The sequence below is a fragment of the Aegilops tauschii genome, chromosome 4, assembly GCF_002575655.3.
Source record: "Aegilops tauschii subsp. strangulata cultivar AL8/78 chromosome 4, Aet v6.0, whole genome shotgun sequence".
Taxonomy (NCBI): domain Eukaryota; kingdom Viridiplantae; phylum Streptophyta; class Magnoliopsida; order Poales; family Poaceae; genus Aegilops; species Aegilops tauschii.
This window is the reverse complement of record NC_053038.3, coordinates 33,081,769-33,153,857: the sequence shown is the minus strand read 5'-3', so window position 1 is coordinate 33,153,857 and position 72,089 is coordinate 33,081,769. Positions and strand designations below refer to the sequence as shown.

At 48.1% G+C, this 72,089-nt stretch overlaps 2 protein-coding genes and 1 pseudogene across 2 annotated transcripts; all 3 read left to right on the top strand.

Moving 5' to 3' along the window:
* Nucleotides 1-27,527: 27,527 nt before the first annotated feature.
* Nucleotides 27,528-30,709, top strand: LOC109751612 (uncharacterized). The gene is made up of 2 exons (XM_020310494.4): nt 27,528-28,128; nt 30,414-30,709. The coding sequence occupies exon 1, from the start codon at nt 27,528-27,530 to the stop codon at nt 28,125-28,127; it is 600 nt and encodes a 199-aa protein (XP_020166083.1). The 3' UTR covers nt 28,128; nt 30,414-30,709.
* A 66-nt stretch (nt 30,710-30,775) lies between these two features.
* Nucleotides 30,776-33,432, top strand: LOC109751611 (hypothetical protein At1g04090). Its single transcript, XM_020310493.2, has 2 exons — nt 30,776-31,493; nt 31,637-33,432. The coding sequence occupies exons 1-2, from the start codon at nt 31,394-31,396 to the stop codon at nt 33,289-33,291; spliced, it is 1,755 nt and encodes a 584-aa protein (XP_020166082.1). The 5' UTR covers nt 30,776-31,393; the 3' UTR covers nt 33,292-33,432.
* A 32,884-nt stretch (nt 33,433-66,316) lies between these two features.
* LOC109751602 (chaperone protein ClpB1-like) lies at nt 66,317-68,908 on the top strand (annotated as a pseudogene).
* The last annotated feature ends 3,181 nt before the right edge of the window (nt 68,909-72,089 follow it).

Genomic DNA, 72,089 nt, shown 5'->3' with positions numbered 1-72,089 from the left:
TCTTGACCATATCACATCACAACATGCCCTGCAAAAACAAGTTAGACGTCCTCTACTTTGTTGTTGCAAATTTTACGTGGCTGCTACGGGCTTCTAGTAAGAACCGTTCTTACCTACGCATCAAAACCACAATGATTTTTCGTCAAGTGTGTTGTTTTAACCTTCAACAAGGACCAGCCGTAGTCAAACTCGATTCAACTAAAGTTGGAGAAACAAACACCCGCCAGCCACCTGTGTGCGAAGCACGTTGGTAGAATCAGTCTCATGAACGCGGTCATGTAATGTCGGTCCGGACCACTTCATCCAACAATACCGCCGAATCAAAGTATGACGTCGGTGGTAAGAAGTATGACTATTATCGCCCACAACTCATTGTGTTCTACTCGTGCATATAACATCTACTCATAGACCTGGCTCGGATGCCACTGTTGGGGAACATAGTATTTCAAAAAAAAATCCTATGATCACGCAAGATCTATCTAGGAGAAGCATAGCAACGAGCGGGGAGAGTGTGTCCACGTACCCTCGTAGACCGAAAGCGGAAGCATTTAGTAACGCGGTTGATGTAGTCGAACGTCTTCGCGATTGATACGTCTCCATCGTATCTATAATTTGTGATTGTTCCATGCCAATATTCTACAACTTTTACATACTTTTGGCAACTTTTTATACTATTTTTGGGACTAACATATTGATCCAGTGCCCAGTGCCAGTTCCTGTTTGTTGCAAGTTTTTTGTTTCGCAGAAAATCCATATCAAACGGAGTCCAAACGGGATAAAAACTGACGGAGATTTTCTTTGGAATATATGTCAATTTTGGGAAGTGGAATCAAAGCGAGACGATGCCCGAGGGGGCCACGAGGCAGGGGGCGCGCCCCTGACCCTCGTGGACACCCCGTAAGGCTGTTGTTGCCCTTCTTTCGCCGCAAGAAAGCTAATATCCGGATAAAAATCATGTTCAAATTTCAATCCAATCGGAGTTACGGATCTCCGAGAATATAAGAAACGGTGAAAGGCCAGATCTGAGAGCGCAGAAACAGAGAGAGACAGAGAGACAGATCCAATCTCGGAGGGGCTCTCGCCCCTCCCACGCCATGGAGACCATGGACCAGAGGGGAAACCCTTCTCCCTTCTAGGGAGAAGGTCAAGGAAGAAGAAGAAGGAGGGGGCCCTCTCCCCCTCTCTTCCGGTGGCGCCGGAATGCCGCCGGGGCCATCATCATCACCGCAATCTACACCAACAACGTCACCGCCGTCATCACCAAATCTTCCCCCCTCTATGCAGCACTGTAACCCCTCTTTTACCCGCTGTAATCTCTACTTAAACATGGTGCTCAACGCTATATATTATTTCCCAATGATGTATGGCTATCCTATGATGTTTGAGTATATCCGTTTTGTCCTATGGGTTAATTGATGATCGTGATTGGTTTGAGTTGCATGTTTTATTATTGGTGCTGTCCTATGGTGCTCTCCGTGTTGCGTGAGGGATTCCCGCTGTAGGGTGTTGCAATATGTTCATGATTCGCTTATAGTGGGTTGCTTGAGTGACAGAAGCATAAACCCGAGTAAGGGGGTTGTTGCGTATGGGATAAAGAGGACTTGATGCTTTAATGCTATGGTTGGGTTTTACCTTAATGATCTTTAGTAGTCGCGGATGCTTGCTAGAGTTCCAATCATAAGTGCATATGATCCAAGAAGAGAAAGTATGTTAGCTTATGCCTCTCCCTCAAATAAAATTGCAATAATGATTACCGGTCTAGTTACCGATTGCCTAGGGACAAATAACTTTCTTGTGTGACAACAAGCTCTCTACTAAAACTAACTTAGTTGTGTCTTTATCTAAACAGCCCCTAGATTTTTATTTATGCGCTATTATCTTGCAAACCTATCCAACAACACCTACAACGTACTTCTAGTTTCATACTTGTTCTAGGTAAAGCGAACGTTAAGCGTGCGTAGAGTTGTATCGGTGGTCGATAGAACTTGAGGGAATATTTGTTCTACCTTTAGCTCCTCGTTGGGTTCGACGCTCTTACTTATTGAAAGAGGCTACAATTGATCCCCTATACTTGTGGGTTATCAAAACCTTTTTCTGGCGCCGTTGCCGGGGAGCAATAGCGTGTGGTGAAAATTCTCGTGTGTGCTTGTTTGCTTTATCACTAAGTAGTTTTTATTTGCTGTTCCAAGTTGTTCTCTATCTTTAGTTATGGATATGGAACACGAAATACCAAAAAAATTAGGTGTACTTGCTACTCATGGAGATGGGAACCTCCTAAAACCCTCGATGCTCATTATGTGAAAGATATTATGTACTACTTTAATAATCCTGAGAAAACCTCATTCAATTATGTTATGGGAGACACGTTGGATCAACGTGAATACTTTAGGGATTATCGCTTGACTCAAAAAGGGAAACTATTATGGGATCAAATTTATATGTTGCATTGGTATGCTCGGCAACTATGCTTGAGATATGATTATACTTGTTGCTCTAGGATTGTAACACCCCGGATGTAACTTTCCATATTTGTAACTCCAACTCTTGCCATTTTCGGCTTTGTGCTATGATATTCCCTTCGTGGTCGGGTTTTGTTTGTCGTTTTGCATTTTGTTTTGTCATGCATCTCATATCATGTCATCATGTGCATTGCATTTGCATACGTGTTCGTCTCAGGCATCCGAGCATTTTCCCCGTTGTCCGTTTTGCAATCCGGCACTCCCACCTCCTCCGGCGCACCCTTCTTGTTTTCTTTTCGTGAGCGGGTGTTGAACGTTCTCGGAATGGACCGAGGCTTGTCAAGTGGCCTTGGTATACCACCGGTAGACCACCGGTCAAGTTTCGTTCCATTTGGAGGTCGTTTGGTACTCCAATGGTTAACCGGGTAACCGCAGATGCCTTCTGTGTGTTGCAGCAAAAACCCCTCTCTAAACAGCCCAAAACCCCTCTAAGTCTCTTCCATGCTCTAGGTCGTCCGATCACGATCGTGTGGGCGAAAACCGCACCTCATTTGGACTCTCCTAGCTCCCTCTACCTATATATAAGTGTCTCTCCCGAAATCCCCCCGCAGTCCAAACCCTAACCCGCTCCTCCGCGCCGCCGGACGTGTCCGCCCGGGGCCGGACACATTGGCGGCGCCGCCCCCAGCCACTCAGAGGGCGACAAGTGTCCCCTCCGTACGCCGCGCCACCGCAGCCCGGGAAGCCCACGTCGGGCCCCCGCGGGCCCGTGCGCGCCCGCCCCGAGCCCGCGTCCTCCGCCGCCCGGCCTCCAGCGCGGGAGCCCGCGCCCGTCCCCTCCGGCGCCGGCGCCGCCGCGCCGCGCCGCCGCCGTCCCCGCGCCTCCTTCCTCCACCTCGCCGCCCCACCGTCTCCCTCTCCTCTCCCGTCACCGGCGAGCCCGAGCTCGAGCCTCGAGCCCGAGATCTCGATCCAGTCAACGGGCAGGTTGACTTCTCCTTCCCCAAAATTTCTCCAAGTCTTCAAGATTTTGACATTACATGCACCTATTTATCACATCATAACTCTCTGCATATAGCTCCGTTTCGTGCGTGTAATATATCCAAATGTTCGTCTCAAGATGCTCTTCATTTTGTTCCATTGCACCATGTTCATTTGAGCTCATCTTGATGCCCAAATCTCTGGTGCGAAAGTGCTAGTTGCTGTTACCTGCTGTTAATTATCAGAACTTGGTGATTTGTTATTTTTGTTTCATTTAATCTGTGCATCTTATGGGCATGAGCTCTACATGTGTTTTGTTGTTTGCCATGCCATATTTATAGAGGTGTATGCCATGTATTTTTTTGATCTCTGTAGTGACTAGCACAAGCATGCAAACTAGGCCCCGTAATGTTTCTGATTTCAGGGACTTAGTATTTTCTCTAAGTCTGTAACTGCTGTTATTTTGTTGTTATGTATCCATGTGGCTACAGAGAAATCCATGCTTATTTTGAAGATGTTCAGTAAGTATATTTTGTATATATTGTTGTAATTGATCCATTCCTGCCCTTGTTTGCATTTATGGAGTGCCATAGCATGACTCAAATTTGCTCTAATTTTGCTACAAAATATTTCTGTCAGATTCTTAACATGATATTCAATTTTGCCAAGCTTGTTGTAGTTGTTTCATCCATGCTATGTATTTGTTCTTGCCCTGGTTAGCTTCATAAGCCATCTTGCTGTAGGTATGCTTGTTTTGTCATGCATTGCTATGTAGTAAGTGCATCAAGCTCACCAAGATGCCTTCATATTATAGTTTCTGCCATGCTCTGTTTTCTGCCAAGTCTGAAACCTGATAACGAAACTTGCTTTGTTTACATAGTTGCCATCATATCTTCTGGTCCTTTCTGGCTTATGGTCAGTAAGGGACTTTTGTCATATGCATTTAGTAGATTACTGGCATGCCTTGTATTGCTATGTTAAGTTCCTGTAGCATGTTGATTTCTTGCTCTGAACATTGCTACCTGATGCTGTTTCTGCCATGTCCAGTAATTTCACCAAGTCTGTGAACCTGTTATCTTTTGCACTTTTGCCATGCTTGTTTGAACCTGCTGTGGTGTGATCTAGCCGTAGCTCAGTGTTCATCTTTTGTCAAACATCTCCTGTAGATTACTTCCTTATGCTTTGTTGCTATGTTGGAGTGCTGTAGCATTGTTACCTGTTGCATTCTAAGTGCTATCATGCTGTTAACCGCAGATTCGTGTCATTCTTGTTTTGCTTGCCATTTGCAAACCGTGCATCCGTTTCCGGTGATCTTTATATCGATTTCAACCGAAATCATCTCATCTTTCCAGTGGCATGCTTGGTTTGCCAAGTTACTTCCTTGTTCATCATTTTTCTTCCGGAGCACGCATATGCATCGCATATCATATCTCGCATATCATACATGTTTTGCATCATGTTGCTTGAGCATCTTCCTTAATTGATTGTGGTTTCTTTGCTTGTGCTCTTGTTTTGGGTAGAGCCGGGAGATGAGTTCGTGAACGAGGAACCTGTTGAGTACGCTTACGGGGATCAAGCTTTCGACAACTCTGAGAACCTTGCAGGCAAGATGACCATACCCTCGAAATCACTTCTATCTTTGCTTTGCTAGTTGTTCGCTCTATTGCCATGCTTCGCTACCTACCACTTGCTATATCATGCCTCCCATATTGCCATGTCAGCCGCTAACCATCCTTTTCCTAGCAAACCGTTGTTTGGCTAAGTTACCGCTTTTTGCTCAGCCCTTCTTATAGCGTTGCTAGTTGCAGGTGAAGTTAAAGTTGGTTCCATGTTGGAACATGGATATGTTGGGATATCACAATATCTCTTATTATACTAATGCATCTATATATTATGGTAAAGGGTGGAAGGCTCGGCCTTATGCCTGGTGTTTTGTTCCACTCTTGCCGCCCTAGTTTCTGTCATACCGGTATTATGTTCCTTGAGTTTGCGTTCCTTACGCGGTTGGGTGATTTATGGGACCCCCTTGACAGTTCGCCTTGAATAAAACTCCTCCAACAAGGCCCAACCTTGGTTTTACCATTTGACTACCTGCCACCTTCACTTCCCTTGGGTTTTCGCGAGCCCGAGGGCCATCTTATTTTAGACCCCACGGGCCAGTGCTCCTTCGAGTGTTGGTTCGAACCGAGCTGCCTGCGGGGCCACCTTGGGGAAACTTGAGATCTGGTTTTACTCGTAGCTAGTCTCATCCGGTGTTGCCCTAAGAACGACGAGATATGTGCAGCTCCTATCGGGATTTGTCGGCACATCGGGCGGCTTTGCTGGTCTTGTTTTACCATTGTCGAAATGTCTTGTAAACCGGGATTCCGAGACTGATCGGGTCTTTCCGGGAGAAGGTTTATCCTTCGTTGACCATGAGAGCTTATGATGGGCTAAGTTGGGACACCCCTGCAGGGTAATATCTTTCGAAAGCCGTGCCCGCGGTTATGAGGCAGATGGGAATTTGTTAATGTCCGGTTGTAGAGAACTTGTCACTTGACCCCAAAGTAAAATACATCAACTGTGTGTGTAGCCGTGATGGTCTCTTCTCGGCGGAGTCCGGGAAGTGAACACGGTTTGAGTTATGCATGAACGTAAGTAGGAGTTCAGGATCACTTCTTGATCATGTCTAGCTTCGCGACCGTTCCGTTGCTTCTCTTCTCGCTCTCTTTTGCGTATGTTAGCCACCATATATGCTTAGTGCCTGCTGCAGCTCCACCTCACTACACCATCCTTTTTCCTATAAGCTTAAATAGTCTTGATCTCGCGGGTGTGAGATTGCTGAGTCCTCGTGACTCACAGATTCTACCAAAACAGTTGCAGGTGCCGACGATGCCAGTGCAGGTGACGAAACCGAGCTCAAGTGGGAGTTCGACGAGGAACGTCGTCGTTACTATGTGTCTTTTCCTGATGATCAGTAGTGGAGCCCAGTTGGGACGATCGGGGATCTAGCATTTGGGGTTATCTTATTTTCATTTGGATTTTGACCGTAGTCGGTCTATGTGTGTATTTTGGATGATGTATGATATTATTTATGTATTGTGTGAAGTGGCGATTGTAAGCCAACTCTCGTTATCCCATTCTTGTTCATTACATGGGATTGTGTGAAGATGACCCTTCTTGCGACAAAACCACTATGCGGTTATGCCTCTAAGTCGTGCCTCGACACGTGGGAGATATAGCCGCATCGTGGGCGTTACAAGGATGAAGGCTCCACACCTTCCCTTTTCATGTGAATTTGATGATAATGAAACCTTAGCTTCTTATGCTAATGGTATATATGATTACTATGATGTGGAACAAATAGAAGAGTTCGTTGCTTTTATGGGTGCTTATGAAATTGAATCTTTGTTTAAAGAGTTTGAAAATTTTGATGATTCAGTTTATAGACCTGAAAATTTTGCTATACTTAAATATTGCTATGAGAATTATGAATTCAATTCCGATATTGATGATTTTATTGAGAGAGTCTCCGCTGTCCAAGAAGAGACTAATATTTTGCAGGAGTCTATGGAAGAAGAAATTAATGACAATGTGAGCTCATTGGATGAAAAAGATGAGGAGGAGAGCGAAGAACAAAAGGAGGAAGAGCGGATTGATCACCCGTGCCCACCTTCTAATGAGAGTAACTCTTCAACTCATACATTGTTTAATTTCCCTTCGTGCTTACCGAAGGATGAATGCTATGATGATTGTTATGATACCGTTGATTCTTTTGAAATATCCCTTTTTGATGATGCTTGCTATGCTTGTGGCCAAGATGCCAATATGAATTATTCTTATGGAGATGAACTTGCTATAGTTACTTATGTTAAACATGAAATTGTTGCTATTGCACCCACGCATGGTAGTCGTATTATCTTTTTGAATTCTCCCGACTACACTATATCGGAGAAGTTTGCCCTTATTAAGGATTATATTGATGGGTTGCCTTTTACCTTGCACATGATGATTTTGATGAATATAATATGCATGTGCTTGCTGCTCCTACTTGCAATTATTATGAGAGAGGAACTATATCTTCACCTCTCTATGTTTCCCATACGATAAAATTGCAAGAAACTGTTTATACTATGCATTGGCCTTTACTAGATGTGCATGAATTGTTCTTCTATGACATGCCGATGCATAGGAAGAGAGTTAGACTTCGTCATTGCTTGATATATGTTGCTTTGTGCTCACTACTAAATGTCAAATCATTGCTAATTCAAATTGGCTTTGATATACCTTGGGATCCAGGTGGATCCATTACATGAGCACAATATGCCTAGCTTAATGGCTTTAAAGAAAGCGCTGCCAGGGAGACAACCCAGAAGTTTTAGAGAGTCATTTATTTCTGCTGTGTGCTTTTATAAAGTTTAAAACTAAAAATAATGTGCCAAGGTTTGCCTTTAGGATGTTTTAGATTACTTGTTGGTTTATGCGGTGCAGAACAGAAACTTTGGCTGTAGTGCGCGATTTTACATTTTTTACTAGAACTTCTAACGGTTCTGAAACTTTTTGCACTGTCTTTCTATAAAAATTGTTTATTTTTCCTAATTTTGGTAGAATTTTTGGAGTACCAGAGGTATGGTGAATGTTCAGATTATTACAGACTGTCCTGTTTAAGACAGATTCTGTTTTTGATGCATACTTTGCTTGTTTTGATGAAACTATCGATTCCTATCAGTGGATTAAGCCATGGAAAACTTATATTACAGTAGCTATAATGCAAAAACTGTTGGGGATCGTAGCAGAATTTTAAAATTTCCTACGCATCACCAAGATCCATCTATGGAGTATACTAGCAACGAGGGGAAAGGAGTGCATCTACATACCCTTGTAGATCGCGAGCGGAAGCGTTCCAATGAACGGGGTTGATGGAGTCGTACTCGCCGTGATCCAAATCACCGATGACCGAGTGCCGAACGGACGGCACCTCCACGTTCAACACACGTACGGACCAGCGACGTCTCCTCCTTCTTGATCCAGCAAGGGGGAAGGAGAGGTTGATGGAGATCCAGCAGCACGACGGCGTGGTGGTGGATGTAGCGGGATCTCGGCAGGGCTTCGCCAAGCTTCTGCGAGAGGGAGAGGTGTTGCAGGGGGAGAGGGAGGCGCCAGGGGCTGTGGTCCTGCTGCCCTCCCTCCCCCCCACTATTTATAGGCCCCCTGGGAGGGGGGCGCCGGCCTAGAACCCATCTACATGGGGGGGCCAAGGGGGAAGGGGGGTTGGCTTCCCCCCCAAGCCAAGTGGGGCGCCCCCCACCCCTAGGGTTTCCAACCCTAGGCGCAGGGGGAGGCCCAAGGGGGGGCGCCCCAGCCCACTAAGGGCTGGTTCCCTTCCCACTTCAGCCCACGGGGCCCTCCGGGATAGGTGGCCCCACCCGGTGGACCCCCGGGACCCTTCCGGTGGTCCCGGTACAATACCGATAACCCCCGAAACTTTCCCGGTGGCCGAAACTGGACTTCCTATATATAATTCTTCACCTCCGGACCATTCCGGAACTCCTCGTGACGTCCGGGATCTCATCCGGGACTCCGAACAACTTTCGGGTTTCCGCATACTCATATCTCTACAACCCTAGCGCCACCGAACCTTAAGTGTGTAGACCCTACGGATTCGGGAGACATGCAGACATGACCGAGACGCCTCTCCGGTCAATAACCAACAGCGGGATCTGGATACCCATGTTGGCTCCTACATGTTCCACGATGATCTCATCGGATGAACCACGATGTCGAGGATTCAATCAATCCCGTATACAATTCCCTTTGTCAATCGGTATGTTACTTGCCCGAGATTCGATCATCGGTATCCCAATACCTTGTTCAATCTCGTTATCGGCAAGTCTCTTTACTCGTGACGTAATGCATGATCACGTGGCTAACTCCTTAGTCACATTGAGCTCATTATGATGATGCATTACCGAGTGGGCCCAGAGATACCTCTCCATCATACGGAGTGACAAATCCCAGTCTCGATACGTGCCAACTCAACAGACACTTTCGGAGATACCCGTAGTGTACCTTTATAGTCACCCAGTTACGTTGTGACGTTTGGCACACCCAAAGCACTCCTACGGTATCCGGGAGTTGCACGATCTCATGGTCTAAGGAAAAGATACTTGACATTGGAAAAGCTCTAGCAAACGAACTACACGATCTTTGAGCTATGCTTAGGATTGGGTCTTGTCCATCACATCATTCTCCTAATGATGTGATCCCGTTATCAATGACATCCAATGTCCATAGTCAGGAAACCATGACTATCTGTTGATCAACGAGCTAGTCAACTAGAGGCTTACTAGGGACACGTTGTGGTCTATGTATTCACACATGTATTACGATTTCCGGATAACACAATTATAGCATGAACAATAGACAATTATCATGAACAAAGAAATATAATAATAACCATATATTATTGCCTCTAGGGCATATTTCCAACAGTCTCCCACTTGCACTAGAGTCAATAATCTAGTTACATTGTGATGAATCGAACACCCATTGCGTCCTGGTGTTGATCATGTTTTGCTCTAGGGAGAGGTTTAGTCAACGGATCTGCTACATTCAGGTCCGTATGTACTTTACAAATATCTATGTCTCCATTTTGAACACTTTCACGAATGGAGTTGAAGCGACGCTTGATATGCATGGTCTTCCTGTGAAATCTGGGCTCCTTCGGAAGGGCAATAGCTCCAGTGTTGTCACAGAAGAGAGTCATCGGGCCCGACGCATTGGGAATCACCCCTAGCTCGGTAATGAACTCCTTCATCCAGACTGCTTCCTGTGCTGCCTCCGAGGCTGCCATGTACTCCGCTTCACATGTAGATCCCGCCACGACGCTTTGCTTGCAATTGCACGAGCTTACTGCTCCTCCATTCAAAATATACACGTATCCGGTTTGTGACTTCGAGTCATCCAGATCTGTGTCGAAGCTAGCGTCGACGTAACCCTTTACGACGAGCTCTTCGTCACCTCCATAAACGAGAAACATATCCTTAGTCCTCTTCAGGTACTTCAGGATATTCTTGACCGCTGTCTAGTGTTCCATGCCGGGATTACTTTGGTACCTTCCAAACAAACTTACGACAAGGTTTACATCAGGTCTGGTACACAGCATGGCATACATAATAGACCCTATGGCCGAGGCATAGGGGATGACACTCATCTTTTCTCTATCTTCTGCCGTGGTCGGGCATTGAGCCGTGCTCAATTGCACACCTTGCAATACAGGCAAGAACCCCTTCTTGGACTGATCCATATTGAACTTCTTCAATATCTTGTCAAGGTATGTACTCTGTGAAAGACCAATGAGGCGTCTCGATCTATCTATATAGATCTTGATGCCTAATATATAAGCAGCTTCTCCAAGGTCCTTCATTGAAAAACACTTATTCAAATAGGCCTTTATACTTTCCAAGAATTCTATATCATTTCCCATCAATAGTATGTCATCCACATATAATAAGAGAAATGCTACAGAGCTCCCACTCACTTTCTTGTAAACACAGGTTTCTCCATAAGTCTGTGTAAACCCAAACGCTTTGATCATCTCATCAAAACGAATGTTCCAACTCCGAGATGCTTGCACCAGTCCATAGATGGAGCGCTGGAGCTTGCATACCTTGTTAGCATTCTTAGGATCGACAAAACCTTCCGGCTGCATCATATACAATTCTTCCTTAAGAAAGCCGTTAAGGAATGCCGTTTTGACGTCCATTTGCCATATCTCATAATCATAGAATGCGGCAATTTCTAACATGATTCGGACGGACTTCAGCTTCGCTACGGGTGAGAAAGTCTCATCGTAGTCAACCCCTTGAACTTGTCGATAACCCTTAGCGACAAGTCGAGCCTTATAGATGGTCACATTACCATCCGCGTCTGTCTTCTTCTTAAAGATCCATTTATTTTCTATGGCTCGCCGATCATCGGGCAAGTCAGTCAAAGTCCATACTTCGTTTTCATACATGGATCCTATCTCGGATTTCATGGCTTCTAGCCATTTGTCGGAATCCGGGCCCGCCATCGCTTCTTCATAGTTCGAAGGTTCACCGTTGTCTAACAACATGATTTCCAGGACAGGGTTGCCGCACCACTCTGGTGCGGAACGTGTCCTTGTGGACCTACGAAGTTCAGCAGTAACTTGATCTGAAGCTTCATGATCATCATCATTAACTTCCTCCCCAGTTGGTGTAGGCACCACAGGAACATCTTCCCGCGCTGCGCTACTTTCCGGTTCGGAAGGGGTGACTTTCACCTCATCAAGTTCCACTTTCCTCCCACTTAATTCTTTCGAGAGAAACTCTTTCTCCAGAAAGGACCCGTTCTTGGCAACAAAGATCTTGCCTTCGGATCTGAGGTAGAAGGTATACCCAATAGTTTCCTTGGGGTATCCTATGAAGACGCATTTTTCCGACTTGGGTTCAAGCTTTTCAGGTTGAAGTTTCTTGACATAAGCATCGCATCCGCAAACTTTTAGAAACGACAGCTTAGGTTTCTTCCCAAACCATAATTCATACGGTGTCGTCTCAACGGATTTCGATGGAGCCCTATTTAAAGTGAATGCGGCAATCTCTAAAGCATAGCCCCAAAATGAGAGCGGTAGATCGGTAAGAGACATCATAGATCGCACCATATCCAATAGAGTGCGATTACGACGTTCGGACACACTGTTTCGCTGAGGTGTTCCAGGCGGCGTGAGTTGTGAAACGATTCCACATTTCTTTAAGTGCGTACCAAATTCGTGACTTAAATATTCTCCACCACGATCTGATCGTAAGAATTTTATTTTCCTGTCACGTTGATTCTCAACCTCACTCTGAAATTCCTTGAACTTTTCAAAGGTTTCAGACTTGTGTTTCATTAGGTAGACATACCCATATCTACTTAAGTCATCAGTGAGAGTGAGAACATAACGATATCCTCCGCGAGCCTCAACACTCATTGGACCGCACACATCGGTATGTATGATTTCCAATAAGTTGGTTGCTCGCTCCATTGTTCCGGAGAACGGAGTCTTGGTCATCTTCCCCATGAGGCATGGTTCGCACGTGTCAAATGATTCGTAATCAAGAGACTCCAAAAGTCCATCCGCATGGAGCTTCTTCATGCGCTTGACACCAATGTGACCAAGGCGGCAGTGCCACAAGTATGTGGGACTATCGTTATCAACTTTACATCTTTTGGTATTCACACTATGAATATGTGTAACATCACGTTCGAGATTCATCAAGAATAAACCATTGACCAGCGGGGCATGACCATAAAACATATCTCTCATATAAATAGAACAACCATTATTCTCGGATTTAAATGAGTAGCCATCTCGAATTAAACGAGATCCAGATACAATGTTCATGCTCAAAGCTGGCACTAAATAACAATTATTGAGGTTTAAAACTAATCCCGTAGGTAAATGCAGAGGCAGCGTGCCGACGGCGATCACATCGACCTTGGAACCATTCCCGACGCGCATCGTCTCCTCGTCCTTTGCCAGTCTCCGCTTATTCCGCAGCTCCTGTTTTGAGTTACAAATATGAGCAACCGCACCGGTATCAAATACCCAGGAGCTACTATGAGTACTGGTAAGGTACACATCAATTACATGTATATCACATATACCTTTGGTGTTGCCGGCCTTCTTGTCCGCTAAGTATTTGGGGCAGTTCCGCTTCCAGTGACCACTTCCCTTGCAATAAAAGCACTCAGTCTCAGGCTTGGGTCCATTCCTTGGCTTCTTCCCGGCAACTGGCTTACCGGGCGCGGCAACTCCCTTGCCGTCCTTCTTGAAGTTCTTCTTACCCTTGCCTTTCTTGAACTTAGTGGTTTTATTCACCATCAACACTTGATGTTCCTTTCTGATCTCCACCTCCGCTGATTTCAGCATTGAATATACCTCAGGGATGGTCTTCTCCATCCCTTGCATATTGAAGTTCATCACAAAGCTCTTGTAGCTTGGTGGAAGCGACTGAAGGATTCTGTCAATGACCGCGTCATCCGGGAGATTAACTCCCAGCTGAGACAAGCGGTTGTGTAACCCAGACATTCTGAGTATGTGCTCACTAACAGAACTATTTTCCTCCATTTTACAGCTGAAGAAATTGTCGGAGACTTCATATCTCTCGACCCGGGCATGAGCTTGGAAAACCATTTTCAGCTCTTCGAACATCTCATATGCTCCATGCTTCTCAAAATGCTTTTGGAGCCCCGGTTCTAAGCTGTAAAGCATGCCGCACTGAACGAGGGAGTAATCATCAGCACGTGATTGCCAAGCGTTCATAACGTCTTGGTTCTCTGGGATTGGTGCTTCACCTAGCGGTGCTTCTAGGACATAATCTTTCTTGGCAGCTATGAGGATGATCCTCAGGTTCCGGACCCAGTCCGTATAGTTACTGCCATCATCTTTCAGCTTGGTTTTCTCTAGGAACGCGTTGAAGTTGAGGACAACGTGGGCCATTTGATCTACAAGACATATTGTAAAGATTTTAGACTAAGATCATGATAATTAAGTTCATCTAATCAAATTATTCAATGAACTCCCACTCAGATAGACATCCCTCTAGTCATCTAAGTGAAACATGATCCGAGTTAACTAGGCCGTGTCCGATCATCACGTGAGACGGACTAGTCAAGATCGGTGAACATCTCCATGTTGATCGTATCTTCTATACGACTCATGCTCGACCTTTCGGCCCTCCGTGTTCCGAGGCCATGTCTGTACATGCTAGGCTCGTCAAGTCAAGCTAAGTGTATTGCGTGTGTTCCGAGGCCATGTCTGTACATGCTAGGCTCGTCAACACCCGTTGTATGCGAACGTTAGAATCTATCACACCCGATCATCACGTGGTGCTTCGAAACAACAAACCTTCGCAACGGTGCACAGTTAGGGGGAACACTTTCTTGAAATTATTATAAGGGATCATCTTACTTACTACCGTCGTTCTAAGCAAATAAGATGCAAAACATGATAAACATCACATGCAATCAAATAGTGACATGATATGGCCAATATCATTTTGCTCCTTTGATCTCCATCTTCGGGGCGCCATGATCATCTTCGTCACCGGCACGACACCATGATCTCCATCATTGTGTCTTCATGAAGTTGTCACGCCAACGATTACTTCTACTTCTATGGCTAACGCGTTTAGCAATAAAGTAATTTACATGGCGTTATTCAATGACACGCAGGTCATACAAAAATAAAGACAACTCCTATGGCTCCTGCCGGTTGTCATACTCATCGACATGCAAGTCGTGATTCCTATTACAAGAATATGATCAATCTCATACATCACATATATCATTCATCACATCTTCTGGCCATATCACATCACATAGCACATGCTGCAAAAACAAGTTAGACGTCCTCTAATTGTTGTTGCAAGTTTTTACGTGGCTTGTATAGGTTTCTAGCAAGAACGTTTCTTACCTACGTAAAACCACAACGTGATATGCCAATTTCTATTTACCCTTCATAAGGACCCTTTTCATCGAATCCGTTCCGACTAAAGTGGGAGAGACAGACACCCGCTAGCCACCTTATGCAACTAGTGCATGTCAGTCGGTGGAACCTTTCTCACGTAAGCGTACGTGTAAGGTCGGTCCGGGCCGCTTCATCCCACAATACCGCCGAAACAAGATAAGACTAGTAGCGGCAAGAAGAATTGGCAACATCTACGCCCACAACTGCTTTGTGTTCTACTCATGCATAGTAACTACGCATAGGCCTGGCTCATGATGCCACTGTTGGGGATCGTAGCAGAATTTTAAAATTTCCTACGCATCACCAAGATCCATCTATGGAGTATACTAGCAACGAGGGGAAAGGAGTGCATCTACATACCCTTGTAGATCGCGAGCGGAAGCGTTCCAATGAACGGGGTTGATGGAGTCGTACTCGCCGTGATCCAAATCACCGATGACCGAGTGCCGAACGGACGGCACCTCCGCGTTCAACACACGTACAGAGCAGCGACGTCTCCTCCTTCTTGATCCAGCAAGGGGGAAGGAGAGGTTGATGGAGATCCAGCAGCAAGACTGCGTGGTGGTGGATGTAGCGGGATCTCGGCAGGGCTTCGCCAAGCTTCTGCGAGAGGGAGAGGTGTTGCAGGGGGAGAGGGAGGCGCCAGGGGTTGTGGTCCTGCTGCCCTCCCTCCCCCCCACTATTTATAGGCCCCCTGGGAGGGGGGGCGCCATCCTAGAACCCATCTACATGGGGGGGCGGCGGCCAAGGGGGAAGGGGGGTTGGCTTCCCCCCCAAGCCAAGTGGGGCGCCCCCACCCCTAGGGTTTCCAACCCTAGGCGCAGGGGGAGGCCCAAGGGGGGTGCCCCAGCCCACTAAGGGCTGGTTCCCTTCCCACTTCAGCCCACGGGGCCCTCCGGGATAGGTGGCCCCACCCGATGGACCCCCGGGACCCTTCCGGTGGTCCCGGTACAATACCGATAACCCCCGAAACTTTCCCGGTGGCCGAAACTGGACTTCCTATATATAATTCTTCACCTCCGGACCATTCCGGAACTCCTCGTGACGTCTGGGATCTCATCCGGGACTCCGAACAACTTTCGGGTTTCCGCATACTCATATCTCTACAACCCTAGCGCCACCGAACCTTAAGTGTGTAGACCCTACGGGTTCGGGAGACATGCAGACATGACCGAGACGCCTCTCCGGTCAATAACCAACAGCGGGATCTGGATACCCATGTTGTCTCCTACATGTTCCACGATGATCTCATCGGATGAACCACGATGTCGAGGATTCAATCAATCCCGTATACAATTCCCTTTATCAATCGGTATGTTACTTGCCCGAGATTCGATCGTCGGTATCCCAATACCTTGTTCAATCTCGTTACCGGCAAGTCTCTTTACTCGTACCATAATGCATGATCCCGTGGCTAACTCCTTACTCACATTGAGCTCATTATGATGATGCATTACCGAGTGGGCCCAGAGATACCTCTCCGTCATACGGAGTGACAAATCCCAGTCTCGATCCGTGCCAACTCAACAGACACTTTCGGAGATACCCGTAGTGTACCTTTATAGTCACCCAGTTACGTTGTGACGTTTGGCACACCCAAAGCACTCCTACGGTATCCGGGAGTTGCACGATCTCATGGTCTAAGGAAAAGATACTTGACATTGGAAAAGCTCTAGCAAACGAACTACACGATCTTTGAGCTATGCTTAGGATTGGGTCTTGTCCATCACATCATTCTCCTAATGATGTGATCCCGTTATCAATGACATCCAATGTCCATAGTCAGGAAACCATGACTATCTGTTGATCAACGAGCTAGTCAACTAGAGGCTTACTAGGGACACGTTGTGGTCTATGTATTCACACATGTATTACGATTTCCGGATAACACAATTATAGCATGAACAATAGACAATTATCATGAACAAAGAAATATAATAATAACCATATATTATTGCCTCTAGGGCATATTTCCAACAAAAACAAAATATGAATTGGTTTGCAACAGTACTTAGAGTAGTGATTTGCTTTATTATACTAACGGATCTTACCGAGCTTTCTGTTGAGTTTTGTGTGGATGAAGTGTTCGAAGATCGAGGAGGTCTCGATATGAGGAGAAGGAGGAGAGACAAGAGATCAAGCTTGGGGATGCCCAAGGCACCCCAAGTAAATATTCAAGGATACTCAAGCGTCTAAGCTTGGGGATGCCCCGGAAGGCATCCCCTCTTTCTTCAACAAGTATCGATATGTTTTCGGATTCGTTTCGTTCATGCGATATGTGCAAATCTTGGAGCGTCTTTTGAATTTAGTTTTCACTTTTCTTTTATGCACCATGCTGGTATGAGATAGTCCTTGGTTGATTTATAGAATGCTCTTTGCACTTCACTTATATCCTTTGAGTACGGCTTTATAGAATGCTTCATGTGCTTCGCTTATATCATTTGAAGTTTGGATTGCCTGTTTCTCTTCACATAGATAACCGCCATTTGTAGAATGCTCTTTTGCTTCACTTATATTTGTTAGAGCGTGGGCATATCTTTTGTAGAATGAATTAAACTCTTTTGCTTCACTTATATCTATTTAGAGAGTTGACTGGAACTGGTCATTCACATGGTTAGTCATAAAATCCTACATAGAACTTGTAGATCACTGAATATGATATGTTTGATTCCTTGCATTAGTTTTGCGATATAAAGATGGTGATATTAGAGTCATGCTAGTGGGTAGTTGTGGATTGTAGAAATACTTGTGTTGAAGTTTGTGATTCCCGTAGCATGCACGTATGGTGAACCGTTATGTAACGAAGTTGGAGCATGAGGTATTTATTGATTCTCTTCCTTATGAGTGGCGGTCGGGGACGAGCGATGGTCTTTTCCTACCAATCTATCGCCCTAGGAGCATACGCGTAGTACTTTGTTTCAATGACTAATAGATTTTTGCAGTAAATATGTGAGTTCTTTATGACTAATGTTGAGTCCATGGATTATACGCACTCTCACCCTTCCATAATTGCTAGCCTCTTCGGTACCGTGCATTGCCCTTTCTCACCTCGAGAGTTGGTGCAAACTTCGCTGGTGCATCCAAACCCCGTGATATGATACGTTGTATCACACATAAGCCTCCTTATATCTTCCTCAAAACAACCACCATACCTACCTATTATGGCATTTCCATAGCCATTCCGAGATATATTGCCATGCAACTTCCATCATCATCATATACATGACTTGAGCATTTATTGTCATATTGATTTGCATGATCGTAAGATAGCTAGCATGATGTTTTCATGGCTTGTTTTTTGATTTCATTGCTATGCTAGATCATTGCACATCCCGGTACACCGCCGGAGGCATTCATATAGAGTCATATCTTTGTTCTAGTATCGAGTTGTAATATTGAGTTGTAAGTAAATAAAAGTGTGATGATCATCATTATTAGAACATTGTCCCATGTGATGTTATCAAAATAAAAGTGGCCAAAGAAGCCCCCCCCCCCAAAAAAAAGGAGAGAGGCCAAAGAAGCCTAAGAAAAAAAAGAAAAAAAAACAAAAGAGAGAAGGGACAATGTTACTATCCTTTTACCACACTTGTGCTTCAGAGTAGCACCATGTTCTTCATATAGAGAGTCTCTTGAGTTATCACTTTCATATACTGGTGGGAATTTTCATTATAGAACTTGGCTTGTATATTCCGATGATGGGCTTCCTCAAATGCCCGAGGTCTTCATGAGCAAGCAAGTTGGATGCACACCCACTTAGTTTCCAGTTTGAGATTTCATACACTTATAGCTCTAGTGCATCCGTTGCATGGCAATCCCTACTCCTCGCATTGACATCAATTGATGGGCATCTCCTTAGCCCGTTGATTAGCCGCGTCGATGTGAGACTTTCTCCCTTTTTGTCTTCTCCACACAACCTCCACCATCATATTCTATTCCACCTATAGTGCTATATCCATGGCTCACGCTCAAGTATTGCATGAAAGTTGAAAAGGTTTGAGAACATCAAAAGTATGAAACAATTGCTTGGCTTGTCATCGGGGTTGTGCATGATTTGAATGTTTTGTGTGGTGAAGATGGAGCATAGCCAGACTATATGATTTTATAGGGATAACTTTCTTTGGCCATGTTATTTTGAAAAGACATGATTGCTTTATTAGTATGCTTGAAGTATTATTATCTTAATGTCAAATGATAAACTATTGCTTTGAATCACTCGTGTCTTAATGTTCATGCCATGATTAGATTATGTGATCAAGATTATGCTAGGTAGCATTCCACATCAAAAATTATCTTTTTTATCATTTACCTACTCGAGGACGAGCATGAATTAAGCTTGGGGATGGTGATACGTCTCCGTCGTATCTATAATTTTTGATTGTTCCATGCCAATATTCTACAACTTTTACATACTTTTGGCAACTTTTTATACTATTTTTGGGACTAACATATTGATCCAGTGCCCAGTGCCAGTTCCTGTTTGTTGCAAGTTTTTTGTTTCGCAGAAAATCCATATCAAACGGAGTCCAAACGGGATAAAAACTGACGGAGATTTTTTTGGAATATATGTGAATTTTGGGGAGTGGAATCAACGCGAGACGATACCCGAGGGGGCCACGAGGCAGAGGGCGCGCCCCTGACCCTCGTGGACACCTCGTAAGGCGGTTGTTGTCCTTCTTTCTCCGCAAGAAAGCTAATATCCGGATAAAAATCGTGTTCAAATTTCAATCCAATCGGAGTTATGGATCTCCGGGAATATAAGAAACGGTGAAAGGCCAGATCTGAGAGTGCAGAAACAGAGAGAGACAGATCCAATCTCGGAGGGGCTCTCGCCCCTCCCACGCCATGTAGACCATGGACCAGAGGGGAAACTCTTCTCCCTTCTAGGGAGAAGGTCAAGGAAGAAGAAGAAGGAGGGAGGCCCTCTCCCCCTCTCTTCCGGTGGCGCCGGAACGCCGCCGGGGCCATCATCATCACCGCAATCTACACCAACTTCACCGCCGTCATCACCAACTCTTCCCCCCTCTATTTAGCGGTGTAACCCCTCTTTTACCCGCTGTAATCTCTACTTAAACATGGTTCTCAACGCTATATATTATTTCCCAATGATGTATGGCTATCCTATGATGTTTGAGTAGATCAGTTTTGTCCTATGCGTTAATTGATGATCGTGATTGGTTTGAGTTGCATGTTTTATTATTGGTGCTGTCCTATGGTGCTCTCCGTGTCGCGCAAGCGTGAGGGATTCCCGCTGTAGGGTGTTGCAATACGTTCATGATTCGCTTATAGTGGGTTGCTTGAGTGACAGAAGAATAAACCCGAGTAAGGGGGTTGTTGCGTATGGGATAAAGAGGACTTGATGCTTTAATGCTATGGTTGGGTTTTACCTTAATGATCTTTAGTAGTTCTGGATGCTTGCTAGAGTTCCAATCATAAGTGCATATGATCCAAGAAGAGAAAGTATGTTAGCTTATGCCTCTCCCTCAAATAAAATTGCAATAATGATTACCGGTCTAGTTATTGATTGCCTAGGGACAAATAACTTTCTTGTGTGACAACAAGATCTCTACTAAAACTAACTTAGTTGTGTCTTTATCTAAACAGCCCCTAGATTTTATTTACGCGCTCTTTATTATCTTGCAAACCTATCCAACAACACCTACAACGTACTTCTAGTGTCATACTTGTTCTAGGTAAAGCGAACGTTAAGCGTGCGTAGAGTTGTATCGGTGGTTGATAGAACTTGAGGGAATATTTGTTCTACCTTCAGCTCCTCGTTGGGTTCGACGCTCTTACTTATCGAAAGAGGCTACAATTGATCCCCTATACTTGTGGGTTATCAAGAGCAATCCAACCGATCCAAGCACCAAACGTACGGCACCTCTGTGTTCAGCACACGTTCAGCATGATGACGTCCCTCGAGCTCTTGATCCAATTGAGGACAAGGGAGAGTTCCTTCAGCACGACAGCATGGCGACGGTGATGATGAAGTTACCGGCGCAGGGCTTCACCTAAGCACTACGACGATATGACTCAGGTGTGTAACTGCGGAGGGGGGCACCGCACACGGCTAAGACAAATCTTGGGGTGCCTTTGCGGGGGGGGGGGGGGCTGCCCACGTATATAAAGGAGGGAGGGAGAGAGGCCGGCCCTCCTAGGGGCACGCCAAGTGTGGGGAGTCCTACTAGGACTTCCAAGTCCTAGTAGGAATCCCTTTCCTTTTCGGAGTAGGAGAGAAGGAAAGAGGGAAAGAGAGAGGGAGTAGGAAAGGGCAAGGGGGGCGCCGCCCCCTTCCTCTGGTCCAATTCGGACCCATGGGGGCGCCACCTCCCCTTTGACATGCCTCCTCTTTTCCCGTATGGCCCAATAAGGCCCATTACTTCTCCCGGTGAATTCCTGTAACTCCCCGGTACTCCGAAAAATACCCGAATCACTCGGAACCTTTCTGGCGTCTGAATATAGCCTTCCAATATATGAATCTTTACCTCTCGACCATTTCGAGACTCCCCGTCATATTCATGATCTCATTCGGGACTCAAAACAATCTTTGGTCATCAAATCACATAACTCATAATACAAATCGTCATCGAACGTTAAGCGTGCGGACCCTACGGGTTCGAGAACTATGTAGACATGACCGAGACACATCTCCGGTCAATAACCAATAGCGGGACTTGGATGCTCATATTGGCTCCTACATATTCTATGAAGATCTTTATCGGTCGAACCGCATAACAACATACGTTGTTCCCTTTGTCATCGGTATGTTACTTGCTCGAGATTCGATCGCCGGTATCATCATACCTAGTTCAATCTCGTTACCGGCAAGTCTCTTTACTCGTTCTATAATGCATCATCCCGCAACTAACTCATTAGTCACATTGCTTGCAAGGCTTATAGTGATGTGCATTACCGAGAGGGCCCAGAGATACCTCTCCGATACTCGGAGTGACAAATCCTAATCTTGATCTATGCCAACTCAACAAACACCATCGAAGACACCTGTAGAGCATCTTTATAATCACCCAGTTACGTTGTGACGTTTGATAGCACACTAGGTGTTCCTCCGGTATTAGGGAGTTGCATAAACTCATAGTCAAAAGGAACATGTATAAGTCATGAAGAAAGCAATAGCAATAAAACTAAACGATCATTATGCTAAGCTAACGGATGGGTCTTGTCCATCACATCATTCTCTAATGATGTGATCACGTTCATCAAATGACAACACATGCCCATGGCTAGGAAACTTGACCATCTTTGATTAACAAGATAGTCAAGTGGAGGCATACTAGGGACACTCTGTTTGTCTATGTATTCACACATGTATCAAGTTTCCGGTTAATACAATTCTAGCATGAATAATAAACATTTATCATGATATAAGGAAATATAAATAACAACTTTATTATTGCCTCTAGGGCATATTTCCTTCATGGTGGGCATGCAAAGGTTAAAGTATTTCTACCAGAACATGATGATTATCTAGATGTTTTCATGAAGACCGTGAAGTATGGGCGGTCGGCCATCACAAGGGGTTGGACTAGAGTCGTGCGTGCCTTCTGCATGGAGGAAGGCACAATATGGGCATTCCGCTTCACCTTGTTCAGCAACCAGAATGTATTTCGCCTCTTTCTTTACCATCTTTAATAGTACAAGTATACAACTGTGGTTCATCATTCTTTATTTGGTTCTTATGTAATTCTTGAACATATGTACCTATGAATCGAATAATGCATTGGTTGTTTGAACCTGATGGATATGAATAAAGCTATAGCATACATTCAAATTCAAATTCAAATCCGGTATAATTTGAAATAGCAGCAATTAAATTACGGTGAAATTATGCTCTCCAGGTCGTTACGACACACACGGGTGGTAAAACACAAACGTTTGCGATATACACCATAATCTGACACGGTTCACAGAGAGGAAACGTGTGCAAGCATGCACACAGTTGCCGTTTGCAAAAGCGTGTGCGATGTCAGACAATATCACAAACGGTGTGGGCAAACTAAACGTTTGTGATAGTTGCCTTATCGTACACGCTTCGCAACCATGAACTATTTCTGATGAAGTATGCATCGTAAACGTTGCACCACAGAATAGCGTGTGCGATAGTTGTCGTGTACGACGATGTTACGGCGGTCCAACGTTTCGTAATCCTGTCCGACACTCGTACGATGATTAGCTAATCTTCTTAATTAGTTATCGCATACGGTTTGGGAAAAGCGAATGTGTGTGATTGTATGATGATCATACACGTTCTATAATAGTGAACTGTTTGTGATGGACCGCGCATCGTAAACGTAGCACCACAGACCGACTGCGATGGCAATGCGAGCACAAACGAGTAGGAGTACTGTATATGCATCTTGGCTCCATATCCCCGACGGTTTCTGGGTCCTGTGGGAAGGACCCCCTATCGCCCACACTCACTTGGCGACGGTTCCAAATGCCGTCGCGGAAAGGGGTTAAAAACCGTTTGTATAGCACCTCGCTGTACCAGTGTTGAGTCTAGTCTAATGTTTATTTTCCTATGAAATGTGGGGGATAGGAAGAATTCCTCCATAGGAATAGGATTCTATACCGACAAACCAAAGGGCTCTAAAGGAATTTTTCCTATAGAAATCCTAACCTATGAAATTCCTACAAACCAAAGGAGGCCTTATCTTCTTAAATTCCATTCTCAATCTTATACTTTTTCCTCACTATTTCCTGTCACATCCCTTCTTTACTTGGAGATACCACCACCACTTACACAAAGTAAACTCACATTGAATCTCTCTAATTGATAATCTCTACCCGTATTTGCTTTTTTTTGTCTACATATTACATGCCATCTAACCATGTGGTATACATTTTATACCGCCACCCTGCCAAAAAATCCTAATAGCCTTTACCATTCTCCCAAATTAGTCTTAGGGAATTTGTACATGGGGAAACAAAATACAGGCATGCTAGTCAGGCATGCACTGATTCTAGTTACGCACCCCCCCCCCCCCGAGAGATAAGGACCCAGACTCTCCGCCATCCAATCTTGTATACATGCATTCTTTTGGTGGGACTCACTCCTCTTCATGCAATCTACTACCAGACACTGTAGCACCAAGATATTTGATAGTCCATGTACCCCCCCCCCCTTGAAAATTCAGCATGTTAGCAAAAAAATTACACCTTTCATCATCATGCATCACCATAATCACTTCAGTTGTCTAGAAATTGATTTTCAACCTAGACATTTGTTCAAATAAGTACAATAACAACATCATATTCCTGACATCCACCACATTATCTTGCATACGTAGAATGGTACCATCAACACATTGTAAGATATTCACCCCATTTTGAATGATATGAGTAATTATACTAGTAGGTTGCCTATTTTCCCGAGCCTTCTGCACCATTCTCTGCAAGCAATTTGTAGGAATATTAAAGAGGAAAGGAGACGGAGGTCATACTACCTCACCCCTTTAAAGTCACCAAAGTTCCTCCCTACCACATCATTGACCTTTACACTCAGAGTCCCACATCTTACCATAGTCTTAAACCAGCCCAACCACTAATCACTAAAGCCTCTATCTTCCAGACCATGGAACAGGAAATTCTAGTTTACTTTATCATAAGTATTCTCAAAGTAAAGCTTTAGGACAACCCCTTGTTTTTTCTTTCTTCTAGATTCATGAAGTATCTCATGCAATGGCAAAACCTTTTATGAAAGCAATTTGGCATCCTGGATCATAACTCCCGTGGGATGGTCGGTTGTGCCTTTCTTTGCTTCTACAGCCAAGATTCTTCGGTATCATTGCGTGGAGTGCTACATCTTTAACAAGTTGCGCTCTTTGTTTTTTCCTTTTCTTTGTATCTTGTTATAGATGTAGTGAGTTTGCTTTCTAGCAACGGGAGCTCCTATACGACGCTCGTTACGACCGATTGCCGAGCGCCGCACAGGGGACAACCCCCGACTGGGCCAGCCCATTGGCAGACGTGTTGTTGTATTGTGTGGGTCATAAAAGTCGGCTAGCAATCGCCTGGGATCAAACTCACGACCTCTCGTTGCTAAATGAATGTTGCTAGCCACTAGAACCGATGGGCTTTACTCGTTACTTAAAACCACGACACTATGATGAACTATCTTCAAAGATAGATGGAAGTTTGAAATTTTGGATTTTTTTTCTAATTGATAATGTTTTCTGAAAAATTGCAGATTTTTTGAAAACGATTTTTTTTTAAAATTCCCCAAACATTTCTTAATTTACGAACAAATTTGAAAACATGAACTTTTTAAAATATTGTGAATAAATTTTGAACAATTGAACATGTTTTAATTTGTGAACAAACTTTTAAAATAATACTCCCTCCATCCAGAAATATTTGTCAGACAAATGGATAAAATAGATGTATCATCTAGATACATCCATTTCTCTAACAAATTTCGAACATTTTTTAAAGAAGCGAAAAAATCAAAATCCCTTTTTTCAATTTCTAAACAAAATTCAAAAATAACATTTTCTAAAATGTTGAAAAAATAAATACCACATTTTTAATTTCCAATAAAAAATAAAAAAACTTGAAAAATAAAAAAGAAATAGGAAAGAAAAATAGAAATAAAAAAAGGAAAAGAAAACAAAAATGGGCCAACCCAATCGTGGGCGCTGAAGCCCCGACTACTTGACGCAAGGCGCCTTAAATAGGGTTTTCCTACTTGACGCAAGGCGCATCAAGTAAGGTTTTCATCCAGTAACCACAATGCATCTGTTCAGCCGTTGTATCTCCTAACTAATCGATGGCTTCGTAAGTTCAAAATAAAGAACATTTAAAGCCTTTTGTAAAGAAAAAAGTTTATTAACCAGCTAACCAAGGGGCGAGGGAAACCTGGAGGTCCTATTTGACGTGTTTTGCACCAAAATAGTGGTCCATTCGCATAGGCAGTGGCCGACTGGGCTAGCCCAGCAGGGTGAGTAATACTATGGCCTGAAAAATAGTGAAACCTCCGCAAAAATTTACACGCTCGAGGTGTATCAAGCATAGGAGATTGTGCTCGCGAGCGCGCGCTGCTTACTGCTTGAGCTGATGAGATTCGGGATACTGGAGATCCCAAACAATATTTAAAAAATCAAAACATGATTTTTTTTAAAGTGATTTTTTAAATACGAACACTTTTAAATTTTGTGAACATTCTTTAGAAAAGTCAAAAAATGAATCTATGAATAATTTTTAAAAACAGGAACATGTTTTAGAATTCCGAACAAATTTTTAAAAACCATGACCACTTCTTGAATTTGTGAACATATTTTTTAAAACAAGTACATTTTTTGAATCTCCAAACAAAATATCCGAAAACATTTTTTTTATTATGAACATAGAAAAATCAAACAGTTTTTAGAAACATGAATTTTGAAAAAGTCAAACTTTTTTAATATATTGAACATGCTACAACTGAAAACCGTAATAAAAAAACTGGTTTAGTTTCAGAAACCTTCCAGTGTCCCAAAACCAGACTACTCGCACCTACAAAACCGGTGCGTGGGCCGGCCCATATACGAGCAATAGGAGAGCCCTGAAATCACTGGTTATATTAAGGGGGTCTCTTGCAGATGTCACCCCACCTTCTCAGGTTGTGTGCCACTTGTCGCAATTTAGGTGTTTTTGTTTTTTCATAGATTTGTTTATTCAAAATATTTTATCTCATGGACCGTGTGTCTCAAGCCCAAACTGTCTTCATCGTTGGATTTGTCGAGTAGAAATCTTCAAAACCAGAGCCTATGTTAATAGGTTTCGATGAACTTTTTTCATTAAAAAATACCAAATACAAATCGAAAAAAAGAAACATTGTGCGCAAAACAACAACTAAAACCCGAAAGTATAAACGGAGCCCCAAAGCAAGGTTTTTCACCTTTTTTGAAGCACGTGCTGTGCTTTACCTAATATGTGCTTCTCATGTAAGCATAGTTTTTCACCTTCTCGCGAAAGCAAATTTGTGCTTCTTTGAAAGTACTTTTTTTTCCTTTTTTTGAGAAGCACAACTATGCTTCTTGCGGAAGCAAATATGTGCTTTTATATATTATTATTTTTTGTGGAAGAAACATGTGCTTCTATCTATGCTCCTCGTAGAAGCATAATTCTTTTCGCGTATTTTTTTCTCCAACACTTAGCAAAATCAGAAAGAAAAAAAACTGAAATTCAGAGAAATCATCTAGCAGACGGCGGCTGAACTAGACGCACCACTTGACATGCTCCAAAGCCACCCAAACTGACAGCCCCTGACCTTTAGTGTTTTTTTTTTTGGAAACAAGTTTGCTCTTTGGTTTTACAAGGAAACCATCCCAAAAGAAACCTCCTCCCAACTCCCCACATGGCCCGCATGTCAGCCGCCCACGCCGCAACCTCGCCGCCCTCATCGAGTGTCCGTAGCCCACACGGCCGAACCGCACGCGCACAACAACCAACTGCCCAAACTACATCGCGAACGCGGTGCTTCCTCCCTCCCCGCAGCCAAATCGAGATCTCTCTCCCCCCCGCCCCTCTCCCACCACACGCCGGCCGGCCGGCCGCGGCGACGACCCACCAGAGGAAACATGGCCTCGGCGCTCTCCTCCCTCCGCTACGGCGACAGCCTCTCGGTGGTGGCCATCTCGGGCGCCACGGCGGTGCTCTGCGAGGCCATCTCCTGGCTCCTCATCTACCGCACCGCCACCTACAACTCCCTCCGCGCCTCCATCGAGCGCCACTCCCGCAAGCTCGACTCCATGAAGTCCGTCTCCTCGGGCGCCGGCGGCGCGGCCCCCTCCTCCCAGCCGGCCTCCTCGCGCGCCAAGAAGATGGACCGCGTCGAGTCCAGCCTCAAGGACGCCTCGCGGGAGCTCTCCCTCGCCAAGCTCAAGTCCGGCGCCGTCGTCGCCGCCGTGCTCTTCGTCGTCTTCGGCCTCCTCAACTCGCTCTTCGAGGGCCGCGCCGTCGCCAAGCTGCCCTTCGCGCCCGTCCCGCTCGTGCAGCGCATGAGCCACCGCGGCCTCCCCGGGAACGACCCCACCGACTGCGCCATGGTCTTCCTCTACTTCCTCTGCTCCATGAGCATACGGACCAACCTCCAGAAGCTCCTCGGCTTCACGCCGCCCCGCGCCGCCGCCGGGGCCGGCGGTGGCCTCTTCGCCATGCCCGATCCCAAAACCAATTGAGGTACCAAATCGATCCTTTTCCTCTATTTTTATTTTTATTTTTATTCCGCTGCTGCTACGCGTGCTAGATTTCGCACCTCTAGGGTCTTATAATAGAAGTGAATAGATCAGCATGGTGGATTCTGTTAAAATTGCATCCTGGATCCACTGATACAGTTATGAGCTTGATTTTTGTAAGATCGGACTATTGATGCATGAGATTTATGTCTGTTATTAGTGGCTTAAAACTGCATTAAGTTGTTAGATGCCGTATTCTTGGGTTTGATGCTTTTGTTCACGTGTGCTAATCTAAAATGTAGAGATTTATGACTCTGATTATTGGCTAGAATAACTATCTGCAGATTTGGGTGCGGTTCACTAAGGCGTACTGTCGCCTAATCTAACTGTCATGAACTTTGGAATACAGAAGTGTGCTTCAGTGCCATTAAATATGTGCCTGTATGTTGAAACAGTTTTGTCTAGATTATAGAATCTAGACTGGAGTCCAAGAATACAACAATTTAGCTTGTTTTCCTCCTTGTTTTGTTTATGAATCTGAAGTTGCGGAAGCAGGCCCCATTAGCTTTTCCTTGTATTTCTGAGAACGTGTTTTTGGCTTCGAAAACTCTCAAACTATTTTGTGTTGATACCGTGGATAAGGATCAGCTGAGCTCCATCTGAACTATTTCATGTTAGTCTGTTGATGTGGATAAGGATTTCTTAGCTTCCATGTCCAAGAAGTGTACACTATAGTTAAACACCCTTTAAACCTAGCAGTTGTCATGATTTCTATCATTCTGTGCATAGATCTTATTGGTTTTAGTCTAGGTTGTACACATCGATTAATTTAGCCAAAGGAGTTATTAATAAGGGTTCTTAATAGACGGTGGACATGCACCCTAACTTGTTTCCAGGAAAAACTGTCCCTCCAATTCATGCTAACAAGTTGACCACATATGCCATGTTGTTCAATGCATCTGAACTTAGTGATTCATCAGAATATAGCACTGTATGAGTAATGGATGCTTCTTGAGACTTGAGAAGAATGTGATTCATGGCGTATATCATACATATTACTGTAGTAAATGCAGTAGAACATTGTAGATTGTACCAATACCAATCACTGCTCGACTTTTTGCCTTATCACTGCCCAATCAATGCAGTAGATTATACATTCTACTACTACAACAATCGCTGCTTGATCAATATATTTAGTTTAAAAGATACACTATCATATTCTCTGAAACAACCCCACCCCAATCGACTTGTTTGATTTTACTCTGCCTGGGTGTTTCAGCCCTTGAGTTTCTAGAGGCGCATTCTTTGCATTTTCAGAATATGCTGAAGTGAAGATTTATGGATCACAATTTTGAGAAGTCATCTTCGGATGCCGTTGTTACGTGCTCTTGGGGCATGGCATTCCTGATCAAGTTTTACTTAGGCTATTTATTCCTATTGTCGTTTTGTCAAATTCTTCTTTTGGCATGGCACGTGAACTTAGTTATGCATATGCTAGTCCATTGCTAGAGCATCTACAACCGTACTGGGCAAATTTGGGCCCTTATACGTCCGCAGACAGCGCCCGCCCACCCCTCATTGTCCGCGTCCGCAGCTGCCGCCTCATATCCAAACCCCCAAATCCATACAATCCCAAGCGTTTGGGCTGGGTTTGAGGGGTCCAGGTGGATAGGTAAATTTGGTATGGGCAGTGTCCCGGCTGTCCGCCCGGCATTTAGGGGGAAGTAGGGGGTCCAGTCGGAGATGCTCTTTTCTTTTAGAACAGCTGGTGTTTTATTCATAATCCCTTACATGTCTTTACACAGTAGGGGCTCAAGAAACAGTGGAGGAACCCCATACCACACGTCTGAGCCATTCAAATAACAACCTGCTTTTGCTAGTACATGGGCACAACCATAATGGCCTCTCTAGTCTCTACGACACCATACAACCCGGAATTCAGAAAAATAACACCCAATCTTAAGCTCGCCGTAAACTGGTCTGTCAATAGGGGCGTTCTTCAGTTTACTCACCATTTTCAGGCTACCCATCTCCAGCACTATCTTATCTAGTACCTGCTGATTCGCCAGCATGACACCTTCTTTCGCCACCAATAGCTCTGCAAGCGCTCGGTCACGCATCCCTGGCCCTGCCTCCAACAAGCCTTCCATCCACATATGGTATTAATTGCACGCATCATTAGATAATGTGATTTTGCATCTCCAGATGCAGTAGCAGACTTGGTAGTTAGGACGGGCACATAACTTTATTTGCAACTCTCTAACCCGTACATTCCCTCTCCTTTTGCAGCTTGATGATCCCCTCTATACATACATGTGATGCCCCTGATGTCAAGCAAGCATATGAGTTGGTCTCCCAGAAAGAGTTGCTGTCCTGAAAGGAAGATAAATAACCTACCTAGTCGCTCAGAGGAGAGAAACACTGCAAGACACTGTAATGACACAATTCATTTTTTCCACCCATGATAAGCAGGCATGAACCGTACGTAGGCTGGCTGTATCATGAACATTCTTGAGTTGGCCCAAGCAATCTGTTGTCGGGTTTGTCGTAGAGTTGTATTTTATCATCAGTCTCAAAATTGTTTCTGTTGTGTCGTTGCCACGGACGAAGTTGCCGTTGCTAGTTTGCCCGTGCAACGCTTGCTTTGTTGTCTGTCACCTGTGCGGTGCCAGTTGAAGCGCCGGCTTGTCTATACATCTTTCACGGTAGATATCGACATGCCAGCCGCTCTGCTCCGCACAACCTGTTGAGTCCCTCGTATAGTTGTATTTTTATCATCCGGCCGGCGTCCGTCGTGTACCGCACTCACCGACGGGCAAAAAGCACGGACAAGGCCCCCACCTCTCCCCGATGCAGAAACTTGGGGTGTGTCGTCCAATGGAGAAGAGAAGAGCACGGCAGCGTTAATTCAGTGTAAAGTGTATCTCACCAACCCAGGGTAGGCGCGGACAGGGCATCTGCATTTGCCTTTTGGCGCGGGGCAGACACAAGGAGGCCGGGCCCCGGCATCATACCTGTCTTGGCATCGGAGTCGCAGCAAACCAAATCCAAAACCTAGCGTGTGGGTGCATCATCCCTTTCACTTCTCAAGTTCTCATCCGGATGGCTTTGGCATAGCTGCCCCTCCAAGCCGGGTCTAGATCTTGTCGTCTCCACGACTCCACCAGATCCCAGGTCGAGTAGTTGGTTAGCTGATCCTGGTTGGGCGACACGTTCTGCTCTCCCGCTCCCGCTCCAAACACCACCGCACGAACCCAATCGAGACAGAGATGCTAACCCGCTTCTTTAGCCGCGCCGACGCCGGCGCCGCCGAGGACCCGGCGCCGGAGCCCTTCTCCTTCCCCGAGCCCCTCCCGACGTGGCCGCAAGGTACGTGTGGTGACCATCCGCCCGCCCCCATCTTCAATTTCGCTTTCGCCTCCCTGCATTATTGGTTTCTAGTAGACTCCAGCTTCCATTGATTCGTTGATTGATGTGTGAGTTCGACCGACGTGGCTCTCCCATTGGTGTAGGTGGCGGGTTCGCGCGGGGCAGGATCCGCGTGGCCGGAGGGGAGCTGGAGCTCGCCGCGGCCACGGCCTTCGACAAAATCTGCACCCTCTCGCCGTCGGCGCGGCTGCAGCGCTGCGACGGCGCCACCTTCTACCGGCCGGCCGGCGTGCCCGAGGGCTTCACCCTGCTCGGCCACTACTGCCAGCCCAACAGCCGCCGGCTCCACGGCCACCTCCTCGTCGCCAGGGCCGCCGACCCGCCGCGCTCGGCGGAGCCGCCTCTCCTCGCGCCGCGGGATTATGAGCTCGTCTGGGCCTTCCACGCCACCGGCGGCGCCGGCGCGAGCGCGAGCGCGGGCTCTTGCGTCGGCTACGGCCGCAGCGACGCCTACTTCTGGCTCCCCGTGCCGCCGGAGGGGTACCGGGCGCTCGGGATCCTCGTCACGACGGGGCCCGCCAAGCCGCCGCTCGACGAGGTGGGCTGCGTCCGCGCCGACCTCACCGACGAGTGCGAGCCGCACGGCTCGCTGCTCCACCTGCAGCTCACGCGGCCGACGTCGGCGTCCCCTGGCAAGGCCTTCGCTGTGCGCGGCCTGAGGCCGCTGTGCCGGGGAATGCGGGAGAAGGGCATCGGCGCTGGCACTTTCTGGTGCGCCGCCGCGGACGGGTGCTCGTCCCCGGCCCCGAGCGAGCAGGGCCTCGCGTGCCTCAAGAACGTCGACCTCGACCTGTCGGCGATGCCGACCCTGGAGCAGGTGCACGCCGTGATCCAGCATTACGGCCCCACGCTCTACTTCCACCCCAAAGAGGTCTACCTGCCGTCGTCCGTCGCCTGGTACTTCAAGAACGGGGCCAAGCTGTTCAAGAAAGGGGGAGGCGCCGTCGGCGAGGAGATCGACGCCGAGGGGTCCAACCTCCCGGGCGGCGGGTGGAACGACGGGGAGTACTGGATGGACATACCGGACGGCAAGAGGAGGCAGGCGATCCTCCGCGGCGACATCGAGAGCGCGGAGCTGTACGCGCACGTGAAGCCGGCCATGGGCGGGGCGTGCACCGACGTGGCCATGTGGGTGTTCTGCCCGTTCAACGGCCCGGCCAGGCTGAAGCTCGGGCCGATCAACCTGCCGCTGGGCACGACCGGGCAGCACGTCGGCGACTGGGAGCACTTCACGCTCCGGGTCAGCAACTTCACCGGCGAGCTCATGGCCGTCTACTACTCGCAGCACAGCGGGGGGAGGTGGGTGGACGCGGCCAAGCTGGAGTACGCCGCGGGGAACAGGCCGGCGGTGTACTCGTCCCGGAACGGGCACGCGAGCTACCCGCGCGCCGGCGTGTACCTGCAGGGCTCGGCGGCGCTCGGGGTCGGGATCCTGAACGAGGCCGCCCGGAGCAAGCTGTCCGTCGACTCCAGCGTCAGGTACCGCGTGGTGGCGGCGGAGTACCTGGGAGACGGCGTCGTGGCCGAGCCCCAGTGGCTGCAGTTCATGCGGGAGTGGGGGCCGACGGTGATCTACAGGTCGAGGACGGGGACGGAGCGGATGGTCAAGAGTATGCCCCAGCGGCTCAGTTGTCCGGCGGAGAACATGTTGAACAAGATGCCGAACGAGCTCTCCAAGGAGGAAGGGCCGACCGGGCCCAAGGAGAAGAATATGTGGGAGGGAGATGAAAGATGGTAGGCGTAGAGTGAAGTGTGTGGCTTTTCATTTTTTTTAAAAGTGTGTGGCTTGATATCCTGATCGTTGGGACGAGTGTATTGTAACATGAACAGAACTTGTCGGGGTTGGGTGCGACGTATGCCAATGGATGGCTTATTATGATGGGAGTGAGTAGAACGTCACCGGTGCCTGGAAGCGGGATGAGGCGTAGACACGAACGCCGGCGCACTTTACGCAGGTTCGGAGCTCTCCTAGGAGATAACACCCCTAGTCCTGCTCTGCGGGGTCTCCGCATGATCACTAAGGCACTAGTGAGTACAATGGTGCTCCTCGAGCTGTATGCTAGAGGTAGAAGAAGGCAAGGCTTGCTCTCCTCTTCCCCTAGGTATGAGTCTAATTCTAACAGGTTGGAACCATTTGCATGGGTGCCCTGAGAGGTTTATATAGGCCTACCCCCGAGGGGTACAATGGTAATCTGGCCAGGTGTAGGACCCGACTGTCAGTCTCTCTGGTCGCCGGTTTCTCCGCCGTTTGGTAGGCCTCGCCGACTGGTCTGGTATGGAGCCGACAGGCCGCCTCCGCCGCTCGTGGGTCTTGCCGGCTGCTGATTACTATAGCCGCAACGCTAATGATGCACGCTTGGTCAGGGGGGCGTGGCTACAGTCCCGCCGCCTGGCAGGAGATCACTGTAGCCACTCCGCGTCTTATCTAGTTAATGGCGCGTGGGCCCCTGGGAAGGAGCGGGCCGACTGCTAGGAGCCGGCCTCCCTCGGGTCCATCTGGTCTGGCCTCCGCCGTCTTTCGGGCTCTCGCTGCCTGGTAGGGCCCGTCGTCCTCAGGCCGTACCGACAGGCGGTCGTGGGAGCAGGGCTCCGCCTGACAGGAATGACGTCAGGGGCGGAGTGGCAACAGTGCCGCGCCGAGCGGAGATCTCCGCCTGTACGGAGCACTGTGGCCACGCTCGGCCCTGGATACGGGGGTGATGGGCTACACTGTAGCCTTGCACCGTCTTGTCTTCTTAATGGGGGCGCAGACTTTGAGGGCGCCATGGGCCGACTACCAGGAGCCGGCCTCTCTGGAGGCCGCCTGCTAGGAGTCGGCCCGTCTTGGAGCCGCCTTCCTGAGCATGGTCGTCTTCTCGTAGTCGGCCGTTCAGCCGGCCGGCCACCAGAAGGCGGCGCTTCATCTTGACGTCTTGAGGGGCGCAGCCGGCCCCGATCTCTTGAAAGGTTCGGGGACTCGGGTTAGGCTACCCGTGGCCCATTACTCCGACAGTAGTCTCCGAAGCTGGTGAGGTGCCGCGGCTGAGGGGCCGAGGAGCCTCAACAGTTTCTTTCCCCGAGTGCTCTGGACGGAAGCTTCATCCGACTCCTGGCAAGCCGCCTGGTAGGAGTCGGCCACGTCCAGTTGGATTTGTCTGAAACTTCGAACGAAACGGCAGGAACTAGGTGGCGTGTTAGCTAAGCTTCTAGGCCCGCCGCCCGTCGTGGGCGTGCCACGTGGCGTCAGCCTGCCAGCCCACACGCGCGATGGGACGCGACTGCAGGCTGGGCCCGCCACCACCGGGCCTCGGCACGCGAGCGGATCCGCTGCGGCCGAGGCGGGCAGTTGAGTTTCCCCGCGGAGTTACAGTAACTCGGCGATAAAGGTGGGAACATGGGGTCGTGGGTGAAGGAAATATGCCCTAGAGGCAATAATAAAGTTATTATTTATTTCCTTATTTCATGATAAATGTTTATTATTCATGCTAGAATTGTATTAACCGGAAACTTGATACATGTGTGAATACATATACAAACATAGTGTCACTAGTATGCCTCTACTTGACTAGCTCGTTAATCAAAGATGGTTGAGTTTCCTAGCCATAGACATGAGTTGTCATTTGATTAACGGGATCACATCATTAGGAGAATGATATGATTGACTTGACCCATTCCGTTAGCTTAGCACTTGATCGTTTAGTATGTTGCTATTGCTTTCTTCATGACTTATACATGTTCCTATGACTATGAGATTATGCAACTCCCGTTTACCGGAGGAACACTTTGTGTGCTACCAAACGTCACAACGTAACTGGGTGATTATGAAGGTGCTCTACAGGTGTCTCCGAAGGTACTTGTTGGGTTGGCGCATTTCGAGATTAGGATTTGTCACTCCGATTGTCGGAGAGGTATCTCTGGGCCCACTCGGTAATGCACATAACTTAAGCCTTGCAAGCATTCCAACTAATCAGTTAGTTGCGGATGATGTATTACAGAACGAGTAAAGAGACTTGCCGGTAACGAGATTGAACTAGGTATTGAGATACCGACGATCGAATCTCGGGCAAGTAACATACCGATGACAAAGGGAACAACGTATGTTGTTATGCGGTCTGACCGATAAAGATCTTCGTAGAATATGTGGGAGCCAATATGAGCATCCAGGTTCCGCTATTGGTTATTAACCGGAGACGTGTCTCGGTCATGTATACATAGTTCTCGAACCCGTACGGTCCGCACGCTTAAAGTTCGATGACGGCTATATTATGAGTTTATGTGTTTTGATGTACCGAAGGTAGTTCGGAGTTCCGGATGAGACCGGGGACATGACGAGGAGTCTCGAAATGGTCAAGACGTAAAGATCGATATATTGGACGACTATATTCGGACATCGAAAAGGTTCCGAGTGATTCGGTTATTTTTCGGAGTACCAGGGAGTTACCGGACACAACAATTGATCATTGATCTCTTAGCCATGTGCGGTGCCCCCCTCCACCATAGTCCACCTCGATAATATCGTAGCGGTGCTTAGGCGAAGCCCTGCGTCGGTAGAACATCAACATCGTCACCACGCCGTCGTGCTGACGGAACTCTCCCTCAAAGCTCGGCTGGATCGGAGTTCGAGGGACGTCATTGAGTTGAACGTATGCTGAACTCGGAGGTGCCGTGCGTTCGGTACTTGATCGGTCGGATCGTGAAGACGTACGACTACATCAACCGTGTTGTGCTAACGCTTTCGCTTTCGGTCTACGAGGGTACGTGGACAACACTCTCCCCTCTCGTTGCTATGCATCACCATGATCTTGCGTGTGCGTAGGAAATTTTTGAAATTACTACGTTCCCCAACAGTGGCATCCGAGCCAGGTTTTATGCGTTGATGTAATATGCACGAGTAGAACACAAGTGAGTTGTGGGCGATATAAGTCATACTGCTTACCAGCATGTCACACTTTGGTTCGGTGGTATTGTTGGATGAAGCGGCGCGGACCGACATTACGCGTACGCTTACGCGAGACTGGTTTTACCGACGTGCTATGCACACAGGTGACTAGCGGGTGTCAGTTTATCCAACTTTAGTTGAACTGAGTGTGGCTACGCCCGGTCCTTGCGAAGGTTAAAACAACACCAACTTGACAAACTATCGTTGTGGTTTTGATGCGTAGGTAAGAACGGTTCTTGCTCAGCCCGTAGCAGCCACGTAAAACTTGCAACAACAAAGTAGAGGGCGTCTAACTTGTTTTTGCAGGGCATGTTGTGATGTGATATGGTCAAGACATGATGCTATATTTTGTTGTATGAGATGATCATGTTTTTGTTGAAGTTATCGGCAACTGGCAGAAGCCTTATGGTTGTCTCTTTATTGCATAAGATGCAAGTGTCAAATAATTGCTTTACTTTATCGCTATGCGATAGCAATAGTTGCAAGAGCAATAGTTGGCGAGACGACCATGTGACGACACATTGATATAGATCAAGATGATGGAGATCATGGTGTCATGCCGATGGAGATCATGACTGGAGATCAAAGGCACAAGATGATGATGGCCATATCATGTCACATATTATGATTGCATGTGATGTTTATCTTTTATACATCTTATTTTGCTTAGTTCGGCGGTAGCTTTATAAGATGATCTCTCACTAAATTATCAAGTTATAAGTGTTCTCCCTGAGTATGCACCGTTGCGAAAGTTCTTCGTGCTGAGACACCACGTGATGATCGGGTGTGATAGGCTCTACGTTCAAATACAACGGGTGCAAAACAGTTGCACACGCGGAATACTCAGGTTAAACTTGACGAGCCTAGCATATAACAGATATGGCCTCGGAACACTGAGACCGAAAGGTTGAGCGTGAATCATATAGTAGATATGATCAACATAGTGATGTTCACCATTGAAACTACTCCATCTCACGTGATGATCGGACATGGTTTAGTTGATTTGGATCACGTGATCACTTAGAGGATTAGAGGGATGTCTATCTAAGTGGGAGTTCTTAAGTAATATGATTAATTGAACTTTAATTTATCATGAACTTAGTCCTGGTAGTATTAGCATATCTATGTTGTAGATCAATAGCTCGCGTTGTTGCTTCCCTATGTTTTATGTATGTTCCTAGAGAAAACTAAGTTGAAAGATGATAGTAGCAATGATGCGTACTGGGTCCGTGATCCGAGGTTTATCCTCATTGCTGCACAGAAGAATTATGTCCTTAATGCACCGCTAGGTGACAGACCTATTGCAGGAGCAAATGCAGACGTTATGAACGTTTGGCTAGCTCAATATGATGACTACTTGATAGTTTAGTGCACCATGCTTAACGGCTTAGAATCGGGACTTCAAAGACGTTTTGAACGTCATGGACCAGATGAGATGTTCCAGGAGTTGAAGTTAATATTTCAAGCAAATACCCGAGTTGAGAGATATGAAGTCTCCAACAAGTTCTATAGCTAAAAGATGGAGGAGAATAGCTCAAGCAGTACGCATGTGCTTAGATTGTCTGGGTACTACAATCGCTTGAATCAAGTGGGAGTTAATCTTCCAGATAAGATAGTGATTGGCAGAATTCTCTAGTCACCATCACCAAGTTAGTAGAACTTCGTGATGAACTATAATATGCAAGGGATAACGGAAACAATTCCCAAGCTCTTTGTGATGCTGAAATCGACGAAGGTAGAAATCAAGAAAAACATCAAGTGTTGATGGTTGACGAGACCACTAGTTTCAAGAAAACGGCAAAGGGAAGAAGGGGAACTTCAAGAAGAACGGCAAGCAAGTTGCTGCTCAAGTGAAGAAGCCCAAGTCTGGTCCTAAGCCTGAGACTAAGTGCTTCTACTGCAAAGGGACTGGTCATTGGAAGCGGAACTGCCCCAAGTATTTGGCGGATAAGAAGGATGGCAAAGTGAACAAAGGTATATTTGATATACAGATTATTGATGTGTATTTTACTAGTGTTCGTAGCAACCCCTCGGTATTTGATACTGGTTCAGTTACTAAGAGTAGTAACTCGAAACAGGAGTTGCAGAATGAACAGAGACTAGTTAAGGGTGAAGTGACGATGTGTGTTGGAAGTGGTTCCAAGATTGATATGATCATCATCGCACGCTCCCTACACTTTCGGGATTAGTGTTGAACCTAAATAAGTATTATTTGGTGTTTGCGTTGGGCATGAATATGATTTGATCATGTTTATTGCAATACGGATATTCATTTAAGTTAGAGAATAATTGTTGTTCTATTTACATGAATAAAACCTTCTATGGTCATACACCCAATGAAAATGGTTTGTTGGATCTCGATCGTATTGATACACATATTCATAATATTGAAGCCAAAAGATGCAAAGTTAATAATGATAGTGCAACTTATTTGTGGCACTGCCGTTTAGGTCATATTGGTGTAAAGCGCATGAAGAAACTCCATGCTGATGGGATTTTGGAATCACTTGATTATGAATCACTTGATGCTTGCGAACCATGCCTCTTGGGCAAGATGACTAAAACGCCGTTCTCCGAAGCAATGGAGCAAGCAACAGATTTGTTGGAAATCATACATACTGATGTATGTGGTCCGATGAATATTGAGGCTCGTAGCGGGTATCATTATTTTCTGACCTTCACAGATGATTTGAGCAGATATGAGTATATCTACTTAATGAAACAGAAGTCTGAAACATTTGAAAAGTTCATATAATTTCAGAGTGAAGTGGAAAATCATCGTAACAAGAAAATAAAGTTTCTACGATCTGATCGTGGAGAAGAGTATTTGAGTTACGAGTTTGGTCTTCAGTTAAAACAATGCGGAATAGTTTCACTGCTCACGCCACCTGGAACACCACGGTGTAATGGTGTGTCCGAACATCGTAACCGTACTTTATTAGATATGGTGCAATCTATGATGTCTCTTACCGATTTACCACTATCGTTTTGGGATTACGCATTAAAGACAGCTGCATCCACGTTAAAAAGGGCATCGTCTAAGTCCGTTGAGACGAGACAATATGAACTGTGGTTTGGCAAGAAACCAAAGTTGTCGTTTCTTAAAGTTTGGGGTTGTGATGCTTATATGAAAAAGTTTCATCCTGGTAAGCTCAAACCCAAATCGGAGAAATATGTCTTCATAGGAAAGCCAAAGGAGACTGTTGGGTACACCTTCTATCACAGATCCGAAGGCAAGACATTCGTTGCTAAGAATGGATCCTTTCTAGAGAAGGAGTTCCTCTCGAAAGAAGTGAGTGGGAGGAAAGTAGAACTTGATGAGGTAACTGTACCTTCTCCCTTATTGGAAAGTAGTTCATCACAGAAATCTGTTCCTGTGACTCCTACACCAATTAGTGAGGAAGCTAATGATGATGATCATGTAACTTCAGATCAAGTTACTACCGAACCTCGTAGGTCAACCAGAATGAAATCCGCACCAGAGTGGTACGGTAATCCAGTTCTGGAGGTCATGTTACTTGACCATGATGAACCTACGAACTATGAGGAAGCGATGATGAGCCCAGATTCCGCAAAATGGCTTGAGGCCATGAAATCTGAGATGGGATCCATGTATGTGAACAAAGTGTAGACTTTGGTTGACTTGCCCGGTGATCGGCAAGCCATAGAAAATAAATGGATCTTCAAGAGGAAGACGGACGCTGATAGTAGTGTTACTATCTACAAAGCTAGACTTGTCGGAAAAAGGTTTTTGACAAAGTTCAAGGTGTTGACTATGATGAGATTTTCTCACTTGTAGCGATGCTTAAGTCTGTCCGAATCATGTTAGCAAATTGCCACATTTTATGAAATCTAGCAAATGGATGTCGAAACTACATTCCTTAATGGATTTCTTAAAGAAGAGTTGTATATGATGCAACCAAAAGGTTTTGTCCATCCTAAAGGTGCTAACAAAATATGCAAGCTCCAGCGATCCATCTATGGACTGGTGCAAGCATCTCGGAGTTGGAATATACGCTTTGATAAGTTGATCAAAGCATATAGTTTTATACAGACTTGCGGTGAAGCTTGTATTTACAAGAAAGTGAGTGGGAGCACTACATCATTTCTGATAAGTATATGTGAATGACATATTGTTGATCGGAAATAATGTAGAATTATTTTGCAAAGCATAAAGGAGTTTTTCAAAGAAGAACCTCGGTGAAGCTGCTTACATATCGAGCATCAAGATCTATAGAGATAGATCAAGACGCTTGATAAGTTTTTTCAATGAGTACATACCTTGACAAGATTTTGAAGTAGTTCAAAATGGAACAGTCAAAGAAAGAGTTTCTTGCCTGTGTTACAAGGTGTGAAATTGAGTAAGACTCAAAGCCCGACCACGACAGAAGATAGAAAGAGAATGAAAGTCATTCCCTATGCCTCGGCCATAGGTTCTATAAAGTATGCCATGCTATGTACCAGATCTATTGTATACCCTACACTGATTTTGGCAAGGGAATACAATAGTGATCTAGGAGTAGATCACTGGACAACGGTCAAAATTATCCTTAGTGGAATAAGGATATGTTTCTCGATTATGGAAGTGACAAAAGGTTCGTCGTAAAGGGTTACGTCGATGCAAGTTTTTACACTAATCTAGATGACTCTAAGTCTCGGTCTAGATACATATTGAAAGTGGGAGCAATTAGCTAGAGTGGCTCCGTGCAGAGCATTGTAGACATAGAAATTTGCAAAATACTTACGGATCTGAATGTGACAGACCCGTTGACTAAAATTATCTCACAAGCAAAACATGATCACACCTTAGTACTCTTTGGGTGCTAATCACATAGCAATGTGAACTAGATTATTGACTCTAGTAAACCCTTTGGGTGTTGGTCACATGACGATGTGAACTATGGGTGTTAATCACATGGTGATGTGAACTATTGATGTTAAATCACATGGCGATGTGAACTAGATTATTGACTCTAGTGCAAGTGGGAGACTGAAGGAAATATGCCCTAGAGGCAATAATAAAGTTATTATTTATTTCCTTATTTCATGATAAATGTTTATTATTCATGCTAGAATTGTATTAACCGGAAACTTGATACATGTGTGAATACATAGACAAACATAGTGTCACTAGTATGCCTCTACTTGACTAGCTCGTTAATCAAAGATGTTGAGTTTCCTAGCCATAGACATGAGTTGTCATTTGATTAACGGGATCACATCATTAGGAGAATGATATGATTGACTTGACCCATTCCGTTAGCTTAGCACTTGATCGTTTAGTATGTTGCTATTGCTTTCTTCATGACTTTGCATGTTCCTATGATTATGAGATTATGCAACTCCCGTTTACCGGAGGAACACTTTGTGTGCTACCAAACGTCACAATGTAACTGGGTGATTATAAAGGTGCTCCACAGGTGTCTCGGAAGGTACATTGGGTTGGCGTATTTCGAGATTAGGATTTGTCACTCCGATTTTCAGAGAGGTATCTCTGGGCCCACTCGGTAATGCACATCACTTAAGCCTTGCAAGCATTGCAACTAATGAGTTAGTTGCGGATGATGTATTACAGAACGAGTAAAGAGACTTGCCGGTAACGAGATTGAACTAGGTATTGAGATACCGACGATCGAATCTCGGGCAAGTAACATACCGATGACAAAGGTAACAACGTATGTAGTTATGCGGTCTGACCGATAAAGATCTTCGTAGAATATGTCGGAGCCAATATGAGCATCCAGGTTCCGTTATTGGTTATTGACCGGAGACGTGTCTCGGTCATGTCTACATACTTCTCGAACCCGTAGGGTCCGCACGCTTAAAGTTCGATGACGGTTATATTTTGAGTTTATGTGTTTTGATGTACCGAAGGTAGTTCGGAGTCCCGTATGAGATCGGGGACATGACGAGGAGTCTCGAAATGGTCGAGACGTAAAGATCGATATATTGGACGACTATATTCGGACATCGGAAAGGTTCCGAGTGATTCGAGTATTTTTCGGAGTACCGGGGAGTTACGAGAATACGGGAAAGAAGTATTGGGCCTTAATGGGCCTTAGTGGGAAGGAGAGGCAGCAGCGAGGAGGTGGCGCGCGCCCCTCCCAAGCCCGGTCCGAATTGGACAAGGGGTTTGGGGCGCGGCCCCCCTCTCCCTTCCTTCTCCACTTCCCCCTTTCCCCCCTTCTCCTAGTTGGACTAGGAAAGGAGGAAACCTACTCCAACTAGGAGCAGGAATCCTACTCCCTTGGCGCGCCCCTCCTAGGGCCGGCCTCCTCCTCCCTTGCTCCTTTATATACGCGGGCAGGGGGGCACCCCATAGACACAACAATTGATCCCTTGGATCTCTTAGCCGTGTGCGGTGCCCCCTCCACCATAATCCACCTCGGTCATATCGTAGCGGTGCTTAGGCGAAGCCCTGCGTCGGTAGAACATCATCATTGTCACCACGCCGTCGTGCTGACGGAACTCTCCCTCAAAGCTCGGCTGGATCGGAGTTCGAGGGACGTCATCGAGTTGAACGTGTGCTGAACTCGGAGGTGCCGTGCGTTCGGTACTTGATCGGTCGGATCGTGAAGACGTACGCCTACATCAACCGCGTTGTGCTAACGCTTCCGCTTTTGGTCTACGAGGGTACGTGGACAACACTCTCCCCTCTCGTTGCTATGCATCACCATGATCTTGCGTGTGCGTAGGAAATTTTTGAAATTACTACGTTCCCCAACAGTGGGCACAGTTAATCCCACGATCCCACGCCCGCCCCTCGGCTTCATAGCCCGTAGGACATAAGTAGGGGGAGGAGAGGGAGCGGCGGAGCACGCGCGCCCCTTCACCCCGCTCTTGCCTCCTTCCTCTTCCTCTCGCCGCAGCGCCCCCGAGCCACGCCGGAGCGCTGCTGCAGTTCGTCTCTGTCGAGTTCGTCCGCCCCGAGCCCTCTTTGCCCCGCACCATTCTTAGCTCCCCCGCCGCGCCATTCTCTTCGTCGAGTTCTCCATGGCGCGCGAGCGGGGAGGGGACTGGGACGGGTCGAACGTCAATGAGGACCACATCACTTTCCTCCGCGAGACGCAACGTCTTCCCGAAGATCTCGCCGGCGCCGGGGGAGGGCGAGCGGGTCGTCTTCCGCTCGCACTTCATCCGCGGCTTCGGCCTGTCGGTGAGCGGCTTCCTTCGCTCGTTCCTCGAGTTTTATCACCTCCAGCCTCATCACATCACGCCCAACACCGTGATGCTCCTGGCCGCCTTCGTCACGATGTGCGAAGGCTATCTCGGCATCCTCCCCACCATCGAGTTGTGGGGAGCGTTCTTCTACACCAAGCTAGGCACCTCCATCCGGGAGGTGGCTGCCCAGTGTGGTGCCTTCGTCGCGGTGCGCCGGCCATCGCCGAAGAATGCCTTCCCCACCATCAAGCTGCCACAATCGGTCAAGATGTGGCAGCAATCTTACTTCTATGTGGAGAACATGGACCCGGCCGTCGACTGAGCCTCGGGCCAGCTGGGGCTACAAGCCGAAGCCGGAATCAACAGACGGCGCCGCCGCCATCCAACGACTCCGGGAGCTGACCGACGCCGAAGGCCTCAAGGCGTCCGACTTGTTGGTCGCCTTCGTCATGCGCCGGGTTCTCCCACTCCAAGGGCAGCCCCACCTGATCAGTCGGATGAGCGGGCATCGCGACCCATGCCGACTGAGTACCAAGGAGATGCCGGCAGCCGAGGTTGCAAACTTGGTGAACGAGATCTCCGGCCTCAAGCTGGAGGGGTCTTGGCGCTACGGCAAGTGGCCATATTCCCGCGCTGACCCGCCGCCTGCGGTAAGTTTTTCAATTCTTTCTTTTTGATACTCGTCTTAGTCTCGATCTTGGTCTTGATCAGCCAGCCTCTCACCATTTGAAACAGATCTACATGTCGGAAGCAACGGCCGCCATCGTAGGGGCGGGCGGTGACTACGAACCAGACCGGGCGGTGAGCGACGTGGACGACCCCGACTTGGGGGCGGCCGCATTGGAGGACACCGCGACATGCGGCGTCTACGAAGCAGGCGGCTCCGAAGAACGCGGCATCGAGACCTGGCCTGACGATGATGAGGAGGAAGAAGAGCCGCGCCCTGCGCGGGGCGCCGACAGGGCGGACGCGGGCCCCTCCGTCGAGCCGACTGCTCGAGGCGGCACGCGCAAGCGTAAACAAGGCGCCGTCTTGTTCAGCAGCGCGTCGAAGAAGGCCAAGAATCCGACTGCCGCGACCAGGCGGAAGGAGGCCGCAGCGAAGGCGACCAAGTTCCAGAAGCTCCCAAAGGCGCCTCCCTTGGTGTCGGCGTAAGTATCTTTCCTTGTGCTTTATTTTCCTTGTCGACTCTTTCTAAACTTCCTTTGCTTTATTTTCTTGACTTAGGGCTCCGCTCTCTCTCTCTCGAAGTTGGCCGCCGCCTCCATCGTTGGGTCGGCGGAGACCTCCACCACCACCCGACGAATCGATCCGGGCACCGACCTCAGGGAGGCGCAGGAGCGAAACGCACGGGAGGTGCGCGAGGAGCAGGAATCCGCCGGCCTGGAGAAGGCAGAGGCGGACAAGGCGGAAGCCGCCGCCTTGAAGAAGCTGGCGGAGGCCGAGGCCGCTACCGCGGCGAAGGAGCAGGCCGAAGAGGCCGCGCGCCGCCAGTCGGCGTTATTCGTCATCCCCGTGAACTCCGCGCCACCACCACCAGAGTTCGTGGCGCCGGCCGGGGGGGCCGGCGACGAGCACCCGGTCATGGAGAGGGACGGCGGCGATGTCGTCATGCCGGACGCGGACGTGCCTGCGCCACTGCCATCTAGAGATGCGCGAGACGAGCAGCCGGCGGACGCAGCGGTGCCGCCAGCCGGAGACGAGATGGTAACCGGCCCGACTCCCGAGGTCCGCACACCATCGCGCCGCTGGTTTGCAAAGGCGGCCTCGGTGCCACGCCCGCTGGAGACCGGTGCCGCGAGCTCTTCGATCCCGGACGCCGAGGCGACCAGCGCCGCGCCCACTGAGTGGGTGCGGGGAGGCGGGACGGGCCCTTTGAATAAGGCGATCCTGGACGTCCAGGCCAAGCTCCGCGCTGAAGCCGATGCTCTCAAGCACTACAACAAGGTGTTCCTGGAGTTGCGAGCAGCCGTCCGGGTATGCTTCTTGGTTCTTCATTTTTGATTCTTGTGTTTCTTATACTTCTCTGTGGGGGCGCGCCAGCGCACCCACTGGGTGTAGTCCCCGAGTTTCGGGCCGACTGCTGAGCATGAGGCTTGGAAGGGTTCATCTGTTGGGGAACGTAGCAATAATTCAAAATTTTCCTACGTGTCACCAAGATCAATCTATGGAGTCATCTAGCAACGAGAGAGGGGAGTGCATCTACATACCCTTGTAGATCGCGCGCGGAAGCGTTCAAGAGAACGAGGTTGATGGAGTCGTACTCGTCGTGATCCAAATCACCGATGATCCTAGCGCCGAACGGACGGCACCTCCGCGTTCAACACACGTACGGAGCGGGGACGTCTCCTCCTTCTTGATCCAGCAAGGGGGGAGGAGAAGTTGATGGAGATCCAGCAGCACGACGGCGTGGTGGTGGAAGTAGCGGGATCCCGGCAGGGCTTCGCCAAGCGCAAGCGGGGAGGAAGAGGTGTCACGGGAGGGAGGGAGGCGCCAGGGCTTGGGGTGCTGCTCCCATGCGCCTCCCCACTATATATAGGGGTGGAGGGGGCTGGTTTCTTGCCCTCCAAGTCCATTGGGGCGTTGGCAAAGGTGGGGGAAAGAAATCCCATCATTTCCCTTCCCCACCGATTGTTATCCCCCTTTTTTGGGATCTTGATCTTATCCCTTCGGGATATGATCTTATTCCTTCTAAGGTGGGATCTTGGTGCGCCTTGACCAGGGTGTGGGGCCTTGCCCCCACTACCCACGTTCATGTGGGTCCCCCATGCAGGTGGGCCCCACTTCGGAACCTTCTAGAACCTTCCCGGTACAATACCGAAAAATCCCGAACATTTTCCGGTGGCCAAAATAGGACTTCCCATATATAAATCTTTACCTCCGGACCATTCCGGAACTCCTCGTGACGTCCGGGATCTCATCCGGGACTCCTAACAACTTTCGGTTAACCGCACACTAATATCTCTACAACTCTAGCGTCACCGAACCTTAAGTGTGTAGACCCTACGGGTTCGGGAGACATGTAGACATGACCGAGACATTTCTCCGGTCAATAACCAACAGCGGGATCTGGATACCCATGTTGGCTCCCACATGCTCCACGATGATCTCATCGGATGAACCACGATGTCGAGGATTCAATCAATCCCGTATTCAATTCCCTTTGTCAATCGGTACGTTACTTGCCCGAGATTCGATCGTCGGTATCCCAATACCTTGTTCAATCTCGTTACCGGCAAGTCACTTTACTCATACCGTAATGCATGATCCCGTGACTAACTACTTAGTCACATTGAGCTCATTATGATGATGCATTACCGAGTGGGCCCAGAGATACCTCTCCGTCATACGGAGTGACAAATCCCAGTCTCGATTCGTGCCAACCCAACAGACACTTTCGGAGATACCTGTAATGCACCTTTATAGCCACCCAGTTACGTTGTGACGTTTGGTACACCCAAGGCATTCGTACGGTATCCGGGAGTTGCACAATCTCATGGTCTAAGGAAATGATACTTGACATTAGAAAAGCTCTTAGCAAACGAACTACACGATCTTGTGCTATGCTTAAGATTGGGTCTTGTCCATCACATCATTCTCCTAATGATGTGATCCCGTTATCAATGACATCCAATGTCCATGGTCAGGAAACCATAACCATCTATTGATCAACGAGCTAGTCAACTAGAGGCTTACTAGGGACATGTTGTGTTCTATGTATTCACACATGTATTACGGTTTCCAGTTAATACAATTATAGCATGAACAATAGACAATTATTATGAACAAGGAAATACAATAATAACCATTTTATTATTGCCTCTAGGGCATATTTCCAACAGTCTCCCACTTGCACTAGAGTCAATAATCTAGTTCACATCACCATGTGATTAACACTCAAAGTTCACATCGCCATGTGACTAATACCCAAGAGTTTACTAGAGTCAATAATCTAGTCCACATCACCATGTGATTAACACTCAATGAGTTCTAGGGTTTGATCATGTTATGCTTACGAGAGAGGTTTTTGTCAACGGGTCTGCAACATTCAGATCCGTGTGTGCTTTACAAATCTCTATGTCATCTTGTAGATGTAGCTACCACGCGCCACTTGGAACTATTCCAAATGACTGCTCTACTATACGAATCCGGTTTACTACTCAGAGTCATCCGGATTAGTGTCAAAGTTTGCATCGACGTAACCCCTTACGACGAACTCTTTTACCACCTCCATAATCGAGAAAATTCCTTAGTCCACTAGATACTAAGGATAAGTTCGACCGCTGTCATGTGATCCATTCCTGGATCACTCTTGTACCCCTTGACTGACTCATGGCAAGGTACACTTCAGGTGCGGTACACTGCATAGCATACTGTAGAGCCTACGTCTAAAGCATAGGGGACGACCTTCGTCCTTGCTGTCTCTTCTTCCCTGGTCAGGTCTTGAGTCTTACTCAATACTCATACCTTGTAACACAGCCAAGAACTCCTTCTTTGCTGATCTATTTTGAACTCCTTCAAAATCTTGTCACGGTATGTATTCATTTGAAAGTACTATTAAGCATTTTTGATCTATCCTTATAGATCTTGATGCTCAATGTTCAAGTAGCTTAATCCAGGTTTTCCATCGAAAACACTTTTCAAATAACCCTATATGCTTTCCAGAAATTCTACATCATTTCTGATCAACAATATGGTAACAACATATACTCATCAAAAATTCTATAGTGCTCCCACTCACTTCTTTGGAAATACAAGTTTCTCCTAAACTTTGTATAAACCCAAAATCTTTGATCATCTCATCAAAGCGTACATTCCAACTCCGAGATGCTTACTCCAGTCCTTAGAAGGATTGCTGGAGCTTTGCATACTTGTTAGCATGTTTCAGGATTGACAAAACCTTCTGGTTGTATCACATACAACCTTTCCTCAAGAAAATCGTCGAGGAAACAATGTTTTGACATCCTATCTGCAAGATTTCATAAATAATGCAGTAACTGCTAATATAATTCCAACAGACTCTTAGCATCGCTACGAGTGAGAAAGCCTCGTCGTAGTCAACTCCTTGAACTTGTCGGAAAACATCTTAACGACAAGTCGAGCTTTCTTAATGGTGACATTTACCATCATTGTCCGTCTTCCTTTAAAATCCATCTGCACCCAACAGCCTTACGACCATCAAGTAGTTCTTCAAAGTCTACACTTTGTTTTATACATGGATCCTCTCTCGGATTTTATGGCCTCGAGCCATTTATCGGAATCCGGGCCCACCATCGCTTCTCCACAGCTCATAGGTTCATCGTTGTCCAACAACATGACTTCCAAGACAGGATTACATACCACTCTGAAGTAGTACGCATCCTTGTCGTCCTATGAGGTTTGGCAGTGACTTGATCTGAAGTTTCATGATCACTATCATAAGCTTCCACTTCAATTGGTGTAGGTGCCACAGGAACAACTTCTTGTGCCCTGCTACACATTAATTGAAGTGACGGTTCAATGACCTCATCAAGTCTCCACCATCCTCCCACTCAATTCTTTCAAGAGAAACTTTTCCTCGAGAAAGGACCCGTTTCTAGAAACAATCACTTTTGCTTCCAGATCTGAAATAGGAGGTATACCCAACTGTTTTGGGTATTCTATGAAGATGCATTTATCCGCTTTGGGTTCAAGCTTATCAGCCTGAAACTTTTCCACATAAGCGTCGCAGCCCCAAACTTGTAAAAAACGACAACTTAGGTTTCTCTAAACCATAGTTCATATGGTGTCGTCTCAACGGAATTGCGTGGTGCCCTATTTAAAGTGAATGCGGTTGTCTCTAATGCCTAACCCATAAACGATAGTGTAATTCGATAAGAGACATCATGGTATGCACCATATCCAATAGGGTGTAGTTATGATGTTCGGACACACCATCACACTATGGTGTTCCAGGCGGTATTAGTCGTGAAACAATTTCCACAATTTCTTAATTGTGTGCCAAACTCGTAACTCAGATATTCATCTCTATGATCATATCACAGACATTTTATCCTCTTATCACGATGATCTTCAACTTCACTCTGAAATTACTTGAACCTTTCAATAATTCAGACTTGTGTTTCATCAAGTAAATACACTCAGCATCTACCCAAATCATCTGTGAAGTAAGAACATAACGATATCCACTGCATGCCTCAGCACTCATTGGACTGCACACATCAAAATGTATTACTTCCAACAAGTTGCTTTCTTGTTCCATCTTACTGAAAACGAGGCCTTTCAGTCATCTTGCCCATGTGGTATGATTTGCATGTCTCAAGTGATTCAAAATCAAGTGAGTCCAAATGATCCATCTGTATGGAGTTTCTTCATGCATATATACCAATAGACATGGTTCGCATGTCTCAATCTTTTCAAAAACGAGTGAGTCCAAAGATCCATCAACATGGAGCTTCTGCATGCGTTTTATCCCAATATGACTCAAATAGCAGTGCCACAAGTATGTGGTACTATCATTACTATCTTATATGTTTTGGAATGAACATGTGTATCACTACGATCGAGATTTAATAAACCATTTTTTTAGGTGCAAGACCATTGAAGGTATTATTCAAATAAAAAGAGTAACCATTATTCTTCTTAAATGAACATCATAATCCAATCATGTCTATGCTCAACGTAAACACCAAATAACAATTATTTAGGTTTAACACCAATCTCGATGGTAGAGGGAGCATGCGATGCTTCATCACATCAACCTTGGAAACACTTCCAACACATATCGCCATCTCACTTTTAGCTAGTCTACGTTTATTCCGCAGCCTTTTATTTTGAGTTACCAACACTTAGCAACCGAACCGGTATCTAATACCCTGGTGCTACTAGGAGTACTAGTAAAGTACACATTAATATAATGTATATCCAATATACTTCTGTCGACCTTGCCTACCTTCTCATCTACCAAGTATCTAGGGTAGTTCTGCTTCAGTGACCGTTCCCCTCATCTCAGAAGCACTTAGTCTCGGGTTTGGGTTCAACCTTGGCTTTCTTCACTAGAGCTGCAACTGATTTGCCGTTTCATGAAGTATCCCTTGTTGCCCGTGCCCTTCTTGAAACTAACCATCAACAATTGATGCTCCTACTTGATTTCTGCTTTCGCGGTGTCAAACATCGCGAGTTGCTCAAGGATCATCATGTCTATCCCTGATATGTTATAATTCATCACGAAGCTCTAATAGCTTGGTGGCAGTGACTATGGAGAACCATCACTATCTCATCTGGAAGATTAACTCCCACTCGATTCAAGCGATTGTAGTACTTAGACAATCTGAGCACATGCTCAACGGTTGAGCTTTTCTCCCTTAGTTTGCAGGCTTAAGAAACTTGTCAAAGGTCTCATACCTCTTGACATGGGCACGAGCCTAAAATCCCAATTTCAGCTCTTGGAACATCTCATATGTTCCGCGACGTTTCAAAATGTCTTCGGTGCCTCAATTCTAAACCGTTCAACATTACGCACTGAACTATCACGTAGTCATCAAAACGTGTATGCAACATCCACAAACGACGCTCGAGGTTTAGCACACCGAGCGGTGCATTAAGGACATAAGCTTTCTGTGCAGCAATGAGGACAATCCTCAGTTTACGGACCCAGTCCGCATAATTGCTACTATCAACTTTCAACTAAATTTTCTCTAGGAACATATCTTTAGTAGAACTAAAGCGTAAGCTACGACATAATTTGCAAAGACCTTTTGACTATGTTCATGATAATTAAGTTCATCTAATCAAATTATTTAATGAACTCCCACTCAGATAGACATCCCTCTAGTCATCTAAGTGATACATGATCCGAGTCAACTAGGCCGTGTCCAATCATCACGTGAGACGGACTAGTCATCATCGGTGAACATCTCCATGTTGATCGTATCTACTATACGACTCATGTTCGACCTTTCGGTCTCTTGTGTTCCGAGGCCATGTCTGTACATGCTAGGCTCGTCAAGTCAACCTAAGTGTTTCGCATGTGTAAATCTGGCTTACACCCGTTGTATGCGAATGTTAGAATCTATCACACCCGATCATCACGTGGTGCTTCGAAACAACGAACCTTCACAACGGTGCACAGTTAGGGGGAACACGTCTCTTGAAATTTTAGTGAGGGATCATCTTATTTATGCTACCGTCGTTCTAAGCAAATAAGATGTAAACATGACAAACATCACATGCAAATCATAAAGTGACATGATATGGCCAATATCATCTTGCGCCTTTGATCTCCATATTCGAGGCGCGGCATGATCACCTTCGTCACCGGCATGACACCATGATCTCCATCATCGTGTCTTCATGAAGTTGTCTCGCCAACTATTACTTCTACTACTATGACTAACGGTTAGCAATAAAGTAAAGTAATTACAAGGCATTTTCATTGACATGCAGGTCATACAATAAATTAAGACAACTCCTATGGCTCCTGCCGGTTGTCATTCTCATCGACATGCAAGTCGTGATTCCTATTACAAGAACATGATCAATCTCATACATCACATATATAATTCATCACATCCTTTTGGCCATATCACATCACATAGCATACCCTGCAAAAACAAGTTAGACGTCCTCTAATTGTTGTTGCATGTTTTACGTGGCTGCTATGGGTTTCTAGCAAGAACGTTTCTTACCTACGCAAAAGCCACAATGGTGATATGACAATTGCTATTTACCCTTCATAAGGACCCTCTTCATCGAATCCAATCCGACTAAAGTGGGAGAGACAGACACCCGCTAGCCACCTTATGCATCAAGTGCATGTGAGTCGGTGGAACCTGTCTCACGTAAGAGTACGTGTAAGGTCGGTCCGGGCCGCTTCATCCCACAATGCCGCCGAATCAAGATAAGACTAGTAACGGTAAGCAAATTGAACAAATCATCGCCCACAACTACTTTGTGTTCTACTCGTGCATAGAATCTACGCATAGACCTAGCTCATGATGCCACTGTTGGGGAACGTAGCAATAATTCAAAATTTTCCTACGTGTCACCAAGATCAATCTATGGAGTCATCTAGCAACGAGAGAGAGGGGAGTGCATCTACATACCCTTGTAGATCGCGCGCGGAAGCGTTCAAGAGAACGGGGTTGATGGAGTCATACTCGTCGTGATCCAAATCACCGATGATCCTAGCGCCGAACGGACGGCACCTCCGCGTTCAACACACGTACGGAGCGGGGACGTCTCCTCCTTCTTGATCCAGCAAGGGGGGAGGAGAAGTTGATGGAGATCCAGCAGCACGACGGCGTGGTGGTGGAAGTAGCGGGATCCCGACAGGGCTTCGCCAAGCGCAAGCGGGGAGGAAGAGGTGTCACGGGAGGGAGGGAGGCGCCAGGGCTTGGGGTGCTGCTCCCATGCGCCTCCCCACTATATATAGGGGTGGAGGGGGCTGGTTTCTTGCCCTCCAAGTCCATTGGGGCGTTGGCAAAGGTGGGGGAAAGAAATCCCATCATTTCCCTTCCCCACCGATTGTTATCCCCCTTTTTTTTGGGATCTTGATCTTATCCCTTCGGGATATGATCTTATTCCTTCTAAGGTGGGATCTTGGTGTGCCTTGACCAGGGGTGTGGGGCCTTGCCCCCACTACCCACGTTCATGTGGGCCCCCCATGCAGGTGGGCCCCACTTCGGAACCTTCTAGAACCTTCCCGGTACAATACCAAAAAATCCCGAACATTTTCCGGTGGCCAAAATAGGACTTCCCATATATAAATCTTTACCTCCGGATCATTCCGGAACTCCTCGTCACGTCCGGGATCTCATCCGGGACTCCGAAAAACTTTCGGTTAACCGCATACTAATATCTCTACAACTCTAGCGTCACCGAACCTTAAGTGTGTAGACCCTACGGGTTCGGGAGACATGTAGACATGACCGAGACATTTCTCCGGTCAATAACCAACAGCGGGATCTGGATACCCATGTTGGCTCCCACATGCTCCACGATTATCTCATTGGATGAACCACGATGTCGAGGATTCAATCAATCCCGTATTCAATTCCCTTTGTCAATCGGTACGTTACTTGCCCGAGATTCGATCGTCGGTATCCCAATACCTTGTTCAATCTCGTTACCGGCAAGTCACTTTACTCGTACCGTAATGCATGATCCCGTGACTAACTACTTAGTCACATTGAGCTCATTATGATGATGCATTACCGAGTGGGCCCAGAGATACCTCTCCGTCATACGGAGTGACAAATCCCAGTCTCGATTCGTGCCAACCCAACAGACACTTTCGGAGATACCTGTAATGCACCTTTATAGCCACCCAGTTACGTTGTGACGTTTGGTACACCCAAGGCATTCGTACGGTATCCGGGAGTTGCACAATCTCATGGTCTAAGGAAATGATACTTGACATTAGAAAAGCTCTTAGCAAACGAACTACACGATCTTGTGCTATGCTTAAGATTGGGTCTTGTCCATCACATCATTCTCCTAATGATGTGATCCCGTTATCAATGACATCCAATGTCCATGGTCAGGAAACCATAACCATCTATTGATCAACGAGCTAGTCAACTAGAGGCTTACTAGGGACATGTTGTGGTCTATGTATTCACACATGTATTACGGTTTCCAGTTAATACAATTATAGCATGAACAATAGACAATTATTATGAACAAGGAAATACAATAATAACCATTTTATTATTGCCTCTAGGGCATATTTCCAACATCATCGGCCTGGGCTGGGGCACGCCGGGCCTTGGAGTTCGTCAAGGCGTGGTATCCTGGGCTAAATCTAGCCCAGTTGGCCACGCTTCGACTGGAAGCCCAAGAGGAGCTAGTTGCGGTGGAGTGTGAACTTGTCCAGCGAGCCGCGGCAATCGCCGAGTACACCAACACCAGCGTCTTCGTTCCTGAGCTGGCTGAGAACGGCACCGAGGCGCCGCAGGAGTGGTTCGGGCTGAACCCAGAGGATGGCGAGACTCGGCCGAAGTGATCGACTCCAGCGACGAGGGAGAAGGCGGGGAGGAGGAGGAAAGTGAAGAGGAGGCGCCAGAGGTCGGAGCGGACGACCAGCCTCAGCTCGACCGCGCCTCAGCAACGAGCCACGCCCGAGCGAGCCGGCTGCTGCTGAAGGCGACCAAGCGGAGACCGACCAGCCGGCCGCTCCACCAACCGGCACCACCGACTCCACCATTCCGCCAAACCTGTCTGCTGCTTCCTAGGCTGCCAATTTACCCTTTGTTTCTACTGCATCAACTGTAAAACCTTCGAAGGAGGTTTCCATTCCATGGTCACTCCGTCTCCTTGCCGGAGTCGTCTCTTTTGCGTGCTCGAGGCTTCTGAGCATCGATCAGGTAGTAGGAGTCGTTGCCCAACACCTTGCTGATGATGAAGGGGCCCTCCCAAGGTGTCGAGAGCTTGTGCTGGCCGGCTGTTCGCTGGATCAGCCGGAGCACAAGGTCTCCCTCTTGGAAGGATCTTGGCTTGACCTTCCGGTTGTAGTATCGACGCAGGCTCTGCTGGTAGATGGTGGACCGGCTGAGTGCCAACAGCCGGCCCTCTTCCAGTAGATCGACGCCGTCTTCTCGTGCTTCTTTGCCTCCTCTTCGGTGTACATGGTGACTCGAGGGGAGTTGAATTCTATGTCCGTCGGGATGACGGCTTCGGCACCGTAGACGAGGAAGAAAGGCGTGAAGCCGGTTGACTTGTTCGGAGTTGTGCGCAGGCTCCAGAGGACGGCCGGCAGCTCATCGAGCCAACAGCCGGCCGAACGTTCCAGAGGCTCGACCAGTCGGGGCTTGATGCCGGACAAAATGAGGCCGTTTTCTCGCTCCACCTGGCCGTTTGACTGCGGATGGGCAACGGACGCTAGGTCCAGTCGGATGCCCCGCGTCGCGCAGAAACGGGCCAAGGCGCCTTTGGCAAAGTTTGTGCCGGTGTCGGTGATGATGTTGTGTGGTATGCCATACCGGATGGTGATGTCGGAGATGAAAGTCACAGCAGTCGGACCATTCAATTTTTTAATTGGCTTTGCTTCTATCCACTTGGTGAACTTGTCCACCGCGACAAGCAGATGAGTCATGCCGCCGCGTGCTGTCTTGAATGGTCCCACCATATCCAGCCCCCAGACCGCGAAGGGCCAGGCAATGGGGATGGTCTTGAGTGCAGAAGCCGGCTGATGTGGCTTGGAGCGGAACTTCTGGCACCCTTTGCATTTCTGGACCAAGTCTTTGGCGTCTTCTAGAGCAGTCGGCCTGAAAAAACCGTGGCGGAAAGCTTTGGCCACGAGTGCTCTTGAAGCCGCGTGGTGACCACACTCGCCTTGATGGATATCTTTGAGGATTGCTTGGCCTTGCTCCGGCTCTACGCAGCGCTCATAAACACCAGTGACACTGAGCCTCACAAGTTCTCTGTTGACGATGGTGTATGCTGCTGCCCGACGCTGCACCTGTCGGGCCAAGATCTCGTTAGTCGGCAGCTCTTTATTCACCAGAAAGTGGAGGATGGGCTGAGCCCACGAAGGTGCTGCAATTCCTTCGACTGCTAGGACTGCTACTTGCACGAGGGCGGTTGGGCCGCGAGGCAGCGGGTTGGAGTCGGTTGCCGCTTGCTGAGTCGATGAAGTCCCCGGGCCGACTGCTGCAGTCCCCGGGCCGGGTTCTGAAGTCCCCGGGCCGGGTGCGGCTGCTGCAGTCCCCGGGTCGCCTGCCGAATTCCGCGTGCCGGCTGCTGGGGTCCTCAAGTCGGATCCGACTGCTTTAGGAGGAGCCGACACAAAGATGGAATCCGACTTTGGCGATGGCTTGACGGACGGCTTAAGGAGGCGTTGTAGGGCGATGCCGGCTGGTATTGCTTGCCGGGTGGAGCCGATTCGTGCCAAGGCATCTGCTTGCTCATTGTCATTTCTTGACACATGGAGGAACTCGCATCCTTCAAAGTATCCACTGAGTTGCTGGATGAGGAAGCGGTAGCTGGCCATATTTGCATCCTTGGCGTCCCAATCGCCTGACGACTGTTGGACCACCAAGTCGGAATCTCCATAGCACAGGATCCAGCGAATGCCGAGTTCCTTGGCAAGCCGGAGCCCGTGAATGAGTGCTTCGTATTCAGCAACATTGTTAGAGGCGGCAAAATAGACTTGCAACACATTATCTGAGCTTGTCGCCTTTGGGAGAGGTGAGGACGATGTCGGCTCCCAAACCGGTGCGCATCTTGGAACCATCAAAGTGCATTCGCCAATGGGTGGAGTCTGGCGCTGGCGGCAGGTACTGGGTCGCGGCCCAGTCAACGAGGAAGTCGGCCAGTGCTTGTGACTTGATGGCGGTGCGAGGCTGGTAGTAGATGGTGTAGGGGGCCAAATCTATGGCCCATTTGGCCACTCGGCCTAAAGCGACTCGGCTTCCAATGATCTCGGCAAGTGGAGCAGTGCAAACCACAGTGATTGGGTGCTCTTGAAAATACGGCTTTAGCTTCTTAGCGGCAAAATGCACACCGTAGCACATCTTCTGGTAGTGGGGGTAATTCTGCCTGGAGGCGGACAGTACTTCACTCAAGTAATACACCGGCCTCTGGACTGGTAGTGCTTTTCCTTCTTCCTTGCGTTCCACAACTATGACTGTGCTGACCACCCGGCTGGTGGCGGCGATGTAGAGGAGCATGGTCTTTTTAGGAGTCGGAGCCGCCAGGACAGGCGGAGTGGTCAACATATTCTTGAGCTGTAGAAAAACTTCATCCGCCTTGTCGTTCCACTCGAAAAAAGTGGTCTTCTTCATGAGCTGGTACAGGGGAAGAGCCTTCTCGCCCAGCCGACTGATAAAACGGCGGATGGATGCCAAGCAGCCGGTGAATTTTTGCACGTCCAGCAGTCGGGTGGGCACCTCCATCCTCTCGATGGCCTTGATCTTCACAGGGTTGCATTCTATGCCGCGCTCTGAGACCAGGAAGCCAAGAAGCTGGCCGGCTGGTACCCCGAATATGCATTTCTCCGGGTTGAGCTTGATCTGGAATCGCCGCAAGTTTTCAAAGGTCTCCTTGAGGTCTTCTAGCAGCGTTCCACGCTTCTCCGTCTTCACCACAACATCGTCCACATAGACGTGGGCGTTTCTGCCGAGTTGCTTGAGGAGACACTTCTGCATGCAACGCTGAAACGTGGCGCCGGCATTCCTCAAGCCGAACGTCATGGTCAGGTAACAGAAGGCTCCGAATGGTGTGATGAAGGCGGTCTTCAGCCGGTCGGCCGAGTTCAGCTTGATCTGATGATACCCTGAGTATGCATCCAAAAAACTCAACAACTCGCATCCGGCTGTGGAGTCTATCACTTGGTCGATTCTTGGTAACGCAAAGGGGTATTTGGGGCAAGCTTTGTTGAGGCTGGTATAATCAATACACATGCGCCACTGCTTGTTCTTCTTCAGCACTAGGACTGGGTTGGCTAACCATTCTAGAAAGAATACCTCCATGATGAAGCCGGCTGCTAGAAGTCGGGCTATCTTTCCTCCAACAACTCTTCTCTTCTCTTCCGATAGGCGGCGCAAGGGCTGCCTGACTGGCTTGGCATCAGACCGGACATGTAGCTTGTGCTCGGCGAAATCCGTCGGAACACCCGGCATGTCCTTGGGAGACCATGCAAAGATGTCCTGATTCTCACGGAGGAAGTCGACGAGCTCGCTTTCCTATTTGCTGTCAAGGTTTGCACCTATGACAGCGTGCCTCTCCGGGTGCTCCGGGTCCAAGGGTATCTTCTTCGTTTCTTTCGCCGGCTTGAATGAGCCCTCAGCTTCCGACTCCTTGGGGTTGGGTGACATTTCCGACTGCTTGCCTGCCATTGCCACAACCCGGTCCAGGAGCCGTTTCTCGGCCGCGATCACAAGGGACTCGGCTAGCCGGCTGCTGTCTGCTGCACAGGCGGACGACTTCTTGTAATCCCCCGCTATGGTCAGGATTCCCTTGGAGCTCGGCATCTTCATCTTGAGGTAAGCATAGTGGGGGACCGCCATGAACTTGGCCAGGGCAGGCCGGCCAAGTAGCGCATGGTAAGGGCTCTCAAGGTCCACCACCTCAAACCAGACTGGCTCTCGGCGAAAGTGTTCTTTGTCTCCGAAGAGGACGTCAATCTGCGTCTTGCCGATTGGTGAGCAGGAAAGGCCAGAAACTATGCCATGGAAAACAGTCCGGCTGGGCTGAAGATGTCTCTGCTTGATTTCCAACTTCTCCATAGTATCTTTGTACATGATGTTGATGCTGCCGCCGCCATCTATCAGAACTCGGGAGAAGCGAGCAGCCTGCCTCTCCGTGGAAAAAGTGGCATCCAACACCAGAGCATAAGAGCTGGGATTGGGCATCACCTCCGGGTGGTCGGCTCTGCTCCAGCTAATGGGCTTCTCAGACCAATGCATGAACTCGGGGGTCTCTGATGCTACTGCATTTACTTCTTGTTGTCGCTGCTGTCTGCTGTGCCTGTCGTCAGCCACGCTGGTGAACACGACATAAGCTCCATGCTCTTCAAGATATTCATCTTGTATCGCGCCGACTGGCCGCCGGCTGCTGAGGAGGAGGAGGCGGCGGGCCGGCAGGCGGAGGGGGCTAGAGTCATCACCCTTGGCGATCCTGGTGAGCCAGTGGCACTTCCGAGTGGTGTGGTTGGACGGCTTCGCGCCGCTGTGGAACTTGCAGGGTGCATCGAGAGTCTGTTCGTACGAGAAGGTGGGCAACCAGTTGGGCTTGCCGCCCTTCTGGCGTTTGGGAGGAGGCTGCCCTTCCGGCTGCTGATCTTCGACTGTTGCCACCTGCCAGCTCGTGGAAGCCGGCTGCATGGCCTTGCGCTTGTTGTTGTTCTGTTGCTGTCGCCGACTGGTGTCACCAGCCGGGGTCCGAGGAGCTTGAGGGGCCACCTTGCCCGACACATTAACTTGGATCTCCGCCTTCATGGAGGAGTCGGCCGTGGCGTACTTGTCTGCTATGATCAGCAGTTCGTTGAGGGTCGCCGGCTCGTCGCAGAGAAGCTTGTGCTTGAGAAGGGTGCCCTCTCTGCACCCGGCAGTGAAGTACTCGATGGCCTGCACCTCGTGCACGCCCTCGCAAGAGTTGCGCAGCTCGGCCCAGCGCGTGAGGTAGTCGAGAGTCGACTCGTTGGGGCCTTAGACGCACAAGGAGAGCTGGCGAGGCTTGGGCGGCCGCTTGTACGTGCTGGTGAAATTGCGGATGAATGCTTCAGTGAAGTCAACCCAGCTGTTGATGCTGCGGGGCTTCAGGCTGTTCAGCCACGTCCGGGCCGTGCCCTGGAGCATGAGCGAAACGTACTTCACGGCAACGCGCTTGTTGCCGTTGGCGATGCTGACGGCTGTAGAGTAGTCGACCAGCCAGTCCTCCGGCTTCACGGAGCCGGTGTACTTGGGTGTATCTCTTGGGAGCGTGAACCCTCTGGGGAAAGGTTCGTCTCGGATGCGGGGGCCGAAGCAAGGTGAACCTAGCTCATCTTCTTCTAGCGCCAGGGATCGATTAAGGCGATCGATCCGGTGGCGGGCATCGTTTTCTCCGATTCCTTCTCGGCGGCCAAGGTGGTCGCCGAGTGATGGGTGATCAGCAGGCGGCGGGGAAATGCGCCTCTCCCTGCGGGGAGGGGGAGACGGACAGTCGTCTCGCCGCTGCACTGCTCTTGGGCGGCCGTCTTGGTCGCGCTCGATGGTGATGTGAGTCCGGCTGCGGCTGGCAGCCGGCTCCTTGTCTCTTCTATCGCGGACGCCACCAGTCGGCATCCGGGATGTCGCGCCTTGGTCTCGGTGAGGAGGCGGGTCGTCGTTTCGCCGGTTGGGCGCTTACAGTGCGGCACCTGGCCTCTTGCTGCTCAGCAGCCGCGTCGAGGAGCTGCTGGACTCGCTCCGTCATGTGGCGATGTTCGTTGCCCTCGAGCTTGTCTAGCTCATCTGCTGCCGCCTGGGTAGCTCGTATGTTCTCTGCAGGCGTGGCGTAGACGGGATGATCTGTCCCGAACATGCTGGCGACGGTCACGCCACGCTGCCGGACCAGGCCAATGCGGCTAGGACCACCAGGAGCCAGCGTGCCGCCGACGGCACGGTCCATTTCCCGCTGGTAGGCCTCTGAAAGGCGTCTCATGCTGGCCAGCCGGTGGGCGCTTTCGACGAGCTGGACACGGCGTGCCTCCAGCGTCTCAGCGTCTGCGTCTTCTGGGATGGGCGCAGTCAGGTCTTGCATCGCCGCCTGCAACGGATCCTGGCCACCTCCGCCAGAGTGCTCGCCATGGCTGATGACGAGCACTTTCGTGACGGTGCTGCCACCGCTGTCCGCGCGAGGAAGCGGCTCGTCGTAGACCACCACGTTGGTGGGGAACGCGTCAAGCGACGCCGTGTCGGAGTCGACCAACATCGGGTCGGTGGAGCCAACCGACTCCAAGTCAGCAGCAGGCTCGCTGGCGACGTGGAGCCGATCGAGGAGGCTCACGAGGCGGCTCTCGGGGCCATCGGTGCCCGCATCAGACGCGGGCTCATCGGAGAGGCGAATCTCGCCAACAAGATCGGCGAGGCATCTCGCCGCGCAGGCGACCTCCGCACCGCGCAGTGCGTCGGCGCAGACGCCGTCTGGCGTGCCGGGCTGGCTGCGCTCGCCAGGAAGGAACAGGGTTCCCGTCCAGAACATGTCTCCGGGAGACGGTGCACCTCGCCCCACGGTGGGCGCCAGATGTCGGGGGTTGGGTGCGACATATGCCAATGGATGGCTTATCATGGTGGGAGCGAGTAGAACGTCGCCGGTGCCTGGAAGCGGGATGAGGCGTAGACACGAACGCCGGCGCACTTTACCCAGGTTCGGGGCTCTCCTAGGAGATAACAGCCCTAGTCCTGCTCTGCGGGGTCTTCGCATGATCACTAAGGCACTAGTGAGTATAATGGTGCTCCTCGAGCTGTATGCTAGAGGTAGAAGAAGGCAAGGCTTGCTCTCCTCTCCCCCTAGGTGTGAGTCTAATTCTAACAGGTTGGAACCCTTTGCATGGGTGCCCTGGGGGGTTTATATAGGCCTACCCCAGGGGTACAATGGTAATCTAGCCGGGTGTAGGACCCGACTGTCAGTCTCTCTGGTCGCCGGTTTCTCCGCCGGCTGCTGGGGCCCGCCGACTGGTCTGGTACGGAGCCGACAGGCCGCCTCCGCCGCTTGCGGGTCTTGCCGGCTGCTGATTACTGTAGCCGCAACGCTAATGATGCACGCTTGGTCAGGGGGGCGTGGCTACAGTCCCGCCGCCTGGTGGGAGATCACTGTAGCCACTCCGCGTCTTATCTGGTTAATGGCGCGTGGGCCCCGGGGAAGGAGCGGGCCGACTGCTAGGAGCCGGCCTCCCTCGGGTCCGTCTGGTCTGGCCTCTGCTGTCTTCCAGGCTCTCGCTGCCTGGTAGGGCCCGTCGTCCTCAGGCCGTACCGACAGGCGGTCGTGGGAGCAGGGCTCCGCCTGACAGGAATGACGTCAAGGGCGGAGTGGCAACAGTGCCGCGCCGGGCGGAGATCTCCGCCTGTACAGAGCACTGTGGCCACGCCCGGCCCTGGATACGGGGGTGATGGGCTACACTGTAGCCTTGCACCGTCTTGTCTTCTTAATGGGGGCGCAGACTTTGAGGGCGCCATGGGCCGACTGCCAGGAGCCGGCCTCTCTGGAGGCCGCCTGCTAGGAGTCGGCCCGTCTTGGAGCCGCCTTCCTGAGCATGGCCGTCTTCTGGCAGTCGGCCATTCAGCCGGCCGGCCACCAGAAGGCGGCGCTTCATCTTGACGTCTTGAGGGGCGCAGCCGGCCCCGATGTCTTAAAAGGTTCGGGGACTCGGGTTAGGCTACCCGTGGCCCATTACTCCGACAGAACTGCTACCTTCGTATAAAAAATGTAAGACGTTTTAGCCTAAAAATATATATTATATTTTGGTATTGGGGTAATAGATTCTTACGTTTTCTTTTTTGAAAAACATAGTACAAGTGTAGATGCTCACATACACTAATTTCTATAAACACACACACGCTCATTTTACCTTTATGAACACCTGCGAGATACTGGTCATCATAAAATTTCAGAAATGATAAATCCCAAACGTTCGTATTTGATATATGGCAATCCAAATGTTTTTCATGACAACTTTATTTCACGCAAGGTTGACAAACATGACAATTTTCTAAAAAAAAAGCTTGAACAAAGTTACCATGTTTTAACTACTAAAGTTGCCACCTCGCATCAACTAAAGTTTTTATGAAAAAACGTTCGGGGTGGCATGTTTTAAATCCGAATGTTCGGGATTTATTAGGGTCCTAAAATTTTGAGATTGATGAAGTCACACATGTCTCGTAGTCAATGAAAATGTCTCCTTTCAACCACTGAACGAACATTGCCAGAAAGTTTGAATTTCAAAAAATGCGAGCACTTTGGTAGGTTGATTCCGCCACAACAAAACTTAACTATCTCAGCTAGTTCACGAACTAGATTCTTACTTCTAACACAAATTGTGAGCGTTTTGTGCCCTCCAATGGAAGTGGAATTCTTTTTCCAACCGAAGATAACATGCTTTTTCAAGACACCAAGGTCTTGTTCAGTTCGGAGTAAACTAAAATGTATTCCTAAGGATTTAGAAGTAGTACGAATGAGATAGCACATCATCTAGAGTCTTCATATAAGAATGCTCATATAATAGGCGGGCTATGGATTAGTGACTACAACATTGAGATGCTTGCATCCGGAGATGGGTATAGAATAGAAAGAAACTCCGAGCATCCACAGTCGGACATAGCAAATTCAGTCTCTCAAATGCCTGCGGACGTGTCCGGGTGTGTCCGTGGACACTGACCGATCAGTCCTCAAATTTCGTCGTTCACCTACGTATCTCATATCTGATCTTCTATATTCATACTAAACCATGCAACGTTAATAAAAACTACGTAGAACATGAACGGACATAGAAACGACATACAAATGCACAATCGTTCATCAAAAGATCATAAACCGGATCTTCAAAAGATAGCCAAAGTTCACATAACACACATGATACGATGGACAAGTTCAAACTACATCTAAAAACTTGAAATTGAGGTGAAGAAGACAGATCTTCACCACTTCCTCGCCGGCCCTTCCCCCTTCTGGTCGACAGCGCCGCTGTAGGTGTCGGCAGCTGATGGAGGGCCGTCTGAGTCATGGGACGAGGCGTCGTGGTCGTCTTCGTCGAAGGAGTCGGAGTTGGAGAGGACCATTAGCCCTTTGAGCCGTCGGACGGCCCTGTCCTTCTGCCGCTTGAGCTTCGACAACCGAGTCGCCTCCGACGTTGCCTACGTCACCTCGCTCTTCGACTTGCTCAATGGCAAGCTGGAGCGCCTTGGCATTCTTTAGACGGAGCCGCCAAGCGCACGTCTCTGTCGTCGTAAGCGACTGGCGGCAAGGTTGTCAGAATCGTGATTCTTTTATACGATTCTACGACTTTACGATCCAAACTAACCCCTATGATTCTACGATTTTAGTTCTTAGAATCTACGTTTCTACGATCCTGATAGTGGAGATTCTACGATTTGCGATCCTACCATCAAAGCTCTGATCCGATTCAAAATCGCGATTCTGACAACCTTGACTGGCGGTAGACCCAAGCGAGGAGCCGCTTGTCCTCATCGGGCTCCACCAGCAACCCGCGGCGGCAGCGCACGGACTGCTCCATTGCCTACGTCTTCCTTGCCCGCCGCCTCTCGCGGCGGACGGGGCACGCCTCCGACTTCAGTGTGTGCGTCCGGTGCAACGGTGTAGGCACTAGCACCCATCCCTGCCCGCATGGAGCAGCGGGCGGCGGGGGCAGCGGAAGGCATGAGGGAGGCGCGGACTGCGCAGCCATCGCGAAGCTGCGCGTGGGCTGGGAGTATATCTGGCCATGGGCCGGGCCGGGCCTGAAAAAGCCCACGGCAGAAAACTGAGGCCCAGGCCCTCCCAGGCCCTACCATCGGGCCTACTTTTCAAGCCCAAGCCCGGCCCATCTGGTAAAAAGCCCTGAAAAGCCCTTAGGGCCGTGGGCCGGGCCTCTTCCTTAAAATGCCAATATGCCAAGCCCAAGCCCGCCCAGGCCCTGCTGGTGGGCTCAAAACTCAGGCCCAAGCCCGGCCCATGGGCAAGCCCATCGAGCCTAGGCCCTGGATTTTAGGGCCGGGCCTGGGTGGGCCGATAGGGCCGGGCCTGAGATGGCCAGGACTAGCTGGGAGGGGCCAACGTCGGCGTCCTCACTGTGCCCGTCGTCATCAGACGGAGGGAGTATGCACTAAACAACGCGGGGCCTCAAGCTAATGACCCGCACCGAAAGACCTGTTGGACTAATTAGGATTTGCATTAAACACTGAGATCGAATGCTAGTTAAGGTGGCTAAGGCCTTAATCTGATTCTGTCACTCACGGCTGGGCCATAGGTGGCGGTGACGTGGCTAATAACGCAATCGTTATTGCAGCGGTGCACGTAGCTACAACTTACAAAGACAGACAGATGGGACATGGGCCCACGTGGCAGGTTTGACTTGGTGCAGGGATAAGGGGTCCACAAGGCAGTGACACGACACGCTGTAGAGCGCCGGCGGTGACCACCGAGAGCGGCAGAGTTGCCGAGGCTGTCGTTTTTCTTGGACATGCGCTTTGGGCGTTCGAAGGAGAGCAATGCCGCGGGAACGGTGGTGGTAGCGCGTGCTGAGATGGCCAAGATCGACGTCGGTGACGACGATCAGCGATGGGGTTCTCGGGTGGTGCGTGGTGCGAGGTGGTAGAGCTCGAGATCAAGCTCTATCTGACGCACAAACGAGTCTACGGGGAAGTGCGGTGAAGGTAAGGTGACGCGCGTGATCAAACGGTCGCCGGAACGACGCCGACGCCGACGCCGACGACGTGAACGTGTGCGGTGTTGGACAATATGGCGGGGTGGTTCTAGAGCTCGCAGAAGACTAGGGGAAGTTGGGGATTTTGCGTCGCCGTGGGGATGCTGCTGGTGCTGGAGTCGTACGAGGTCGAGGTCGTCCAATGGCGACGAATCGACGCGGCGACTGACCGGCCGAAAAGGTAAGAGACGTACCCGCCTCCGAAGTTCGCTGTCCTCGGGGTACGAAAGGTAGTCACACAAAAAAATACAGATGGTGTGAGATGTACCATAAAAATAAATCCTCTGCTCCAAACAGCAAACTAGGAAAATTCTCCATATAATTGCATCGATTCCTTCAGTATTTCCCTAATGGAATCTGAATTTGAACTCCAAACAGCAAACAAGGAAAACTTTCCATATACATTGATTCGTTGAGTATTTCCTTATGTACAGTGCGTAATCGAATCTGATTTTGTGGTCTTCTTGTAGGTTGGTCTTATAAATACACAGGGTAAGCAAGATAGGGCTCTCTAAATTAGAAGCAGAGGAGAATCGCCGGCGCGTGAAATTAGAGGCAGAGGAAAATCGCCTGCACGTGTCGCCAAAGCCAACAATGTCGTCTTGGTCATGGCTTGGTGGGATCATTGGGAGAGGAAGTACGCAAGCGCAAGTTTATGATCCAATACTGGGGACTTGCATATCGCGCTCCTCTGACATATCTGGCCTACTAGCTACCGATACACAGTCTTGCTCCTTCCTTAGTGAGATGAAAATTAGATTCTATATTGGGGCATCGGCAGCTCTGTGCGGAGCGGCGTGGAGGTACTATCAATACCGTACATGCATGCGCACCTACGGGCGGGACATGACGGCCTCGGCCGCAAAGGGCGACCCGGTGGTTGGCCGCGACGACGAAATCGAGCGGGTCGTCCGCATCCTTTGCCGCCGGACCAAGAACTGTGCCGCGCTCGTCGGCGCCGCAGGGGTCGGCAAGACGGCCATCGCCGAGGGTCTCGCACAGCGCATCGCAGCTGGGAGGGTCCCTACCGCGCTCGCCGGCGCACGCGTCGTGGCAGTCGACCTCGCGGCCTTGGTGGCAGGACCAAGTGGCGCGGCATGTTCGAGGAGCGCATGAAGAGCGTGATCAAGCATGCAGAGTCTGCAGACGGCAAGATTATTCTCTTCATCGACGAGATGCACATGCTTATTGGTGCCGGTGACTGGATGTGTCGCAGTGACGCTGCAAACATACTGAAGCCGGCGTTGGCCCGTGGCCGCATCCGCTGCCTAGGGGCCACTACTTACGATGAGTACCGCAAAAATATAGAGACGGATGCTGCGCTTGAGCGGCGGTTTCAGAAGGTGGACATCCAGGAACCGAGCACTCAGGCAACTATTGCCATCCTGAAGCGGCTCAGGCAGCGGTACCAAGACCATTATGGCTTGAAAATTCCCGACGCTGCTATTGATGCTGCCGTACACCTTGCTGACCGCTACATCACTGGTGAGTAGCTGGTAAAAGGGGTTGTATTCAATTGTTCCTGCCTAGTAAGATTTACTTGTAAATGCTCTGGCTAAACCTATTGATGAAAAAGGCGAAATTATAGTTTCCGAATCTCGCTTAATTGAATCTCTTGCTCCAAGTATAATTTCCAAGAGAGAAAAATTGATGGATTTCATAATTTTGTAGTAGGTCGTCAATTTCCTGACAAGGCAATTGATCTGATCGATGAGGCTTGCACGTCCATACATGATGGGAGAGTACAAAAAATTGTTCGTCATTATGATATTGCACAGGTACACATGTCTCATGTTTATTTGAAAAGGATTTATGCCGTGTTAATATTCCAACAGGATGCGCTTTGCCATTGTGTTCTAACCAGTTTCTTCACTTGGAAGGTTGTAAGCCGATGGACTGGAATTCCTATAACTACGCTTAACGAAGAGGACAAGATAAAGTTAATCCACTTAGCGGACAGATTGCATGAGAGAGCAGTCGGCCAAAATGAGGCGGTCAACTTGGTTGCAGAAGCAGTGTTGCGTTCTAGGGCTGGCCTTGGTCAAACTGGCCAACCGATAGGCTCCTTCCTCTTTTTAGGCTCGACCGGTGTTGGGAAGACTGAGCTTGCAAAAGCTCTCGCCGAGCAACTATTTGATAGCGAGAAGACGTTGGTTCGCTTTGACATGTCCGAATATGTTTGTCCTAGTTCTGTGTCTCGTCTCATTGGAGCATCCCCAAGGTTAGTTATATGTTATGTGCACATTTCAACATTCCATTATCATACAATACTTTATCTTTGATATTACTAATGAGTGCTTCTTTCATAACATCATAAAGCTATTACGGTTATCAAGATGGTGGACAACTAACGAGATAGTTAGGAGACGTCCATATAGTGTTATCCTTTTCGATGAGGTAGAGAAGGCAGATCGCTCGGTGTTGAATGTTTTTCTTCAAGTACTTGATGACGGTGTGTTGACTGATGGCAAAGGCCGGAAGGTTGATTTCAAGAATACAATCATCATTTTGACCTCGAATTTGGGAGCGGAGCACCTAACATCAGGAAGAGCCGTAGAAAGCACAATGAACATTGCGCGAGACCTTCTAATGAAACAGGTTTGCCAATCACAAATAGCCATTTGTCGTGTTTATTCACTGTTATATGTTTTGTTGGTCCAGGTCCGGACATACTTCAAGCCTAAGCTTCTCAACAGACTAAGTGAGATTGTAGTATTTGAGCCACTTTTGCACCACCAACTGAAAGAGGTTGTGAATATCCAAATGAAGAGCGTCATTTATAGAGTAGCTGGCAAGGGTATCTCTCTTGTTTTAAGTGATGCGGTTTTGGACGTCATTTTGTCGCAATCATACAATCCAGTAAGTATTGCATCTTCTTTCGAAATAATCCTTTATAGCTCACCGTTGAACTTTGTTTTGTTTTGGTAATTAATAATCAACGATAATTGGTCTTTTACAGATATATGGTGCAAGACCCATAAAAAGGTGGATAGGAAAACATATGGTGACGACTATTTCGAAAATGCTGGTTAATGGAGAAGCTTGTGAAGGCTCAACAATCTCGGTTGACGCAGCTAGCGACAATAAGGGGCTGAAGTATCAGGTGGCATCCTCGGAAAACATGGCAGATTCGGTTTGAAGAGAAACGTGCAGCTTTGACTCGTTTTCTCGTCTCTTGCACACACTACTAAGACTACATTTCAGATGTGGACCTCTTTTAGCTGGAAGACCACCATGGACTCCATAAGATGTGCGATTGGCAGTATAAAATATGTAGTCTTAGTTCGCTTCAAGACATGTTGTTTAACTATTCTATGAGTGAGTACCATAACCTAGCTATGTACTAGTACTTGTCAACAATGCTGTTTTTCCTTTCTTTCTCTTTGTTAGATACTGGCTCCTGAAATGACAGTCTAATGTAACTTCCGAAAACCACTTTTCAACTTCTTTCAAACCATCAAAATCATCGAAATATTCTACATCAAGTTTAAACTCGATCCCACAGAACACATCTACCAGAAATAGTATACCTTCCTTTTTGTTCTTCTGAAGTACAACGCCGGCCACACCTGATGAGCAGTGGCGCTCCGCCGACTCCGCAGTGCCTTGTGAATCGGCACAGTACCGCAACCTGAGTTGCCAAATTCATGCTGCTGAATCGGCACAGTACCGGCAGCAGTTCCACCAGCGCCGGTCCTGATCGGCGGATCGTGCTGCAGATCGTGGCTATCAGTCTGCGCCTACGGCGATTGGCCGATTGTCGCCTAGCGGTCAATAGGGTCGCGGTTCGCCCGGCTCACGCAACGGCAAGGGCGGCGGTGACAGTGATCGCGGACGTGGTGGGGCTAAATTTTGTGTTTCGACCTCCGAAACTTAGTCGAGATCTGACCCTATTTTATAAAAATTTAAGAATCTAACCCTTTTCTTACCGGCAAGGTCCATAACGGTAGGGTATAAGAGTCTACCGTCAAGGTCCCTGGGTAGATCTCGATTAACTTTCAGAAAATGGTCAAAACACGAAAATTTGGCACGTGGTGGTGAACGCGACGACTCTGCAGGTCGTGGCTTCTAGCAGCAGCAACGACCCCTCATGTAATATTTAATAGGATCTGACTATATCTCATCTAGACGCGAGCAAATCTAAGTTGTCACATCAGTAGAAATCAACACATGTTATCCTGTCCCTGGCGGCTAGAACCGTAGCCGCCGCCAGGAGAACCCAATCTTCCATCGCCGCCCTCCAGCGACTCCCCTCCGCCGGCGACCTCGGTCCAAGCGTTTGGATCATTTTTACTTCCTCGTAGTCTAGGTTTTTAGGCTGTTCATCGTCTTTGCTTTGGCGGCGACGATGACAACGCTGAATAAAGATTCTTCGGATCCTTCCCTGACGAGGCCATCGGTCTTATGGTTGGGGATAGGTTTGGAAACCAGTCTGTTCAAGTAAGGATGGCGTGGCGGCGACAGCATCCTCGTGGTGGACATGTGTCCTCGGGCTCCGCCGTTGCGACGGCGTTTGCTCCAGTGTTGGCGTGGAGCTTGGAAGGTAGTCCGGGAGTGGATGCAGATAGTGGTCTGCATCGACGACATCTGGAAGACGGAACATGTGCTGGGTTCATGGTTCGTGGATATGGTTTCCTTCTGCGGCATCATAGTCGCGGTGGGGTGCCAGATCTGGAGTTCGATGGCATGTCCGGGTGTTGCCCCGGTCTGATTCGTTCAACGATAAGGGCTTCACTTTTGGTGAGCCACCTTGGAGGTCCGCAAAGCTGCATATCAGCGATGGAACTGTGTCGAGCTCGGGTGAGGAGGTGATCCATCATTCTTTTCTTCGGTGGTTGCTGTCGTGGTGCCGGAGGCAGGTGATGGACGTTGGTGTCAAACTCAGAGATGTTCCGCTATCTTTTCAGTTTTGTCATGTCAGTCCTTACGTAACCTGTACTTTAATCTTTATGATATAAATGAGACACATATTAACATGAAAAAAAACCAGCACATGTTTAGCCCGACGTTTTTTTAAACCGTCACGCCGCACAGCCAGCGTAATGCGACTGGGCCGGCCGACTTCAGAGTGCCGACGCACTGCACATCCATTGAATCAAACTCACGACCTAACAGTATGAGGCGATACAGCTGAGATCAGCCAACGGTACGAGCACTTAGAACAATGTGCCACTTAACTGGACGAGCGCAAGACCGGGTCTACCTCTCTGATCCTGAAGTTCTCGTGAAGAGAATAAGATGCAGCTCCTCCTCCCTTTGTCTTTTTCCACTTTGCTAATCTTCCCCTCTAACGCGGACCGGGCTTAGGCCGGCGACTCAAGGTTCATAGGAAGGGGGAACCCAGACGTGGTGGGATGTAGGCTTCAGTTGTTTTGGTACTTTTTCACAATGTTTTATTATTATTTTTGTAACCGGCTTTTCGCCGGCAGGGTAGTGAACAACAGCTCCTACCACTACGGCCAATCACTACTGTTGATGCTTTGGAACAGAAAACTTTGATAACAGCATAGTACAAGCGCGAGATTAGAAGACATTCTTGATATTTTTTGAACCTTTTTTGCAAATTCTAAACAAGTTTAAAATGTTGAATATTTTTTAAAACACAAACAATTTAAAATTCTTTTTAAAATGTGAATAAACAATGTAATTCCGATAATTTGCTGAAAATATGAACAAATTTTTGTATTCCGAACAATCTCTTCATGAACAAATTCTGACCATGTGTACAGTTTTCTAAAATCCCCGAACAATTTTTACAATGCGGACACTTTTGAAAACTACGAATATTTAGTGAAAAAACGAATATATTTAGTTTATTTTGACTTTAATCATAAATTATCAACAAAACAATTTTTGGTACCATTTAATATATTTTGATATTTTAAAAAATCATGCATGTCAAAAGAATGTTTGTGATGTTTTAAAAAGAAGTATTATACAATGGAAAGGGTCTCATAACATTCAAAAAAATGTTCGTGACAAATTTTTAAAACAGAATTCACACATTTAAAAAAAATCATTTTCTAGAAAATGTTTATGAAATGTAAAAAAAGTGTGCGCATAATTTTATTAAAAAGATACCATTTAAAAAAGTTTAACTGGAGTTAAAAAATTATAATCTATCCTAAAAATTCTCGGGCCTATATATAAAAATATATATTTATCATGTATTTTTTTAAATGTTCAACGTGTCTTATAAAATGTTTCCTGTGTAAACAGAAAAATATACAATGTGTTTTGCAAAATTCGATATGTATTCCAGAGTGGACATGCAACTATGTCGGGCATGAGTTGCATGTTTGGGTTGGACATGCAACTAGGTCAGGTAGGTTGCTGATACGTACATTTTGCATCATGTTATTCTACTATTATTTATTGTGTTTTGGATTATTATTTCACATTATGATATAATGCTTATGTCTTTTCTCTCTTATTTTGCAAGTTTCACATGAAGAGGGAGATTGCGGGCAACTCGAATTCTGGACCGAAAAGGGCTACACCAAAAATACATATTCTGCACAACTCCAAATGACCTGAAATTTAACGGATATTTATTTTGGAATATATAAAAAATACTGGCATAGGAATTACCAGAGGG

What these genes read in the sequence shown, in the direction of transcription:
- LOC109751611 (XM_020310493.2), top strand. Translation starts at nt 31,394, where the DNA reads ATGCTAACCCGCTTCTTTAGCCGCGCCGACGCCGGCGCCGCCGAGGAC. An exon ending in CCTCCCGACGTGGCCGCAAG is followed by an intron (nt 31,494 to 31,636) that starts GTACGTGTGGTG and finishes CCATTGGTGTAG; the next exon opens with GTGGCGGGTTCGCGCGGGGC.
- LOC109751612 (XM_020310494.4), top strand. Translation starts at nt 27,528, where the DNA reads ATGGCCTCGGCGCTCTCCTCCCTCCGCTACGGCGACAGCCTCTCGGTG.